The 72,089-nt window shown below is 37.6% G+C and overlaps 2 protein-coding genes across 2 annotated transcripts; one reads left to right on the top strand and one right to left on the bottom strand.

Annotated features, from left to right (window-relative positions):
- Window positions 1-44,497: 44,497 nt before the first annotated feature.
- LOC145098445 (uncharacterized) lies at window positions 44,498-44,935 on the bottom strand. The gene has a single exon (XM_079036082.1). It carries the CDS (start codon window positions 44,933-44,935, stop codon window positions 44,498-44,500), a length of 438 nt encoding a protein of 145 aa, XP_078892208.1.
- A 4,509-nt stretch (window positions 44,936-49,444) lies between these two features.
- Window positions 49,445-49,855, top strand: LOC145098444 (uncharacterized). Its single transcript, XM_079036080.1, has one exon. The coding sequence runs from the start codon at window positions 49,445-49,447 to the stop codon at window positions 49,853-49,855; it is 411 nt and encodes a 136-aa protein (XP_078892206.1).
- The last annotated feature ends 22,234 nt before the right edge of the window (window positions 49,856-72,089 follow it).

Here is a 72,089-nt window from a genome sequence, read left to right as displayed (position 1 = left end):
TGTAAAACTTTCTCCCCACCTTGGATATGGAAATCGGACCTTTGGGATGACTCCGAGGGTTGAAACGCAGAGCTTCGGCGCGAGAAAGGAAAGAAATTAGCAATTTTGGCCGGCACCCTCGCACCTCTATTTATAGGGGTCTAAGAGGTATCGTTACGCGGGGCGTACTAGAGTATGCGCTGCGTACTCATGCGTCATGCATGAGCGCATCCTCGGTCGAAACATCGGAGCGACGCGGACAGTTCGGAGCCCTTGATTTGAGTACGCGGGGCGTACGAGGATAGGCAGGGCGTACTCCGGTCCTATCCGCTGACTCCTCTTCGGATATTATCAAGAGTTTTTATTTATTTTTATTTTTATTTTAAATAAACTTCTAAAATTCATATCTCCTTCATACAAACTCCGTTTTCGACGTTCTTTATATCCACGCGAAGGTGAGACTACGATCTACAACTTTCGTTTAGATTCCGTCGGAAAATTATGAAATTATTTTTATTATTTATTTATTAAAATGACGTGATTAAGGAATTTCTTTAAAAATTCATAACTTCTTTATCTAACGTCGGTTTTTGCCAGACTTTTTACCGCTGAAATACCATTGACGAGACCTTCGATTCTCGTTTAGGTCATTCTGGCCAAAAGTCGCTCGATCTCCGATTCGAGTTTTTACGTAACTTCGTATTGCCGGTTTTTGTCGGAAAAACTTAGAATGGTCATAACTTCTTCGTTATAACTCAGATTTTAGTGTTCTTTATATGCTTGGAAACCTTAAGACGATATCTATTACATAGCGTACTCCAAACAGAGCCTTTGAATACTTCATTTTTTGATGATATTCTAATTACTTTTTCAAAGAGGTTACAAGACTCGAATTTCAAGGACCTGAAGGGACGGGTTGTTACATCATCCCCCCGTTAGAGGGAATTTCGTCCCGAAATTAGAGTTCATGCTACAGATAGAAGTTTTATTTGCTCCTCATGTTCTTAATTGAACGCGGTTCTTTGCTTGGCATTCCAGCGAACCTTTCACTATCGGGATACGACTTTGCTTCCTTCGTTTGACTTTACTGGCATGATAACTCTTCTTGGTCGAACGTATGTTGAATGTTTTTGTGGACTGTGAGAGTAGTACATCTTGTACCCTACAAGTAGTGTCTCCAGATCTTCGAAGTAATTACCGATGCTCCTGACTCAAGATCATGTGTTGTATAGTTAACTTCCTGTGTCTTAAGCTGTCTTGAGTTATAGGCAGTGACCTTTCCTTTTGCATAAGAACACAACCAATTCCTACTGATTATGATGCCAAAATCTTGGAAGTGGATTAGATGTCATGAAGATCTAAAAGAAAGTATAATTACTCCCGAATTAAGGAAAAAGGATGGGTATTTTTGTTCTATTTGTCTCTTTAGTACCAATCGACAGAAAGGGGCATGTGTTGCACTTCTAAGTTTATTTGTATGGCAGCACGATCACTCGTAGTCTTAGGCAGTCTCCGTCCTGAAGTTCATATTAGAAATTCATACATGGTTCAACGATCATAATCTCGTGTATACGAGTTGTATATAATTAAGATTGAAAAGGTAGTTGAATAATTGATTCTTCTTTAAGCTCACATCCCATCGAGGAAAAAGAAGTTAAAGTGGAATCGTCAATTCTAAACCTGTAGAACCTTGATTATATATCACCCCTACGTATACATTCATCAGTGACAGATCAACCGTATGGGTTTTTCGATTTGAACTTGACGTACTGTACGAGTGGCACTTCAGGGGTTTCTTCGGAAAGGAAAAGAATTATGAGGTACCCCATTCATGAGTAATTGGTGCTCTGATATGACGGCTTCGCTGGAAAGGCGATTTCGAAGAAAGAGGTGTACGTATGAAACGGTTTTTGTGAGAATCAAATTGAATCAAGTCGTATGATAATGTCAGAATCATAAGGAAACTTAAATACATTAGATTTGAACATAAGACGTTTACCGACAAAACACAACCGTGCAACCATCAATAGAGTTACAGTATTTTAGACTACTACAAGACTATTGCTGCGAATAAGGTATACTACAAAGGCAAGCATACGCAGCATGAGTACCCCTATACTGATGAGATCCCGCAAAAGACAAGGCTCTGGTTGCACTAGTTTTGGATGGTTTATAATTCTGTTACAACGAAACGTCTAAATTACATTAATGTGGATTCAGAGTAGGTTCTCCTACAACTGTGGTCCTGAGAATCCTACCGTCTATGCTAGAATTCTTTGTGATAGGGCAATCCTTCTTGAGGTGCCCTTATCTCCTCGCATTGGTGGCATGACTGGCCAACGCTAGCCTTAATGGCGGGAGTGAGGTGTTCAGCCAGTGTTAGGTGGACACGAGTGCCTTCCTCAACACCCCACCTTGGAATTTTCTCCCTAAGGCGTTCTGCAGGAATTGCCACTTGTTGTGGCATGGCAATCTTTGGGATCTCTTGCGCTCCTCTAGGGCTTGCTTGTGTTGCCTGAGTTGATGTGTGTAAGGAAGGTTGTCACAGTAGCTGCTACTGCAGCTTGTAATGTAGCAGTGTCGATATGGTGGATGGGGGTTTCGTTGCTTGGCTGATTGTTTCCGGAGTGAGTGCTTCTGGTCCATTTGTTCCTTTTGTTCCTATATGAATCTAGATCCTAATGTGCGTGTTTCAGCGGAACTTCATTACTCCGCCTACCACTCCGACCGATCGGGATCGTGCGGTTTTGGGTTTAATTACTTATGTTCTTCTAAATGTTAGCATATTCACTCGATGCATTAGGGCATTCTATGTATGTGTTTTCAGTGCTTTTTAGTCTATCTCTATTATTACTACTATGAAAGTTTTGTTTAATGATTAGGGTGTTTGTTCGAGTAGATTTTTAAACTTGTGACTCACGGAACTCTTCTGCGTTCCTACTACCAAATGGAAGGTATGCAATTAAGTTATCAAGGAGAAATATACCCAGAATAACCGTGGGGTTTGCAATAGCCTCCTCTTGGCCCATTGCGAATACTTGGCCTGCTCCACCAGCATTCTTGATGTTTGACTACAGGCAGTCCCTTCGGAAGTGTCTCGTTATTCCGCATTCAAAACAAGCACGGTCTATTCCTACATTTGTGGTTGGAGCAGTTAGTTGGGCTAGGTCCCTGCAGTAGTGGACGGTGTGTCCCTTTCTATCGCAACTAACGCAATGCAATTCACGGCAGGGTCCGTGATGATGAAAGTTGCATCGGTTGCACTTAGGCTGGTTGCCGTTGTACGACCTTTTGGGTGTAGGGGTATGGTTTGTTGACTGCTTTTTGGCATTTCTTTGAGTTGATTGGCCTCCCCTCTTGCTCTAGGGTTTTCGTTTCATGTTCTTGTGTTCGCACCTTGCGGTATTCTTGTAGGTATCTACTGGTAGGTGGTTTCGATTGTTTCTTTGATTAGGATTTTTGATATCATTTCCTTCCCTGCTTGAGTTGACAGAGTTATTGTATGCTATAATGGTTGCCACTGTGGCTATAACTGTAGCTCGCAAAGTGGCGGTGTCCAATCATAGGAATGGGGTTGCGTTGGTAAGTTGATTATTTCCAGTCCTTGTTGCGCCGCTAAAGTTTGCTTGAGACAGTGCAACTGTTACTGCCGCAGCGATAGCGGATTGCACTATGTTGGGGTCATATTGAGGAGGTGGTGGTGGGGTTGCGTTTCTACATGCTGATCTACGAGGAGACATTGTTCTGATAAGGAAATAACATGAAAAACTATAAGTTTTAATGATTTGAAAGTCGCGCATTAGTGATTTGTTATATCAGAAGTTTGGCTTACCCCTGAATAGGGTTTTGAGTCCGACTCATAAGGAGAGTAGATAAACTCATGAATTGGAGGGGTATGCAAAGGGTTTAATAACGGAAATACATCATATATTATAAAACATGGTGCGTTACATTTTGTAGTTAGGAAAACTTGACCTATCTAAAGGTCTCCGATTACAAGGTTAAGAAAAGTAAGGACTTTATCCGAGGTCTTATGCTATGACACAATTTGGAAGTTAGACGGGTTTTATTTGTTACGCGAGCTGGCTACAGGGGCCTTAGATTCTGCCAACTGACGCTCCGTCTCGAGAGTACGTAGTTCATGTCTTGCTTGGCGTGCCCGAAGTTCTATCACTTCGGTTTGAGTTGTCGTTAGTTCTCTCTGCAACGCTTCATTTTGATTTACGATTCTCCCGTGAGCTAATCCTAACTGTCGGATGCGAACTGTGTTGACTCCAGTGTTCGCATCATTTTCCTCAGTTCGATGGATGGTCGTCCGTCCTTGTTCACCAATGCGAGAAATCCGACGAACCAATATAAGAAGGGCTCTGTCTGCTGAGCCTCCCTCGCTTAGGTTGTAGAAGCTTCGGTCTCCGTTGAATGGAAGGGGTTGATCCTGTTCGCGGCTCCACCTATCCAGGTTAGTTGCCCAAAGGGGCGTCGAGCCATGAAATTCCGGTCGAGAATTAGGATTTTGAATTGTAGCCGTTAAGGGTAGGTTATTGTTCTCGGGATCTGAGTCTGATTCTTCTTGCATTCGTTCTTCAGGATCACTCTTTATCCCTTCTCCATTACCTTGGTTGGGGTAGTAGGGGTCACCGGGGTGATGAAATCCAGCCATTGAGTCTATACGAGAATAGGGTTAAGAATTGACTATAAGCTAAAGCACATGGAATTTACTTTTAAGTTTAAGGGTTGAAGGCACACGAATACTCCCTTAGTATTCTTTAACGATATGCTTTTGGTAAGTTTTAAATTTGTTGTCCATTGCAGACACTCCTTGGCATACGTTAGTCGGCTCTTGGACAAATATAGTTGATCAGGCTATATTCTTCCCACTTCCGATTACATGTCCCAAGGCATACCTGCACTGCACAACTTATTTATAATACTTCTATATTGTTTTAATTATGATACTGACTATGTTATTAATATAAAATGAATGCATGCCTACCTTACAACAACTAAATAAATTTAATTTTAAAAGTATGACTCTTACTCAGAGTGTTTTTGCCCAGTTGTGTTTGTAGTTGTATACCAAAATGATTTTGATATACTTAATTCACTATAAACAATGCTCTGATACCAATCTGTCACACCCCCAAACCAGAACGGCGGAAACGTTCGGGGGCGGAGGACGTCATATTCAGTATCATAACAGTTCATAGAAAGGAAAGTACACACCACCATATATATTAAAGTTTCCAAAATGTTTACATAATTGTATTCGTTACATGTTCAAAAGATAAATACATAAACATCTTTCAAAAGAAGTAATTAACGTCAGCACGTTAATCTCCAAAAGTTGATTTCCAAATCTGCTTAGCGGTTCCCTGAGAATACAAGTTATTTCAAAGAAAAAGTGTCAACAATTAAGTTGGTGAGTTCATGAGTAGTGTTTTGAGAAAATGTTCGCCATTTGAAAGTTCGTGTATGTTTTCCAGAAAACGCAGTGTTTCAAATGTAAAGAGTTATGATTTGTTGTGTTGAAAATGAGTGTATTAGATCCAGAAAATCCCATAATTTTCCCTAATGGTTGAGATATGAATTGTTGTGTTTTCCAAGAAAAACCCTTATTTTCTTATAAAAGTATGAAATGCATATGAATGTTCGTGTTATAAGTTGTAAGTAATTGCACCAGGAAAATCCCTTATTTTCCTATTAGTTGTTTGGTTTGTGTACAGGAAAAACCCTTATTTTCCTAACATAACAGGCAGTCTCCAAGACCGAAAATCGCAAGCAACCGACGTGCTCAAAAAGTTGTGTCATAGTTTTACATAGTAAAGCTATACGAAGATCGCACTTGTTAGATGAAGAATAGTTTTAATTGCTACTCATTCATAAAAGCATAATACCATAATAATTGTATATCCGGTGAGTTTTATAACCATACTAAACATAATATGTCTGTAGCGACGTTCTTCAGGCATCGTAGCGTTATGACAACTGTCACCCCAAAAGACGGACTGTAGCTAACAATCAGGGTGCGGGATCATGACTTCCCGTATAGATCTATACACATTTGACACGTTCTTCGAACGGGAGACTCTGGTTATAGACAGGACTTGAAGCGGTACCTTTTCGCAAAAAGGTATGATTTGAAGATGTACACGTCTCACGGATTCTCAACTAAGTCTGTATTAAAGTAGTAGTTTTGTATGCAAAGTTTATCCTTTTTCACAATGTTTGACAAAGCATAAATCATAAGTTCTTTGGATGTATAAAATGGTTTAGTAAAGAATGTTACCATTGATATGATGTATTTGTATGTAAACGTATAAATAAAACATATTTCTATTTATAAACATATTGTATCCCAAGAGGGTAAAGTTGTGTTGTGAGGTGTTTTGCATGATAATGACTTCATAAGACAGTTAAAACAACAGTATGAAAAGTATATAAAAAGATTGATGTTTCACACGATTTTAGTCGTGTGTTTACTTGTATTCCCCCCCTAAAAGAGTATAAAAAGCATTTAAAAACGTATTTAAAGTGTGTTTGCAGGGGTATGAACTCACTTGAAAGTTTGAAGAAAGCGAGCAGAAAACCGGGTAGAGTTTCATCTCGGGAAACGGATTTTTCTCGGGATTCTCGAGAATCTCGGGAGTGTAAAACTTTCTCCCCACCTTGGATATGAAAACCAGGCCTTTGGGATGACTCCGAGGGTTGAAACGCAAAGCTTCGGCACGAGAAAGGAAAGAAATTAGCAATTTTGGCCGGCACCCTCGCACCTCTATTTATAGGGGTCTGAGAGGTATCGTTACGCGGGGTGTACTAGAGTACGCGCTGCGTACTCATGCGTCATGCATGAGCGCATCCTCGGTCGAAACATCGGAGCGACGTGGACAGTTCGGAGCCCTTGATTTGAGTACGCGGGGCGTACGAGGGTACGCAGGGCGTACTCCGGTCCTATCCGCTGACTCCTCTTCGGATATTATCAAGAGTTTTTATTTATTTTTATTTTTATTTTAAATAAACTTCTAAAATTCATATCTCCTTCATACGAACTCCGTTTTCGACGTTCTTTATATCCACGCAAAGGTGAGACTACGATCTACAACTTTTGTTTAGATTCCGTCGGAAAATTATGAAATTATTTTTATTATTTATTTATTAAAATGACGTGATTAAGGAATTTCTTTAAAAATTCATAACTTCTTTATCTGACGTCGGTTTATGCTAGACTTTTTACCGCTGAAATACCATTGACGAGACCTTCGATTCTCGTTTAGGTCATTCCGGCCAAAAGTCGCTCGATCTCCGATTCGAGTTTTTACGTAACTTCGTATTGCCGGTTTTTGTCGGAAAAACTTAGAATGGTCATAACTTCTTCGTTATAACTCGGATTTTAGTGTTCTTTATATGCTTGGAAACCTTAAGACGATATCTATTACATAGCATACTCCAAATTGTGCCTTTGAATACTTCATTTTTCGATGATATTCTAATTACTTTTTCAAAGAGGTTACAAGACTCGAATTTCAAGGACCTGAAGGGACGGGTTGTTACAGTTTTGGATAAATATCACTCTAACGTAAATTCACTATTTACTCGCGCTGTGCCGTGCCGGTTTTTTCGCGAAACTTCGACAGGTCATAACTTCTTCGTTATAACTCGGATTTCGGCTTTCTTTATATGTACGGAATCCTTGTAACATATACAATAACTTAGTTAAGATTACTCCTTCTAAATAATATTTCCTTAAAATGTCATTTTTGACGCTCATTGTCCATAAATTGACTAGCCCAAATCTACGGGCGTTACAACTGTCGTGTTTGGCTAATCCTTACTTGATAGAGTTTGATGTAAGCATTGGGATTGGTGAGGAATTTAGAATATAATTATTATAGTCACAAGGATTACGAAACTAGACTAAGGCTTAGTACTCTATGTCTTTTCAAAGTACGAAGCGAAGCACTGTCGAAATCGTCAATCATCCATCAGGTGAGTACATAGTCACTTTTAAACTTACACATAGATACAAGTATTATGAATGCTTAATTGCAATGTGTGTTGTGTTTATTGGTGTTGTACATTATGATTGTTATTTGATTTAATGTAATGTCGTGTTTCCGTGTTTGCCCAAAGTAATATCATATTGCCGTGGCTAATCATCTAGGTTAGTCACGGGCTATTCGAAATAACAAATGAGAGGTTGTGATAGGGCTATGTGAGATAGTAGTTGTGATAGGTTAGTAAAATCCGTACGTAATAATAAGTCGTGTCTATCAAAAGTACCTTTCTACTTCTGTGTTAAACCCAAGTACTGCTGTATTGTCGTGATTGCCATGACTATCCAAAGTACTAATATAATGTCGTGTTGTTGTGTTTACCCAATGTATTATCATACTGTCATGCCTAGTCATTTAGGAAATAAAGCTGTTTGTTGATAAATATCATTTAAGAAATATCCCTCGAGATCATCATATTAGGAATAGTAAGTGAGAAGAACGGGAGAGGGGTAATTAGGTTATCTAAATGCTGAAGAATATATATAATTAAAGATTATAATACTGTGGGTTGAAAACCCAATACATCTCAACATGTTTTCCAACCTGATCTACTTAGTTTCTTTGCATCACAGGTAATTATATATGTATAATAATGTATGTTCATATTGAGAGATTCGAGGAGATGTTGACCGTTAGTGTGATAAAATGTAGTAAGTGTTTGTTTATTCTTATGTTTCTTGTATCAGTTATTACATCTTGATTTTTGAAAATATGAATGAAAAACTTTCTTTTGAAATGCTTTGATTTGATATTATATCATATCAAGCATATTTTGGGACCAATTCTGCATCAACAACTAAGAATATCACAATTGGTATCAGAGAATTAGTTTAAGCAAACTATTTTTTTTAGGATTTCTAGACATAAACTTAGAGGTTAAGCAACGATGGTGAAGTGTGTGTCTAGGATAATTTAAGTTGTATACCTGAATAGACACAAGCACTATGATATTTTAGGGTATAGGCCTTAAATAATATTAAGTGCTAAATAAGAAACTAATATATATATATATATATATATATATATATATATATATATATCATAATGTATGTTAAATACCTTATTTGCTATATTATGAACTAGAATACCTTAGTAATGCCTTATATGTGCTAAATGATATGTATACATGCGTTAGGTTTTTACTTAGATTGCTAAGCACCGGAAAAGTTAAGGTCTATTGCCGACCTAGTATTAGGAAACTTTATGTGTTTAGATTTCTAAGCATTTAATTACGGTAGTCAAACTGAGATGTAACTTTTTAGAGTAACAAGGATGAATATGCTTCTAAACCTTTCCTATCTATATTCACTTGTCTCGATACACTGAATGCCTGTTTTGGTATATAGAATGTCATGGTTAGGACACATAGCGGATTAGGAAACGAAAACGAAAACCGTCAGTCCGAGCCTCGTGTAATCGAGCATGCACCAAAAGTTATGCCAGTAGCTGAGCCAATCATGATGGAAATGATATATAGGCGATGGTTGATTGTCAAATAGAAGAGACAAGGTGTATACGTCAAAGGAATATGGATGAACCTACTATATGCGTCTTGCAATGTGATCTAGGAGAAGAGTCTTCAGAAGAAGGAAACTATAGTAGGAGTGTTAATCGTATTGAACCCCATGTAATAAGGAGAAACAACCTTGATAATAGGATTAAGAGGGAGAGATGCAAGTACAAAGACTTCATGAGTGCCAAGCCACTATGTCTTTCTGGAAGCCCAACACTAATAGAAGTTCTAGATTGGATCTCCAAGACGAAAATGGTGTTTAAGAGTTGAGACTGCAGCGACCGACAAAAGAGCATCTTAGCGGTTAGACAACTAAAAACCGGAGTATTAAGTTGGTGGAATTTAGTAGTTGACTCCATGCTGAAGGGAGAAGCAGAGGAGATGTCATGGGAGAACTTTCTGGAGTAGTTAAAGAAGCAATACTTCTCTAAACAAGATCTTTTGGAGATCAACAATGAATTCCAAAGATGAGTATCAATGAGTATGATGCATCTTTTACAAAGAAGGTGAAGCTAGTTCCTACCGAGCTTTCCAAGGTGAATAATTTTGCTAATGGACTACCACGGATTTTGGTTCAACTGGTAAAACTAGCAACTACTCTAATAGCAGCCATCTGGGAGGCTAGGAACGTAGAAACCCATATAAGTGAAAGGGTCTGGAGAAGGCTAAAAAAGGAGAGAAAAGTAAGCTTGAAGGATATTCAAGATCTAAGAAGAAAGGAAGATCCTCGAGCATGACCCTAAATACAAGAGGTTTGGGGGTGTCAATGAAGCAAAATGGTGCAATAAATGCAAGAATACACATGTTGGACAATGCAAAAGAGAAGTGACCTGCTAGTGCGAAATACGTTGTCATTATTCTGATGAGTGCCGGTAGAAAGGAAGGGTGTGTTTCGAATGTAAGGAGGAAGGGCATGTGATGAAGGATTTCCTAAATAAGAAAGAAGCTACAAGACCAAATATTCCACCAAAGCCGAAAGCAATATCATATCATATGATCCTTGATGAGACAACAATAGGTCGGGAATAGAGAGTGGCTTATTTAACTATGGGATATGAAGAAGAAGATTAGAAGCGTTAGGGTGTGTGGACTGATGTAATAAGAATGTAGTATATATAAATCTTGACATCATTTTCAAGAAGTAATATAAACCCTGCTTATGTTATATGTGTTAAGTTGGGACATGATTACATATATATATACCTACATAAGAATTATACAACCGTTCATGAATTTGTTATGATAATATTGTTGGGACATGAGATGAAAGAAGTTTGTGATAATTTTGTGATATGCTATGAGATCAAGAAAGTCCATTAAACATAAATAATTTGAGAACTGTTATTTAGTATTCACTTTACTTTACCAAATATATTACATATTTTCTTATAATATCGAATTATTTTACAACATGACATTGTATATCTTTTTAATTTCTTAGTACCAAACGCCATTTTTTTTAATAACGAAGTTATCAACTACCTGATAATATTATAATCATTACCTGGCTTTACATTATTTCGATCATGTTGTAGAGATATTAAACAAGTACTTTAATTATTTAAGCATAGCTTTATACAGATTATGTGCTAGATATTAAACATGTACTTTACCCGCAATTGTCATCAAATTGAACCGCCGATATCTGAAACCACATGCATACATTATCTAGGTTAATTTAACATCTAACAACTAACCCGCCGCCGTTCAAAAAAAAAAAAAAAAAAAAAAAAAAAAAAAAAAAAAAAAAAAACATGCATACATTAATAAGTCTGTTGCAAGTCATTAAATATTAAAATTTGAGTGAAACAAAATACCACTGTACCTTTTAGTTTAATCATTCAAGACACTCTAAATTTCTAGTGTAAATATCTTCCATAATGCCATTCAAGACATCAAAACCTTCCAGTGTAAATATCTTCCACAATGGCATGTGGACACTGGACACCACCTGCTATTTATGTAAAACTTTTGAAGATAAATTCATGATGAAAATAAGTCAAGAAAAAAAGTGCTCAAAACTAGATAAAATAGTGAAAGAACGAAATGTGTAATAATACATACTTAGCAAAAGCATGCCCATGAGCAGCTATACTTCCGCACACATGAGCATATTCAATCTTTAAGTCATGTTCAATTTTTGCAGTTTGTTTTTTCCTAAACTTTCAAATTACCTAAAATCCCTCAAAACTCTAATCAACTTAAAAAAACATTAAGGATCGAAACACGTGGCTTAAAACACTTAAAACATCTCTATCATGCCTAAGTACATAGTTAAACATGTGCATCCCTTTGAAACTTTTAAAGTTAACGATACCTTCATTATTTGAGGCAGAATCTAAAATATTTAAGATTTTTGAATTTTTAAGATCTGAATTTTAAGTGATTGAAAAGGCCAATGGGAGAAAAAGAAAGGAGACTGTCATGTCAAATAGAAATAGAAATAGAAAAAAAGTTGCTGAAAATTTAAGGTATTTTCGGAACACATTTTCTTTTTATTAAAAAAAAATCATTCTCTTAAGAACTAATAGACTGTTAAACAATTAATAGGCTATTGTTATATGAATCTAAAAAATTAAAAATCTAGTTTCCTCTTAATTAAAAATTTGTTTCTATTAAAAGACTATCAAACGACCCCTAAATTATTTTATACATCGAAGAATTAAAAGAATATCAAAACTATATAATAAAGTCCCATAAAAAGAATATACAATGATACATGTCTACTCTCATAACCATATACATGACTCTAGTGCGTACAAATGTCTATTTTCAAACCATTTTCCTCAAATAATACAACTTAAAACACTAAAATAGCATAGCTGAAAGAAACAGAAATTTACTCATGAATCATGATATTCTTAAGTTATAAACTTCTTCAATCTTCAATTATTGCCATTCACTTTTAAGATAGACACATGTAGTAGTGTCATAAAAAAGGAAATGGAACAACTTATCAAGTAACACAATAATTGAAAAGCACACTACATATATAACTAGTATTTAAAACATCACCCTTAGGAGCAAAGTGAAAATAATGTCATTTATATTATATGAAACAAGGTAAATGACAAACGGTTAAATAAAATGAACATGAATTTATATTATCAAGTCATATGCCTATGATCCCACCATGCTAAATTGCTTGCTTAAATTCATATTAATATCTTAAGGGTTGTTTCATTCACTCTAAAATGAGAAGTTTTGCAACATGCATGACGTGGATTTATTTATCTAAATGTGGCTTTTTAATACATCTCACTTTTCGATTTGTACGTTCTTTTTGTTTTCATTAGTTTGACTAAAGGCTAACAAAAGCAAAATTAAGGTAAGACTGAATTTCTCAACTAGTCCATCCAATTAATCTTAGTCATAAAGTTTCGAAAAATAAACAAAAAAAAAATGCCTAACTAATGATAAAGTTAAAAGTATTAAAAAAAAATAAAAGATATAGCTTTTGATATATATATATATATATATATATATATATATATATATATATATATATATATATATATATATATATATATATATATATATATATATATATATATATATATATATATATATATATATATATATGATGGGTAGAAATTTTCATCTTTACTTTATTATCATTATCTTGAACTAACATCCTAGTGAGCCTAAGATCTTGAACTTGTCAATATCTTGGGACTACCTTCTTGTTTTTTTGTGACTTCTTATACTTTTCTGTGACATCTTATACATGTATGAAAGACTTAAGTAAAAAAGATTGACCAGATAAAAAAGAAATGTGGTCAAAACAAAAGAGACGTTGAAGTCTTTCTTAAATATCGAGTCAAGCGAGATCAAGGAAGATCCCTAGATTTTAGGATGTGTTGTTATGTACTTCTATAAAGTGTAAGTGATCCATTTCCACATACATGTTCTGACATCTACTCTATTTTCTTCTATGAACACTCTTGAACACATTAACACAAAGATCACTATCAAGTAGCACTTGTAGCACCCTTTTATTTAATCAAAGTTCTAAGGTAGTATGTCATTATCACTTCCCGATGTTTTACGCATGAAATCCTAATGGATTAAGGGTTTTCCTAAGACATCTCTATGTTCTTGTAATTACATTATTTACGTAGTGTCGACTGTTCAAATCACAACATTCACACACTTTGTTTCAATCATTTATTTACACGAATATAAGAATTTCAAAATAAACTTAAAGATAACTTGTGATATCTTGGACCCTTTTTGATAATCGTAAGGTAAATCACTTTATTCAACAAATTCATAGTGTGAACACTATTTTGTACCGATTCTAAAAAGATACACTCTAAGGTAAATCACTTTGTTCAACAAAGTCATAGTTTGAACACTATTTGCATCATAAGCCAAATCAATATTTTCGAGCAACCTTTTTGAAATTACTGTTTTGTTCCCAAGATCTTGCGTATGACTAAGATGATGGGTTTTGAGCATAACAAACAAAAAACTTATGTGTGCATGCAACCTTTGTTGAAGATCTATGTTTTCTCTAATTGAACATACAACATTTGAACATCAATTGGAAAACCCTAAAACTACTAGTACATTTTCAAAAATTACTAATAGGGTTACAAAAACATACCTTAATTGTTATATATCAATAACAATGAAATCCTAGTCTTCTTGAACTTTGAGAGCAAGCATCACAAGTGTCACGCCTCTAATGGTTCACACCCAGTATAAGCAAGAGGATGATAGGTGGGATAGGAATTTCGGCTATCCCTTTAGGGTTTTAGGTGGCCGAAACTCATAGGGTGTAGAGATCTATTTATAGTGCAAATATGATGTCTTCGATAACCCTAATCCGAATATAATATTATTAATTCAAATTGGTAATTATCTAGCTTGTTATTTATCCATACGGGATAATCAAGAAACCCTAGATTATCCATATAGATTTCGTCCAAGCGTTCTTCCATGGGAAGGTTCTGGAACCTCTTGCTCAACTATTGTACAATTGCATTTCTGCCCCTGCATTTTCAGTTAGTTCCTTTAATCCCAAAATTAATTCTAATTAATTTCTGACTAAATATTAATTAACTATTTCTATTTCTAACTAATATATTATTCCCATAATATATTAACAAATCATTTATTTCAATTTATTAATCAAATAATAAATTCAACCGCTCTCTCCAAAAGTCATCATGTCTAGTTGCTAGTTTTGAGGTCAACCCAAAAGGACTGTACTACTATCAATTCAAGTATATACCAATTATACTTATGGGTTTAAACACATAATCTAACAATCTTCGACTTGGATAAGTCTAATAACTATAGTTGCCCGTATGAATTCTAAAATTGATTAGCAAATTGTAGCTCTCAAAATCCGTTGTGGAACTCCGACCTAGTCAGTTACCTGTCGTAAGATAATTGTTCAAATATTCCTCTGTTCTACAAGATGCCGTATAGACATGAGACATGGATTATAATCAATCTTAATGTCCAAGTTTTGTTTCCCGATTTCTGATTTATGAAGACTGAAATTAGACTACCAATTGAACACATCAATTCAATGCAGGCTTCACCAAGCGCTTTAGATGTCGATAACAAATCATCTAGGGGCCTACAGATATCGCTTTTCCTGTTAGGGCAAAAGAAACGGTTAAACTTCGACTTATATGCTTGCATTATTCACTCATCAAATCATGCACAACAATATGTTTTATAACATCAAGTTACTGATGCGTTTAAGTATTATCAATGCACAACTGACCTGTAAACAACAACTCATATATCTTTTTTTCAAGAATATAAGATATTATCGTCTCAAAATTAATCGTGATATAATCCATGAAGTATTTCTCTAAGCTTGGGTTTATCTAATACTCAAAATCCCCATTTTCCAAGTACTCATGAATATTAAAGCAAACAATTGCTATATCTAATCTCCATAAACAATCTACAATTTAATTCATGATAGTCTTAATTCGCTACTTACTTCCAAAAGTACGAGTGACTGTGGAATTTCGAATAATCAAGTTATTCAGGAAGTAAAACATGCAAAGTGAAACACAATAATAACCTAACTAACTATGGTCTCAAAACTATTGAATATAAATTAAACTCTTATTATTTAATCACCATATTAATTAGACATTATTCACTATATAATGTTTCGAGTAATCAACTAAACACTTGAATTAAACATCAGTCATGCCATGTTAGGAACATGCATACTATATCTCTCTATGGTTCTTCCTTTATGAACAAATCGATTGGACACTATTCCAATGATGCTTATTTAATAATACCATATTCTTGTCACTACTAGAATGCATTAGAGTTCAACCTTACATGCAATGATCTTTTGTAATGTCGAGGCTTCAAAGTCACAGAGACTTTGCCAATGATATTACAAAATGTTCCATTGAAACTTTGTTACTTAAAACAATTTCATGGTAACGAAGTCTCAAATTCAAGATACACTCCATAAATATCTTAATTGCATTAAAGTTCCTAACTCACATGTAGATATTATCATCAACTTCCACTATGGAAATATTTCCATGTTCCCATATGACTATCTGTTTTGAACAAGATTCACCTCCATTCGGAATTATGTCAATATGGTCCATCCAAATTAATACTATATTGCCAACTGTCCACAAGCAACAAATCTTCAGTAAACCTCAGAGTTTTCTTGGCGGTTTTTTAACAACTTTAGTTACACCAAGTTCTGGTCCTTTTCCCTCTCAATACGTAAGACATTTCGAAAAATCAAAACAAGTGAATATTATAGCATATGTAAACGATCCTATATTCGAAGCATATGAGACTCGATACATAATGTCTTACATAAAGGCCTGATATTTGATTAGTCTCTAGCTATAATATTTCTATATATCAAATTTCCTATGTTGAACCATTCCAACACGATATTCATATATGACCAAGACTAAGTTTTTATTAAAATTTCCAATCTAAACTTCTAGATTTGAAATGAAGTATGAGTGCCCCCCCCCCCCCCCCCCCGCCCTAAATTTTTTTTTTTTCTGTTGCAAAACAATTTCCAAACTTTTCAATTCACAAATTTGAAATGTTTGTTTCCTACAATTTTTATTACCAACTTGCAACACTTAGCATAACAACTATCTCCTACTAGCATAACAATTATGCTCCCACTATCTTTGACATATATCTAGAAATCAACTGGATTTTTAGAAATCAATATTTTTGACTTTATTACTAAAGTAGAATTTCTGATACGCGATGCTTTGATAGGCCTCCATTTAGACTCCTTAAGCATATATATACCTCCATTAGACAACATATGTGTGTGTTTAAACCCTTTCATAACTTATAACCATATGTCTTGAAAGTACAAACAATTCCTTGCCATTTCTCACAATTCGGACTATCAAATGGGATGCCGTAATCATATTGTGAATTTGAAAATGCAATTATCACAACTACTAATCATAATGATATTAATCAAATCTTTAAAATCTACTAGCAAAAGTGTTTCATCATAATAATTTTCATGTATTAGAGCAAAACCTTTTGCCACTTGGATTTTATGGTGTATATGTTCCCATCTATGTGAATCTATCATTACTGACCTATAATTTTTATGGAAAGGTTTATGACAAATCTAAATTCTAATTTAGCTTTCATGGACTGAACTTTACTTGTTCTTAACTGCTTTCCCTCTAGTAGCACAAGGGTCTACCAGCGCTTCCATGTTGTTTAAGCATCTCACTTCCATTTTACCAATGTACTATCACTGATTAAAGTGCTCTACCTTTCGCAGTCAAATGAGAACCATATAACTCATAAACATTGCCAACCTACCTGAAAGGTGAACAGAAACATGAATGTGTTAACTTAAAACGATAGGTTATCAACCTTTGGGCATGTGCTATTGATAACTAAAAGGTTTATTCTTCATTGACTCCTGAAACTCTTCAAGATCAATAATACTCCCACTGACTTCTTGACATATAAGTTTTTCTATCAAGGAACAATCCTTGCCGAGCAAAAACACATATTGAAAAAGTAGTATGGATTCTCGAAAAGAAAACACTTCATGGAATTGGTTTCATTTATCCTATGTTTTAACCAAAACATCACGACCTTCTAATTTAAAATTTGCTAGAGTAAGAAAACATTATTACTCCACATTTTATGAGGTGTTATAAACCTACTTAGTACGAAAAAAGCTTCAAGATATGATTTGTAGTTACTAGAGCAAGAATCTAAAACTTTAATTGGATACGAACAAAGTATGACTCATCTCATGATTGAATCATTTCAACAATTATCTGATTCCTCTTCTGTCACACCACCGGCTAGCGGCGGAAACACTGGGCTGTGTAAGTTCATTTTTGTATCACAGTTATCAAACATACATTGAACAGTACAAAAGAAGTATATATACTACATATCTTTATTAATGATAGAAAGTTACATTATTCCTGTTTCCTAAATATTATTACATAGTATCTGAATTATCGAACACGTCTTAACAAATATATGTTCCATATGAACAAAAAGGATAACAGTAAAATTCCCCTGTTCAAGTAACATTCTAGCTTATCAAGTTCCAGAAAACACATGCGTTTTTAAAATACATCAACATAAAGTTGGTGAGTCCATAATTTTTGACTCTTAGTAAAAATAGTACTTTTTCTAAGTTTCAACAGTATAAATCATAGTTTAAAAGTTTCAATCTGACTGATACTTGTCTCCAACATATAGCATATATCCTATGTATAATGGTTTACTTACTAAATAAGTGATATACCTACAATCTCCATATACTTAAATCAAGGAAGGTTACTATGTATAAATCTTATTTCAATTCTATATGAGTATATATGCTAGGTACAATTGTTTACTTAATGAATAAGTAGAATACCTACAATTTCTTGAACTTAGAGTATAACTATTTGGGAAACTTATACTTAACATTAATACTTGTATATCGATAAAGAATAATGTTTCTAAAATTGTGCTACCATGAGTCCATAACCGCTGCTATATTATATACAAGACCTCTGATTGGTGCTATAAAGGATCTAACCAATGGTTCCACGAAGGATTCTACCATTGATGCCAAAAAAGATTTTTCCCTTGGTGCCACAAATGATTGCACCAATATAAATACTCTGCACAGTTCATCGACGCCAGACTACAATAAAACAAATAAAAGGACAGTTCGTCACCTAGTGGGTTTCATAAACCGTGGATTGTAGCTGGGAACCACGAGTGGGGTACCAAACCGTATTGATCTATGCACTGTTGGATTTGGTGTCTAAGCCCATAACTATAACTGGGATGTACTTGACTCGATTGTAGCATGGTCCTTTTAGGATTCTTTCACCAGTGCAATTTGATAGGAGGGACTTTTAAGAATAAGGTTATTTATGATTTATTAATATATTATAAGTATAATATATTAATATGAAATTATAATATTTAATTAGTAGTGATCAAGAATTAATTTGGATTTAATTTTGTGGTCAAAGGAGACTAATTAAATATATGGGGATTAATTATGTAAATCAATGATTCTTATCGTGTGGGCCAATGATCCATGATTATTTAGACGGGATAAACCAATGAGATAATCCATGGAGCATAAGAATGTGAAAGGTCATGGAGCATTAGAGTTTGCATGAATGTAACCCTAGCTTAGCAACACTATAAAAGCATACCCCTAGTCCCAAAATCAGTTACACATATACACCCATTCATTCTAAGAGAGTGAAGTTGATTTTGTGCTAAGTAACCTATTCTATTAAGCCTCCTCTTGAATATTGGTGTTTGTGAACCATTAGAGGCATCACACTTGGGGTGCTCAATCTTTCATAGGTCAAGAACTACAAGTCCTTCTAAAAGGTAAGTTATCTAACTAGTTGTATTGTTCAATTGTTCAATTGTATGCTAGTTAGGGAGAATGCTTTGGAAAGTTGAAAATATGCATGTGTAATTTGAGAAAACATAGACCCAAAGCATTTAGGGTTGCATGTGAACCATAGGAGTGTTATAGTGCTCAAAACCCAATAGTGGTATCAGAGCCTAGGATTCTTTTCTATTATACTTGATGCTTGTTATTTTTCAAAGTTGAGATAATCAAAATTTTGGCCTCTGACTGATGAACTCACCGAGTCCACTGGCCGACTCGATGAGTCCACTTAGTAACAGAGTAACTCGACTAGTCAGTTCATGAACTCGACGAGTTGCAGGCTCTGGTTGCAGAAATTCGAGGTTTTTGTCCAGAATTGGATTAGGATCATTACCACAAAGTGTTTCGAATCATAAATCTATTTTTTCTGATATAGTAGTGATCATCCTCATCCAATTACAAGATAATTGTGAAAGTTTTAAGATAATTGTTGATTTATATGATAAACAAAGTTGCTTGCAAATTTTTGACTTGTATTATCTTGTTTATAAGTTTAGCTAGATAATTCTTGAATTACATGATAATTTTTGTTGTTAGAAGATTGATCTAAATGAATTTTAATGACCTCCATAACCTATCCTCAAGTTATGGAAAATGAAAGGTCTCACCTTTAAAACTGCATTAAACTCATAAGTTATGAATATGAAGAGTTTCGACAATTTTCAAAACATGCCCTCAAGTTTTGGAATTTGTAAACTCACATTAAAAAAACTTTAATTCCAAGCTAATTTGCATGGTTATTCACACCTTTTTTATGATCCTCGGCATCCCAGTCACAAACTTGAAGGGCACACTCGAGATTTAAACATGCCATTGAAAGGTTTAATGAATCTCAAAGAATCTAGGATTTTCAATCCAATTAAAACTTAATAATCTATTTCGTTTTTCATGGTGGAAATTGGTAAATTGTCATTTATCTACCTTCAAATATTTTACAATTGGATTACGGCATCCCTTTTTACAATTGTAAAATATTATGTTGGGTCCTAGCCTTAATATTTCATTTGGGTGTAATATTAAGGATTATCATCTAACCTAAACTTTGTTCTTCTTCTTTCTAGGTGTCTATCCCAAACAATGCTTCCAACTCAATTCCTTCAGGCTCTTTCTCCCTCACGAACCTATGTGGAAGGGTCATTTTCGATGGCTCGAACTTCAATGAATGGATTCGAAACATTCGAATGGCTATTCGCTATGAGGAAAAAGAATATTTCCTAGATAAAAAGCTCAAGGAGATTGATATCACTACTGCTACTCCTGAACAAATCGTTGAACATATTACTCATGAGAGGGATGCAATAAAGGTGTTGTGTCTAATGATTGCTACCATGACTACTGAGCAGCAGAATTCCTATGAGGACTACTATCCTTTTGAAATGTATCAAGATTTGATGGAAAGATACCATCAAAGTGCTCGGCAAGAGAGGTATGAGATCATTGCCTCTATGATCACAACCAAAATTAAGGATGGTGAACCCATCATGGTCCACTTGCAAAAGATGCATAGATTTGGGGACCGCTTGCTTACATTGAAAGTCAATTTTGATGAAGAGTTGGCCATAGATATTATTCTAAACTCTTTACCTTCTTGTTATGACCAGTTTCATATGACCTAGCTATCATATGAAAAAGGAGGAGGTCACTCTTAGGAAGCTTCAATGCATTCTGAGAACTGCAGAGAGCAACTTGAAAGGTAAGTCGGTTGCATCTACTCCTAATACTACTTCTTCCCCTGTTTCGGCAATCAAACATGGAAAGGGAAAGAAGAGGAAGGCTCCCTACAAGAGCCGTAACGGAGAGTCTCTTGATGGATCCTCTTCAAGTGGGACAAAAGTTGGTTCTGCTAATCCCTCCTCCAATCTGAAGGATGCAGAGTGCTTCCATTGTCATGAAAAAGGGCACTGGAAATCAAGATGGCCCAAGTACTTGCGGGACATAAAAGATGGCAAGATCAAGCCCTCCTTTGCAGGTATTTACACTATTCAATCTAATAACTCATCACATGCTAATTCTTGGGTCCATGATACAGGTTGTGGATTTCACATTTGTTTTGATTTGCAGGGCCTAAAAAGAAGTATGGATGTGGAGCACGGGAAGATAAACTTAATCATAGGAAATAAGAAAGTGTCGCCTGTAACCAAGATTGGAGTTTATTCTTTATTGCTTACTAATGGTTTAGATTTAGATTTGAATAATTTTTGTTACTCGGCCTATATGGCTAGAAATATTATATCCTTTCACAGTTTATATAATCAAGGTTGTACCGTTTCTTTTAATAATGAAATTGGTGTTATTAATGCTTATTACAATGGTGTATTTTATTTTGAAGCATTACCTTGCATTGGTATATATGAAACTATGATGGTTGTAGATAACTTAGGAAATAATATGTTACACATTGATTCTTCTAATGATTTGGACAAGGCATGCTTGTGGCATTGTCGTCTTGGACATGTCAACAAGAAGCGCATAGCCTAACTCGAAAAGGATGAAGTCTTGGAGTCATTCAACTTGAAGTCGGATGACACTTGCGAATCTTGTTTACTTAGAAAGATGACCAAGTCATCCTTCACTGGTACTTGTGAAAGGGGTGAAGGTCTGTTGGATTTCATACACACTAATGTGTGTGGACCATTTAGAACCACCACAAGGGATGCTAACCGCTTCTATGTGACTTTCACTGATGATTACATCAGATATGGCTATGTCTACTTAATCAAGGATAAGTTAGAAACCTTTGAAAAGTTCAAAGAGCTTAAGCAAGAAGTGCAGAATCAATTGGGTGGGAAGATAAAGATGTTGCAATCCAATCAAGGGGGAGAGTATCTTAGTATCGAGTTCCTTGACTATCTTAAGGAATGTGGAATTGTTTCACAATTGACGCTACCTGAGACACCACAGATTAATGGTGTGGATGAGAGGTGCAATAGAACCTTGGTAGACATGGTTCTTTCCATGATGAGTCGAGCTTCATTACCTATCTCATTCTGGGGGTATGTCTTAGAGACTGCCACCCATATCCTTAATCTAGTCCCTACCAAAAAGTTTTCCAAAACACCTCATGAGATTTGGACATGTAAGGTTCCCTCATTGGACCACATCAAAGTTGGGGTTGCGAGGCTTTCGTGAGACACGCGACTCATGACAAGCTCGAACCTCAGAGTGAGCAAATTATTTTCATCGGCTACCCACAAAAGTCCTTTGGATATCTCTTCTATAGTCTGAGTGACAATGTTGTGTTCATTGCAATGAGAGTAGTCTTTCGTGAGAGAGAGAGCTCATATGCCAAGGGGACAGTGGGAGGAAAATTGACCTGGAAGAGCTTCAAGATTCAAGCGGTGAAGGAACCTCAAACACTATCACTCAACCTGAGTATTAAACTCCAGTTGAGCCAATTGATGAGTCCGTACCTCCGAGACGTTCCAATAGAGTTAGTGTTCCACCTGTATTATATGGTTTTCATATAACAGTTGAAGGCGATACATTTATCAGTGATAGCACACTAGTAAATCTAGCTGAACCTAACAACTACAAGGAAGCCATGGCAGGCCCTGAGTCTGCAAAATGGAAAGAGGCTACGGATAGCGAGATTTAGTCTATGTATGACAATAAAGTTTGGAACTTGGTTGACAATGTATCGGGTCGTAAGACAATCCGGCGCAAATGGATCTTCAAGAAGAAGACCGACATGGATGGGAAAGTACACAAATATAAGGTGCGACTGGTTACGAAGGGCTTTACTCAAACTCATGGAGTTGACTATGATGAGACCTTCTCACCAGTACTTAAGATTAAATCTATAAGGGTTATGTTGGCCATAGTTGCATTTCATGACTATGAAATATGGCAAATGGATGTCAAAACTGCTTTCCTTAATGGAAAGTTGCCTGAATATGTTTAAATGAGCCATCCATAAGGTTTTGTTAATGCAAAGTACCCAAATAGAGTGTGTAAGATTATGAAATCCATTTATGGATTAAAACAAGCATCTCACAGATGGAATCTTTGTTTTGATGAGAAAGTAAAAGAGTTTGGATTTTCGAGAAGTGAGGATGAGTCATGTGTATATGTCAAAGCTAGTGGGAGTATAGTAAGCTTTTTGGTAATGTATGTAGATGACATACTGCTCATAGGAAATGACATCCCAACGTTGCAGGAAGTTAAGTCCTGGATTGGGAAGTGTTTTGCTATGAAGGACCACGGAGAAGCAGCTTATATTCTAGGGATAAGGATATTGAGAAACATGAGTAAAAGACTAATATGACTTAGTCAAACTACCTACTTGGAAAAGGTGTTAAAACGTTTCAGCATGGAGGAGTCCATGAAAGGTGACTTATCTGTCCAAAGCAATACCAAAGTGAGTAAGACTCAGAGTCTGAGTACAGAGGCTGAGATAGAAGAGATGAGTCGAATACCGTATGCTTCCACAGTTGGCATGATCATGTGTGTTATGACTTGTAATCGCCCTAATGTGGCCTTTGCTTTGAGCATGGTCAACAGATATCAAGGTAATCTTGGTAAAGATCATTGGACTATAGTTAAGAACATTCTTAAATACCTGCGGAGGACTAAGGACTGGGTCCTTACCCTTGGTGGGAGTGATGAATTGAGAGTGACAGGGTATAACGACGCCAACTTTCAAACCGATAGAGACAATTTCCGCTCTCAGTCGGGCTGGGTGTTTACCCTGAATGGAGGAGTAGTGACATGGAAAAGTTCCAAGCAGGAGACTGTATCTGATCCAACGTGCGAATCAGAGTACATAGCAGCAAGCGAAGCATCGAAGGAGGCAATATGGTTGAAAAACTTCATCGGAGACCTTGGATTCATACCATCCATAAAGGAGCCTATAGAGATTTTATGTGATAATGAAGGGGTGGTTGCCTTAACCAAGGAACCAAGAGATCATGGTAGATCCAAGCATATCGACAGAAAGTAACACTTCATAATACATCAAGTGGAAGAACGACACCTCGTGGTAAAGGGGATATTGTCAGAGGACAACCTAGCATATCCACTTACAAAAGGACTGAATAAGGTTAAGCACTTGCAAGATGCAAGGGGAATTGGGCTAAGGAAGTGTAACACACAAGTTTAGTTTTTGTGTTTTTATTATAAAATATTATATGAAATTTGATTATTGAGTTCTAACATATAGTTTTTACTAGAAATGAAGTAAAATTATGTTTAGAATCACTCAGAAAATATTGTAAGTCTTATAAGATTCCAATCAAATGTCAAATATTGAAAGTTCACGAAGATATAAAATTTTAAATAAGTAATTTTTTTATTGAAAGTTGTAAATAATCTCGTTAGAAACATTTATGCAAAAACCTCATCGAAATCCGAGTTATAACGAAGACGTTATGACCAATCGAAGATCCGCGACAAAACCGGCACGACGCCGAATGACGTAAAAAGTGAGTTTTTGATAAACTAATTTTCAATCTGTATGATCTAAATGAAAGTCGTAGTACTTGTTAAACCGAGAATTTACATAAAAAGAACGTCCATATCTGACTTTGTATGAGGAAGTTCTGATTTTTCTAAGTTTCGGAATAGTAGTAGACAACTAAAATCTTGAAATAAAGTTCGAGTGATTTTTAGCCGATGCAACCTAAAAGAGAATCGAAGGTCACGTCAATAGTAGTACAACGGTAAAAAGCCAGACGAAAACGGACATCAGATGACGAAGTTATGAATTTTTAACGAATTTTTCTGTCCCGGTCTGTTAAAAATAATAATATTAAAAATGAAGTCAAAATTAGTCGACGGATTCTAAACGAAAGTTGTAGAGTATATTCCCTCCTACACCTGCATATAAAGAACATCAAAAATGGAGCCAATATGGGAAAGTTATGGATTTTAGAAGTTTGGGACACAAAAATTAAGAAAAATGTGTAATCTGAGAAAAATCGCATGGCAGAGGTTCGGCCACGTCACCTCGCATGCGAGCTACCCCGTGTCCGACTCGTGTTTGGTCTGATGAGTCATACAAAGCGGAGGTCCAACCGGATTCAGACACGTGTCGCAACCCCTCGCAGCCGAAGGCGTGGTCTAGTCCAAGACCGACACGTGTCCGCCACCTACCTCGCCTCGCATCTGCCATCTGTCTCGGTCTCGCATCCGACGCGTGGCTTCTTTCTTCTTCCCTCCGGATCCGAGCTTCGCCTATAAAAGGGAGGGCGCGAACCCTCTTGGATATATTTTAGAAAATTGCCTATTTTCACCCCTAAATCAATATTTCTTTCATTTCAACTTTCCCCGAAGCCTCAAGATCATACCCAACATCCAAAATACATTCCGAAGTACCCGTAGAGCCCTAAAATTTTATCTTTTCGGTTTGAAGCTCAACCCTCGCAAGGCCCAGTTTTCAATAAAGCTCCCGGTTTTCAGCGAAGAAAGTTATCTATTATAACGAAGTGCTGCACAAATTAGTATTTTAACCCCCGATTAATTCACAATGAGTTCAATATATAGGAACAATTGTACGTTATGTGTTATATGTGCTATGTGCTTTTCCGTTGTTATTATTTCTGCTATTTATGATAGCAAAGCTATACCTTTGGCCATGTGATCAGTGAAAGGACTTAGATTCATAGTGGTACTAGTATGTAGCCTCTAGCCATGTAGAGCATGTCTCGTAAGAGAATGACTTCTATTCTATGACATTGGAAGAAGGTTAGACAGGGCTGAAATCCTAAAATCTAGCAAAATGTTTAATCAGAAAGTGTATGTCTTCTGTGCCATTTGGGCTGAAGCTTTATTGATGTATATCAAGTATGGAAATGGTTATGTCTCATTGATTGTATATCTCTGAATCAAATCATTGATTGATATGGAAAGCTTGTCAAATGATTTACATATGCCTTTGTTGTTCCTTGTTCATCTTTGCTTCTTCCATATTGAAGTATATAATGGCATAACGTTATATTGTATCTATTATTGAACTCACTAAGCGTCATCACTTACCCTCTCAATGTTTAACAATTGCAGGAGATAAGCGTCCAATATAGTTATATACTGATAGAAGATTCTGAAAAGTTTGAAACTATTGTATTTGGTACTCCCGTATGTATAAAACTATAGTATCCTGGGAAGTTATGTAATATATAACACTTTGTAATATTCGTTTTGTATCCAGTCTTATGTAACCAAATTATCAATGTAAAATATTATTTATGAATATGCAAGTAGCATGCTTTGGAATAACTTGGTGTAACAATTGTTGGTGATTCAACAGAAAGAGTACTCACACGATCACAACTGAAAGAAAAACAAATTTCACTATTCTCGAAAGTGGAATTTTGCATGTTCAATTCGTTTGTCTCAAAGGTTGAACCAAAGACAATCAACACTGCACTTGATCATTCTGATTGGGTACAGGCGATGCAGGAAGAACTCAATGAGTTTGAACGAAACAAAGTGTGGAGACTAATTCCAACACCAAAGGATGCTTCTGTGGTTGGACTAACATGGGTTTTCAGGAACAAGACGGATAAGGAAGGAGATGTGTTTCGCAACAAGGCAAGATTGTTTGTGAAAGGCTACTGTCAAGAAGAAGGCGTAGATTACGATGAGACCTTCGCTCTAGTAGCAAGGCTTGACTCGGTTTGTATTTTTCTTGCCTATGCTGCACACAAGAACTTTGAAGTATACCAAATGGATGTGAAGTATGCCTTCTTAAATGGAGAACTAGAAGAGACGATGTATGTAGAGCAACCACCGGGTTTCGTGAACGAGAAGTATCCATATCACTGCTACATTTTGGACAAGGCTATCTATAGTCTCAAACAAGCACCAAGGGCAGGGTATGAAACTCTAACTAGATTTCTCAAAATGTCAAAATTTAAACAAGGTTTGGTTGGCCTAAGCTTCTTTCCTAATAAAGAGGGTGACCATCTTATGATCGTTCAAATTTACGTTGATGATATCATCTTCGGTTCCACAAATCCTGACTTAACAGCCGAGTTTAGGAAGTTGATGGAAACTAAATTTGAAATGAGCTCAATGGGTCCTATTAACTTTTTCCTTGGCTTGAATGTTAGACAGGGACCCGAAGGCATTTTCATTAATCAAGAGGCCTACACAAAAACCTTGCTTGCTATGGTTGGAATGATGGGAGATTCAAAAGTAAAGATTCCTATGGCGTTTGGCACGAATTTGACACCTTCTTTGGACAAACTAGCGGTCGAGATGACCCTTTATCGTCAGATGATAGTGTCCCTAATGTATCTAACAACATGTCAACCAGACATAATATTTTCTGTTTGCTATTGTGCTAGGTTTCAAGCTAATCCACACGAAGCTCACCGACTGGATGTGAAAAATATCTTTCGATATTTGAAGCGAACCTCCTCTCTCGGTCTATGGTACCCAGCCAAGTCAGGGTTCTTTGTCCAAGCTTTCTCAGATGCTGATCTCGGAGGATGTGTACTGGACCGAAAGAGTACCACTAGAGGATGTTAATTTCTTGACGGGAAACTTGTTAGTTGGCAGTCCAAGAAGCAAACATGTGCGTCTCTTTCAATAGCCGAAGCTGAGTACATCGTAGCAACATCCTATACGTCACAAGTCATTTGTATACAAAGCCAGCTTAGAGATTACGACCTGAGTATGAAGAAGATTCCTCTCTACTATGACTCAGAAAGTTCAATAAGGATTTGTCACAATCCAGTGCAACACTCAAAGACTTAACATATTGCACTAAGATATCATTTCATCAAGGACCACATTGAAGATGGCAATGTGGAAGTTCACTTCGTTCGGTCCTCTGATCAATTGGCTGACATCTTTACTAAGGCCTTACCAGAAGCAAGTTTTAATACAATATTACAAGGCTTGAGAATGATGGAAGCAGAGTCGGTAACAAAACCCTCTTACATCTCTCTAAAAATTAAACAAGCAAAATAGAGCGTTGGTTTGGTCTATTTTGGCTCCGGAATTTTAGGGAACTGAAATGAACCGAACGTTCGGTCTATTTCGGCTCTGGAATTTTAGGGAACCGAAATGAACCAAACGCTTGGTCTATTTCGCTTCATCTTTTCTAAGGTCAGGTTTCGGTTCTATATCTTGTAAGTCTTGATTGATCTTTTTGCTTAGCCCTCTTTCTCTTTTATTTGTATTTCTGTTTTTATTCTGTTTCAGAAATACCAAAAATACAAAAATATTTTATTTCTGTTTTTATTTTTTTTCAAAAATTCCAAAAATACAAAAATATTTTATTTTCTTTTTCAAAAATAACAAAAATCCAAAAATATTTTCTTCTTGTATTTCGTGTGGAACAACGAAGGTACATGCAGTGGAACAAGAGCAGGTAGAATATTCTTATCCTTGAACTAGTGAGGTGTCCCTAGAAGCATGCTGCTGCATGTACATCGAAGCCTCCAAGACTCTAAGTGAAGCCTTAATGATTCGATCCATACCAATCGTTTCATCCCAATTAGGCTGCTAAATTCACTCAAGTCATGAGGTACCTTACTCTTCTCATATGAGTCAAGAGTTTTCTGCTTTGTCATACTTATATAGCAGAGGTAATTTCAGTTCTTTAACCACCTCCTCTACTTTCTCCATTACTTTTCATTCCACCAACGTAACCCTTGAGACTCTCAACATTACCACTAAGGTTTATGGTTACATAAAATACGTGTTTATGATCTTACATACATACACCACGTGCTAAGTGAGACCCAAATTGTTCAACACCAAGGCATTTCTACCCAAAAGATCCAGTTTCGTTTTGGTTTTTGAGATTTAAAATTAATGTCCTGTAACTTCATACTATTTACTACCTACTTGTTCAACAGACCACATTGGTCTCACAAGTACTTCGCCAATCTTTCGGTCTTATTTTAAGTATCGAAGTTCGGTTGAAGGTAACCTACCCTGTAAAGCCATATTTGAAAAGAAGCCTTTCAATGTTTCTTGTAAAACATTTGATCGTATTTTATCGGGGTACCACACAAGCACTTTAAGTCTCTCTTGGATTTGAAGGAAGAGATTCATGCCCAGAATCTTTTGATTCATGTCTTGATAAGACATCACTCACATCTCAAACACACTTTGCTTTATTTCTTTTCATTTGGCACACTCTTGCACGAGAATCCACGCGATTTTCCTAAGTATGGTTCGGTTTTCTAATGGCAATTTTCCAGATCTCTAATTCGGAGTGAAATGATGAGTCATCAACGGATTTGAAAAGAATTCCCAATTGGAGAGGCGGTAACTGGATAAGAATTTAATCCTAGTCAAGAGGTTAAATTTGGGCGCATGAATTTGAAACGTCAACAATCACTCAAGCCGCCTGACAGCTTTTTGCGGAACAGTTGTCAATCCCCGCTTTTTATGGCGACTTTTCAGAGATTCAGTCATCATTATCCTAAAATTTTCTCTCTCCAGGAAACAATATAAAAGGTTTTTCGTCTCAAGGGGTATCTTTACCACTTCCAAATTCTCTCAGAGTATACCGACAATTTATCTTTCTCTATTGTTCATCATCTTCTCGTAAACCAACAATGGCGGATTCTTCATCAGTTTAAAATGAAACGGCTTCCTCCACACTAATGACGATCAAGCCCAATCAGAATCTCATTATCGATCTTGATCCTCATCTCTATGATGCCTACATGCTCCAGGTGGTTGAATTCCTTAAATATTCACCACTCGTCATGGCATTGACGAAAGCTGAAACAGTGCCAATGTCCCTACTATCTCAAGTCTACACTACAACAATGTGCGACAAGAAACAGGAGAGGATTTTCTTCGAGATATTTAATCACAAGACCTCTGTGTCTAAGGTTAGGTTTTCTTCTCTGATAGGGCTTCCTTATGAAGAAACAATGATGAACCCTGATTCGATTACTCTGTCACCTCTTTTCTCGATGTTCTATGATCTTGGCTACATGGATATTTTGACCATAGTCACCAAGTTGAAAAAGTCATGCCTTCCTCCTCAATGGAATGGTCTTTTCACTCTTCTTGTCAATGTTTTGCAGAAAGAGTTTCAGGTTCTGACGGGTCTAGCAAAGGTTTTCTGGTTTTATTCTATGGGCTTTACACTCGTATGAATTTGGATTTTGGTTCTATCATGTGGTCACAACTGGTACATAGTTTGAACTCTTCTTCATATTACTCTGAGGTTTCTTGTGCGCGTTTTTGGTCGATTGTCAATCGCTGGGACATGGAAAAGTTTAATGTTCTAGTAATGGCGGATTCGTTAATGTCCTCGATTGCCATGCTTCATACGACGAAGATCATCGTGGCTAATCCTTCGAGATTTTCCTATGTGGGTTCAATTCCTGAATCCATGTATGGATCTATTCCTGTTTCAAGCTTGATTATTGCCGCCTATAAGAATATTCCTCCGTCTGGTCCAAGGGTTTATACTCCTGAGATGTAGAAATCACTTGACGATGCTGATAAACTAGTAAAAAGGGGTAAACACAGTGATCCAAAGAAAGCTACTCAGGAAGGTCCATCCTCTAAGGTTGCTGCTTCGAAGAAGAGGAAGTCTGAGAAAGCAGCAACACCTCTTCAAAAAAATCGCAAGGTTAAGAAGGCAGCAAGGAAACTGGTCACTCCATCAACCAGTGATTTTGATTACAACCCTTCAGATCAACCCCGTGATAACTCCGATGATGATGGGACTAAAGAAGTTCCTTCTGATGCTGAGGGAGGTCATTCGCCTCCCCCTTCTCGTACTTATGAGGTACCATTCAATGCTTCGGTTCCATCTCCTCCGACTTCAGTTCCAGTTACTATGGCCCCACGTCCACCGCCTGTATCTGCTGCTTCACCAGTTAGTGCTTCCATTCCACTGCCAGTGTTTTCCCAAGCAACAACTGAACCTAGTGTCAATATATCTGATACGGGGGCACCTACCTTTCAAAGTGAACCTCCATTTTCATCATCACCAACAACCCAGTTAGACACTGTATTGGGCGGAGAGCGATGACGATGACGATGATGATGACGACGCTCCTGTGACGAAACGACATCAGAAAGATTTGAATGATAAGCTTGATACCATTATTGCCTCATCCTCTACTTCTTCATAAGATTATTCTGAGGCTGCTGTTAAATCCATTCTAGAAACGATGCTCCAACGACATGAATCTTCGATTCAGAATGCGAAAGACGTTGTTGATGCTTCGACTTTATCGAGCAAGAAGGCTGTTGACGAAGTTAAATCTTTGGTTAATGATGCAAGGATTTTTCTAGAATCTCTTCAAGCGGCATCTGAAACTAACTCCAATAAGGTAAATGCTACAATTAAGTCTATTTCCAAGACTTTTAAGGATGAACAAGCGAAGTTCGACCAAGTTCGTTCTGGCTTACAAGCCGATCAAGCATCCTTTCAGTCATCAGTTGCTTTTCGTCTTGACAAACTCCAAGAAGAGTTGGCATTTAAAAATAAGTGATGGATGAGCTAAGCCGTCAGACTACGCTAATCAAGACTCAGAATGTTGTTTCAATCAAGTACGAAGGGATATTGATGAGCTTAATTCTGAGCGAACTGTTATGAAAAGTTGTGTTTCTGATGTCCACGATCTTCTTTCCAATATTTTGAAAGCTCATGATTCGGTCCTTACAATCACTATTCGGCGGCATCTTGCTGAAAAACTGCGTCCCGGTCTTGCTTTGTTGAGCCGACTGGTGGGTGTTCCGGAGTCGGTTGCTACTCCGCAACAAGGGGGAGATAAAAATGAAGAGCAACAGAAACAATCTCATCAGCAATCACCGAAATCAAAAGAACCGAAAGGTAGTGAAGCTTCGGGTTCTGGTAAAAATGAGAAATGTAAAGGGATCATGGAAGAAGAAGAGAATGATGACACTGCTCTCAAAAGAAGAAATGAAGAGAGAGAGAGAGAGAGAGAGAGAGAGAGAGAGAGCTGGATGAAAACTCTCGTATTGCTAAAGAAGCTGAAGAGAGGGAGCGAAAGAAAAAGGAGGCTGACGACCTATTGGAAAGTCGCAAAGTACTTTTTCCTTTATGGATGTTGGAGCGGATGATAAAAGAAGCTATAGATTCTCCAAGAACGCATTGGCTTGAACCAGTCATTTCATTTGACTGTGAGAATTCTAAAGACTCCCAATTTGATATACCCATCACAAGGAAAGCTTTAGTTTTTTTGTAACAGCCCGGATTTCCAGGTATCTCTTATGTTATATTTTTTTGAGTTTTGTGAGGGGACTCGGCGAGTTGGAGCTCAAACTCGCCGAGTAGGATCACGGTTCAGGACGCGGGTTCGCGCCCGGACTCGACGAGTCCAAGGAATGGACTCGGCGAGTCATCGCTGTTTAATGAAACCCTAATTTCCCGGTCCTAAGCCCTATTTAAAGGACCTTATGGCCCTTCATTGCGGCTACCTGGATCTTGAGAGCACCAAAGCAGCTGATGGATTCGTATGAGTGAGAAAAGACGCCATTGTTCACCAAATTTGTGTGTTTTTGCAAGAAAGAAAGAGGAAAGTCAAGCTAGAAGAGTTGGGGATCTTGGATCTTCTTTCATTTCATCAGAGGAGGCTTCTTGAGGTATCATTCAGAGCTTATTTCCGTATTTTTGTTGATATGGTCAAATCTAGGGTTTCTTCATGCCTTATTTGCTTTGTATTGGAAGTGTGAGAGGTCCCATGGGGATATGGTACTTAGATCTGGACCTTAGTAGGTCCATAGAGTCCCTAATGTCATGCTTTATGTCCTCCCTTTTGGGTTGGAGGCTAGGGTTGCCATTTTAGAGGTCATTTCTCCAAAAAGAGCCTTGTAGGTGTTGTATGGTAACTAAGATATGAACTTTACGTAATGAATAAGCTTAGGAGGGCCAGATCTATGAGTGGATGGTGCGGATCTGACCTCAGAAGCTAGTTTGAGTTGATTCATGGCATGGACTCGCCGATTCTGAAGAACAGACTCGACGAGTAGCATGAAGATTGTCCTTAACCACTCAGCGAGTGGTCTTGCCAAGTTAAGGGTCGACTCAGTGAGTCAGGGAGAGTTAGAGAGGGTTGACAGTTGGACTGAGTCGAGCTGGGACTCACCGAGTTGTTCATGAGACTTGGCGAGTTGAGTCGTGGTGGCCCCGCGATTCATGCCAGGTGGAACCCGTCGAGTCAGGGGAGTACTCGACGTGTAAAAAGAGAATCCTAGAGAGTTGGTGAATACGTATAGACTCGCCGAGTCGCCCTAGTGCACTCGCCGAGTCCGGTGAAAGTTGACCGTTGACCGTTGACCAGAGTTGACCAGATTTGACTTGATAGGGGTAGTCAACCTTAGTGGTAAAAGTGTTAATTAGAGATGTATGATGTTAATGGAGGATTATAGCTCGGAGGATCGAGCACGAGTGATTTCCAGGATTCGCGGGTTATCGAGATATACGAGGTGAGTCTTCTCACTATACTTTACCTTGAGTAGGTAATCAGAGTTATGTGTCAGAGTATGTGTATGTTATGTGTATGCTATGTGTTGTACTGCATGATGTCTATGTGATTTATGTTGTGCATGTTTATAGAGTTGGAACCAGAAGGTTCCCAGAGTTAGAACCTGAGGGTTCACAGAGCTTGGGTGCACGGACCCATAGAGTTATAGCGTCGAGTGGCTAATATATGTTTATATGGTATTTTGGGGAACTCATTAAGCTTTGTGCTTACAGTGTTAGTGTTGTTGTTTCAGGTACTAGCGATGACCGTGGGAAGGCGCCGGCTTGATCTGTACACACGCATGGGAGTTTTGATATATATATATATATATATATATATATATATATATATATATATATATGATCTTGGGATTATGTATGATGTGAATTGGGATTTAAACTTAATGTTTTTATGAAAATTAAATGAGAAATGCTTTTATAATTTGTGAAAAATTATTTTGAAATTCACGGTGTTACATTTTCACTGTTTTGTTCCAACAATCGCTATTCCCTCACCAGATCTGAAAACAGACAGGTATTTGGTTGATTACTACATGGAATTTGCTCATCCTCAGCATCTAACCTGGAGTGCTCAAAAGATTACAACTGTGAAGGTTATGAAGCCGACTTCTGCTGGGAAATTCATCAACGTGAGGTTCAAAGTGACAACATCCTGCTTACCAGTAAGGAACAGTATGAGCGGATTATTGATCATATCAAGCGAATGATTGCTTGTTATATTCATGAATTCACCTTGACGGATCAAGAATTTTCATCTGTTTTGTGAAAAAGACCAACTATCAAATTGATTGGGTAAGCTCAAGATCCAAACAGAATGAAGCTGGGAGTGATTGTTTCGAAGTACCAAACGGTGACGTTCACAAGGAAAGAAAGAGAAAAGTTCATGTTTGCCCTCGATGATAAACATTTGTTTTCCACATCCTATTTGGAACATATCATTGATCTGGTGAACCGGTGTAAGCAGAATAGCTAGGGGTGCAAACGAGTCAAGCTACTCGCGAGCTACTTGGGATCGGCTCGTTAAAAGCTCGACTCAAAACCGGTTTTAAACGAGCCCGAGCCGAGCCGAGCTCGAGCTTAATATTAAGCTCGTTTATTAAATGAGCTCGAGCTCGAGCCTATGTAACTAAGCTCGATTAGGCTCGCAAGCCTAAACGAGCCTTTATGAAATATAATTTATTATTATTTTCATATATTAAAATAAAAACATATTTGGGAAATAATGGGTTTTGGGTATTAGTAAACGAGCTTGAGCCGAGCTTAACCTTATTTAGGCACATCAAAAGAAAAACGAGTCGAGCCCGAGCCGAGCTTGTATAATTCTTTGCGAGCTCGAGTCGAGCTCAGTAAAAGAATGCTCGAATCGAGCCGAGCTCGAGCTCGAGCCTCATATAACTTAAACGAACCCAAGTCGAGCCTGACCAGGCTCAGGCTCGGCTCGGCTCGTTTGCACCCCTAAGAATAGCGATACTGACAAGAAGTACTTCACAGACATGATTCGGTGGTATATCACTTTCCAACAAACTCTTTTAGATATTATACCGAAGGTGTTCAATATGGTGAAGAAGTCTCTTGTTGCAAAACTGAACTAACCTCTCGCCTCAATTAGCACAAAGGGGGAGATTGTTTGGTTCGTGTGTGTTGCGTTATTGGGCTTATTCTTTTGTGTTTATTTTGAGTTCCGAATTGGGCCTGTCTATCTGTGTTTATTTCTTTTAGGGTTTTAGTACTTAAAGGTGCATGCATGCATCCTTAGGATTTAGCGCTTTCATTTATTATTCTCAGAATTGTACTACAAACCCTGATACGCATCTACAGTGGAAGTTCTTTGTCGAGCTCTGCTGAGGCGTGGCTATTCTTGAATCATTAAGCTAGATTTTGATTATGTCCTGTGTTTTCAGTATTTATTTGTTTCTTTTATTGTTTAACCTGTTGAAGATCTAATCGATCTAAGAATTTTCAACTCATCACCATTTGATGTACTTTAATGTTTTTGTGGCTTGCGTAAGCTAGAAAGATGCAGATGGTTTCCATTCATGCTATAGGGGCATATGTTTCATCATAGTCAATACCTTCAAGTTGACTATACCCCTTGGCAACCAATCTTGCTTTATTTCTGATGACCGTACCTGATTCATCCAGTTTGTTCTTGTAGACCCATCGCATACCAACAATAGTGTGACCCTTTGGCTTCGGAACAAGTTTCCACACTTTGTTTCTTTTGAATTATTCTAGTTCTTCTTTCAGTGCAGATATCATTGCTGAATTTGAGTATTAGGAGACCTTAAACGAGTTCTCTAGTGACCAGATTGTTGATATATATGAAATTGAGATGAGCTAGCTTGTGGTGCCATAGCCAGCTGACTTTGGTTACTGCTTTTGAAGGAAATCACAACTGCGGTTTTCCTATGATCAGAGAGACATCCAAAGGATACATGGTTCCTTCAAATTTGGATTTGATCAAACAGGTGCTTCTATTGCTTGTCATAATGTAACAGTAAGCATTGTCAAATTTAACTCTGTGGCCTTCTTTACATAGTTGGCCTACACTGATGAGATTGATTTTAAGGCCTTCCACATAAGCAACCTTCTGAATGAAGAAGTTTCCTATAGTAAGAACTCCATAACCTCGGATGATCCCATTATCATTGTTACCGAAAATGACATTTACACCATTTCTATTTGCCCTGAAGTCCTGAAGGTATTCTAACCTTCCGATCATGTGCAAGGAGCAGGCACTATCAATTAACCACTCCTCGACTCCTTGCACAAAGCCTGAGAATTACACGGTTAGTTTGGGCACCCAAACAAGTTTGGAGCTCGGGGCTATGGGTGAATGTTTAATGGATGCATGAGCAGAGGTAGCATAGACAGATTTACAGTCAAATTTTAGTCCTAGACTTTGGTACTTGAGAGTTTTTAGGGTCATGTGTGACTTTGAAAAGTTACAAGGTCTATGATGGGTACGAGTTTTCTGAAAAGCATTTACATTCTGACAAGTACAGGTTCTTTGGATTTTGGAGGTCTTTTGAAAAATACAAGGTTGGGCTCGAGGAAACCCCTTTTGATGAAAACCAGATGAGCGTTTCTTAGTACTAGTCCTAACATTGGTTTTGGTCAGTGGTCCAAGAGAAGTGGGATTATGCTTAGGACCGGTCTGAGGATGAGATCTGACATTTTTGCCTTTTCTTTGTGAGTCAGAATGCCTATTTACAATGTGTGCACGTAACTGTTTCCTAGGATGTGTCATTACAGGAGACTGACGTGATTTGAGATAGGTTGGTGTAGGCAAGATTCCTTTCCATTTTAGGTTGTCTAAGGAATAGATGATAAATCCATTGCTTCAAAATGACTTAACTTGCTTTTGTCTTATGTCAGATTTCTTTGAAAAGGTTTGAGGAACTATACATTCCTTTTTGCTTGGTTTTCTGACAATAAAGATTTTAGAAAGATAATTTGAAAAGACTGGTTTTTCTGGTTTCATGGAATTTGAGACATCGACTTGTTTTTTCGAAAAACTTTTGTTCCTTTTGTTACAAAACTGTAGTTCTCTTTTGAAAGCCATTTTGCTAAAGTTTTTGGTGTAGCACAGTCATTGAGATTCAACTGCGGTCTTTTCAAATCCTTAGATTGTTTTTAAAAGCGAGGACTAGATTCATCTGAGCAAGATGATTCAGGATTCTAGGAACATTGACCATATTCAAAGTTCTCTATGGGAAGTTCGTGATAAATTGGCTATGGTTCCATTATTCACAAGGTTTTCAATAGCTTCACTTTCATTAAATAGTTTTTCAATTATAAGATTTAAACGTGCAATTTCATTCTGAGCTAAATCTCTCTGGTTCAAAGCTATCTCTAATTGTGTTTCACTTAACATCCTAGCATTTTTCTCTAACTCTAAGTCCTTCTCTAACATAGCCATTTTGAGTCTTTTGTTATCTAGTCATCCTCTCACGTGGAACATCTCTTGGGACACAATATTCTTCTCATCTAGAGCTTTGTTATAGTCTGTAAGGACGGTAGCACATGTGTCATTTATGTTGTCTATGAATGGTTGATAATCATGCAAGCTATAATCTAGAGTTTGAATCATAAGTTTTACCTGCTCTACGATGCTTAGAGTTCCATCCTTGGCCATGTAGCAGTAATTCTTCTCAAGTTTGGTTGAGCCATCCTCATCCGAAGTCGTCATCATGCAGATTTTCCTTTTTCCCTTGATGTTGTCATTCTCATCTTCATCTTCGGATGACCACACTTGATGGCCTCTCCTAACTTGGGCTACATATGCTCTAGCCTTTTCTTTTTCTTCCATTTCTTGAGGTTTTCTAAGGTAGAATGCTCGATCTTTTACAACATTGGCCTTGCAATCCTTGGCAAAATGGTTCTCCTTATTACACTTGTGACAGATAATGATATCACGTTTGTCTTCAATTGGAGTATCGGAGTCATTTTTGATAGGCTGCGGTGCCTCTTTTGGTTGAGTGTTTTGAGGTTACGGTGATGGGTGATATTTGTTTGGGAATCAAGAGTGGTTGTTTTGAGAATTGAATTTGCGGTTAAAAGGAGTTTTAGAAAGCTGTGGATTCTTGCGGAACGATTGAGTTGGTAGCCTGTTAAACTGTTGACTGACTAAAGCAATTGCATTTTGGAATTCTTCTTCATCGTAATACTCAGAATCAGCTTCGTATGACTGCATAGGGTTTTCATACGAGGAAGAGTAAGATTGAGTATGTGGTGCTTGTGCTATGAGGGCAAGAGGTCCTCCGAAGTCAGCACAGTCTGTAAGCACGGTTGATTCTTGAGCTTGCAGTTCACCATCGAGCTTATACAAGGATAGGGAGTGAATTTTCCTGTCTCCTTGGACTATCATCTTAGCAGTAGTCCAATGTCTGCCCAAACCATTAAGAAACAGAAGATTTGTTTTGTGGCTGCTTCGGATGGTGCTTGCATTTGATAGTTTCGTGACAATCAGATTGAACCTTTTAAAAGAGTCTTCCAAGCTTTCACTAGCATGAGCTTTGAAGTTGTTGAATTCATTGAGTGTGGTGGTAAGCTTCTTATCTTGAGCTTGTTCAGATCCCTCATTCAAGTTTTTGAGAACATCCCAGATCTCTTTTGCTAATTTGCAATTTATGATAATATCGAAGTTATCAAGAGCAACTCCGCACGATATCTCATAAAGGGTAATTGCATCATTTTTCACTTTATTGAGATTATCCTTTGTGGGACGATTCAAGGCTGGTTGACCGCCTCGAAGTGCAGTAAGCCGCACAGTGGAGCTTGTCGAGCTGCAGGCTTGGCGGATTCGTTAATATCCTCGATTGCTACGCTTCATACGACGAAGATCATCATGGCTGATCCATCGAGATTTTCCTATGTGGGTTCAATTCCTGAATCCATGTATGGATCTATTCCTGTTTCAAGCTTGATTATTGCTGCCTATAAAAAAATTCCTCCGTCTGGTCCAAGGGTTTATACTCCTGAGATGCATAAATCATTTGACGATGCTGATAAACTAGTAAAAAGGGGTAAACGCAGTGATCCAAAGAAAGCTACTCAGGAAGGTCCATCCTCTAAGGCTGCTGCTTCGAAGAAGAGGAAGTTTGAGAAAGCTGCAACACTTATTCAAAAAAAGCGCAAGGTTTAGAAGGCAGCAAGGAAACTGGTCACTCCATCAACCAGTGGTTTTGATTACAACCCTTCAGATCAACCCCGTGATAACACCGATGGTGATGGGACTGAAGAAGTTCCTTCTAATGCTGAGGGAGGTCATTCGCCTCCCCCTTCTCATACTTATGAGGTACCATTCAATGCTTCGGTTCCATCTCCTCCGACTTCAGTTCCAATTACTATGGCCCCACATCCACCGCCTGTATCTACTGCTTCACCAGTTAGTGCTTCCATTGCACTTCCAGTGTTTTCCCAAGCAACAACTGAACCTAGTGTCAACGTATCTGATACGGGGGCACCTACCTTTCAAAGTGAACCTCCATTTTCATCATCACCATCAACCCAGTAAGACACTGTATTAGGCGGAGAAGATCTCAACTTTGAATCCCCATATTACAGACCCTATCGCGTCCAGAGCGACGACGATGACGACGCTGTTGTGACGAAACGACATCTGAAAGATTTAAATGATAAGCTTGATACCATTATTGCCTCATCCTCTACTTCTTCATAATATTATTATGAGGCTGCTGTTAAATCCATTCTGGAAACGATGCTCCAACGACATGAATCTTCGATTCAGAATGCGAAAGACGTTGTTGATGCTTCGACTCTATCGAGCAAGAAGGCTGTTGACAAAGTTAAATCTTTGGATAATGATGCGAGGATTTTTCTAGAATATCTTCAAGGGGAAGCCGAAACTACCTCCAATAAGGTAAATGCTACAATTAAGTCTATTTCCAAGACTTTTAAGGATGAACAAGCGAAGTTTGACCAAGTTCGTTCTGGCTTACAAGCCGATCAAACATCCTTTCAGTCATCAGTTGCTTTTCGTCTTGACAAACTCCAAGAAGAGTTGGCGTTTAAAAATGAGTGATGGATGAGCTCACCCGTCAGACCACGCTAATCAAGACTCAGAATGTTGTTTAAATCAAGCACGAAGGGATATTCATGAGCTTAATTCTGAGCTAACTGTTATGAAAAGTTGTGTTTCTGATGTACACGATCTTCTTTCCAATATTTTGGATGCTTATGATTCGGTCCTTACAATCACTATTCAGCGGCATCTTGCTAAAAAACTGCGTCCCGATCTTGCTTTGTTGAGCTGACTGGTGGGTGTTCAGGAGTCGGTTGCTACTCCGCAACAAGGGGGAGATAAAAATGAAGAGCAACAAAAACAATCTCATCAGCAATCACCGAAATCAAAAGAACCGAAGGGTAATGAAGCTTCGGGTTCTGGTAAAAATGACAAATGTAAAGGGATCATGGAAGAAGAAGAGAATGATGACACTGCTCTCAAAAGAAGAAATCAAGACAGAGAGCTGGATGAAAACTCTCGTATTGCTAAAGAAGCTGAAGAGAGGGAGCGAAAGCAAAAGGAGGATCACGACCTATTGGAAAGTCGCAAAGTACTTTTTCCTTTATGGATGTTGGAGCGGATGATAAAAGAAGCTATAGATTCTCCAAGCACGCATTGGCTTGAACCAGTCATTTCATTTGACTTTGAGAATTATAAAGACTCCTAATTTGATATACCCATCACAAGGAAAGCTTTTGTTTTTCACTGTTTTGTTCCAACAATCGCTATCCCTTCACCAGATCCGAAAACAGATAGGTATTTGGTTGATTACTACATGGAATTTGCTCATCCTCAGCATCTAACCTGGAGTGCTCAAAAGATTACAACTGTGAAGGTTATGAAGCCGACTTTTGCTGGGAAATTCATCAACGTGAGGTTCAAAGTGACAACATCCTGCTTACCCGTAAGGAACAGTATGAGCGGATTATTGATCATATCAAGCGAATGATTGCTTGTTAAATTCATGAATTCTCCTTGACGGATCAAGAATTTTCATATGTTTTGTGAAAAAGACCAACTATCAAACCGATTGGGAAAGCTCGAGATCCAAACAGAATGAAGCTGTGAGTGATTTTTTCGAAGTACCGAACGGTGATGCTCACAAGGAAAGAAAGAGAAAAGTTCATGTTTGCCCTCGATGATAAACATTTGTTTTCCACATCCTGTTTGGAACATATCATTGATTTGGTGAACCGGTGTAAGCAGAATAGCTAGGGTGCAAACGAGTCAAGCTACTCGCAAGCTACTTGGGATCGGCTCGTTAAAAGCTCGACTCAAAACCAGTTTTAAACGAGCCCGAGCCGAGATCGAGCTTAATATTAGGCTCGTTTATTAAATGAGCTCGAGCTCGACCCTATGTAACTAAGCTCGATTAGGCTCGCAAGCCTAAATGAGCCTTTATAAAATATAATTTATTATTTTCATATATTAAAATAAAAACATATTTGGGAAATTATGGGTTTCGGGTATTAGTAAACGAGCTTCTTAACGAGCTTAAGTCGAGCTTAAGCTTATTTAGGCACATCAAACGAAAAACGAGTCGAGCCCGAGCCCAAGTCGAGCTTGTATAATTCTTTGCGAGCTCGAGCTGAGCTCAGTAAAAGAAAGCTCGAATCGAGTCGAGCTTGAGCTCGAGCCTCATATAACTTAAATGAGCCCAAGTCGAGCCTGGCCAGGCTCGGGCTCGACTCGGCTCGTTTGCACCCCTAAGAATAGCGATACTGATAAGAAGTACTTCATAGACATGATTCGGTGGTATATCACTTTCCAACAAACTCTATTGGCTATTGTACCGAAGGTGTTCAAGATGGTGAAGAAGTCTCTTGTTGCAAAACTGAACTAACCTCTCGCCTCAATTAACGCAAAGGGGGAGATTTTTTGGTTCGTGTGTGTTGCGTTGTTGGGCTTATTCTTTTGTGTTTATTTTGAGTTCCGAATTGGGCCTGTCTATCTGTGTTTATTTCTTTTAGGGTTTTAGTACTTAAAGGTGTATTCATGCATCCTTAGGATTTAGCGCTTTCATTTATTATTCTCAGAATTGTACTACAAACTCTAATACGCATCTATAGTGGAAGTTCTTTGTCGAGCTCTGCTGAGGCGTGGCTATTCTTGAATCATTAAGCTAGATTTTGATTTTGTCCTGTGTTTTCAGTATTTATTTGTTTGTTTTATTGTTTAACCTGTTGAAGATCTAATCGATTTAAGAATTTTCAACTCATCACCATTTGATGTACTTTAATGTTCTTGTGGGTTGCGTATGCCAGAAAGATGCAGATGGTTTCCATTCATGCTATAGGGGCATATGTTTCATCATAGTCAATACCTTCAAGTTGACTATACCCCTTGGCAACCAATCTTGCTTTGTTTCTGATGACCGTACCTAATTCATCCAGTTTGTTCTTGTAGACCCATCGCGTACCAACAATAGTGTGACCCTTTGGCTTCAGAACAAGTTTCCACACTTTGTTTCTTTTGAATTATTCTAGTTCTTCTTTCATTGCGGATATCTAGTATGGTTTTAGTAAAACTTCTTTGATTGTTCAAGGCTCAATAGATGACAAGAACGCTACATAATGACAGTGACAAGACAAATCCTTTGAAGATCGAGTCTGGATACCTGCGGATGGGTTGCCGATGCTTTGATCAGGTGGGTGATCCTTTTTCCAGACATGAAGACGTGGTTGCAGGTGGTCGGCGGCTTCAGGTGGGTGATCCTTTGTCCAGACATGAAGACGCGGTTGCAGGTGGGTGATCCTTCATCTTCAATGTCAGAGGATACTTCGGTTGGGGACCCCTGGACTTGAGAAGAGCTTGTAGAATTGTCTTGAGCTAAGGAAATAGAATCCTCATTCTCTTAAGCAGATGAGAGAGGTTCCCCCTGGATTGCAGATGGGAGTTTCTCCTGAACTTGAGAATGTTCCCTATTTGAAGGTAGTGATCCTCTACGGGGTGAAACCGGAATGACTTCTTCAAGTATTGGGACTTCAATGGTTGTGTCTTGATCCGGAGTCAAGCATTCACCTTCGGTTGGCAGTGAGGAAGTATTGACTGAAGCTTCAGCAAATTGATTAGGACTAGATACTTCGGCATGTTGTTGTTGGGCTTCAGGAGACAGAAGAACTTCGGATAATTGAGCGGTCTCAATGGAGTCAAAGAGATCATTGTAATTAAATTCAACAATATTGAGAGGACCCAAAGAGGATGGGATATCTCATTCCATGATGGATTTAGTCTCATTGGATGGAGCGGTGTTGCGGACGTAATTGTCATCAAATTTCACATCGAAGCTTTCGACTATTAGTCTTGTACGTCTTATGAGTACCCTATAGGCTACCTTGTTTGTTGAGTAGCCAAGGAAAATTCCTTCATCAGACTTCGGTGCAAACTTGTTTAAGTGATCCTTGTTGTTGATCACAAAACATCTACATCCAAAGATATGAAAGAATCGGACATTTAGTTTGTGATTGTTGAGGCCTTCATATGGAGTTTTGTTGAGACGCTTGCATATTATGCTTCTGTTTTGAACAAACCATGTTGTGGCCACTGCTTTGGCCCAGAAGTAGAGAGGAAGATTGGAAAAATTAAGCATAGATCTGGCTGCTTCCACCAAAGTTTGATTTCTTCTCTCTACACCATCATTCTGTTGCGATGTGTAAGGGGCTGAGAAATTATGGCAAATATCCTTTGAAATCAAGAAATTGTTCAAGAGATGATTGGTGAATTCGGTTCCATTGTCACTTCGGATGCGGCGAACTGGTAACTTGATCTAAAGTTCAATCTCCTTGATGAAATTGATTAGAACCTGAGGTGTTTCTAACTTGAGTCTCAAGAAGAAGACCCATATGAAGAGAGTGAAGTAATCTATTATAACAAATATGTACTTCTTGTGATGGAGATTGGCTATAGTAGATGGACCGCAAAGATCAATCTGTATGAGCTCTAGAGGTTCAAAGATTGAAGAATCAATTACCATTGGATGAGATGCTTTGGATTGCTTGCCACATTCGCAGGCAAGACAGAGTGTATCATTGCTGAATTTGAGTATTAAGAGACCTTAGATGAGTTCTCTAGTGACCAGATTGTTGATATATCTGAAATTGAGATGAGCTAGCTTGCGGTGCCATAGCCAGCTGACTTCGATTACTGCTTTTGATGGAAAGCACAACTGCGGTTTTCCTATGATCAGAGAGACATCCAAAGGATACATGGTTCCTTCGGATTTGGATTTGATCAAACAGGTGCTTCTGTCACTTGTCATAATGTAGCAGTAAGCATTGTCAAATTTAACTCTGTGGCCTGCTTTACATAGTTCGCCTACACTGATGAGATTGTTTTTAAGGCCTTCCACATAAGCAACCTTCTGAATGAAGAAGTTTCCTATAGTAAGAACTGCATAACCTCGGATGATCCCATTATCATTGTTACCGAAAGTGACATTTCCACCATTGGTAATTGGCCTGAAGTCCGGAAGGTATTCTAACCTTCCGATCATGTGCAAGGAGCAGGCACTATCAATTAACCACTCCTCGACTCCTTGCACAAAGCCTGAGAATTACACGGTTAGTTTGGGCACCCAAACAAGTTTGGAGCTCGGGGCTACGGTTGAATGTTTAATGGATGCATGAGCAGAGGTTGCATAGATAGAATTATAGTCAAATTTTAGTCCTAGACTTGGGTACTTGAGAGTTTTTAGGGTCTTGTGTGACTTTGAAAAGTTACAAGGTCTATGATGGGTACGAGGTTTCTGAAAAGCATTTACATTCTGACAAGTACATGTTCTTTGGATTTTGGAGGTCTTTTGAAAAATACAAGGTTGGGCTCGAGGAAACCCCTTTTGATGAAAACCAGATGAGTGTTTCTTAGTACTAGTCCTAACATTGGTTTTGGTCAGTGGTCCAAGAGAAGTGGGATTATGCTTAGGACCGGTCTGAGGATGAGATCTGACATTTTTGCCTTTTCTTTGTGAGTCAGAATGCCTATTTACAATGTGTGCACGTAACTGTTTCCTAGGATGTGTCATTACAGGAGACTGCCGTGATTTGAGATAGGTTGGTGTAGGCAAGATTCCTTTCCATTTTGGGTTGTCTAAGGAATAGATGATCAATCCATTGCTTCAAAATGACTTAACTTGATTTTGTCTTATGTCAGATTTCTTTGAAAAGGTTTGAGGAACTATACATTCCTTTTTTCTTGGTTTTCTGACAGTAAAGATTTTAGAAAGATAATTTGAAAAGACTGGTTTTTCTGGTTTCGTGGAATTTGAGACATCAACTTGTTTTTTCGAAAAACTTTTGTTCCTTTTGTTACAAAACTGTAGTTCTCTTTTGAAAGCCATTTTGCTAAAGTTTTTGGTGTAGCACAGTCATTGAGATTCAACTGCGGTCTTTTCAAATCCTTAGATTGTTTTTAAAAGCGAGGACTAGATTCATCCGAGCTGGATGTTTCAGGATTCTAGGAACATTGACTGTATTCAAAGTTCTCTATGGGAAGCTTGTGATAAATTGCCTATGGTTCCATTATTCACAAGGTTTTCAATAGGTTCACTTTCATTAAATAGTTTTTCAATTAGAAGATTTAAATATGCAATTTCATTCTGAGCTAAATCTCTCTGGTTCAAAGCTATCTCTAACTGTGTTTAACTTAATAAGTCCTTCTCTAACATAGCCATTTTGAGTCTTTTTTTATCTAGTCATCCTCTCACGTGGAACATCTCTTGGGATGCAATATTCTTCTCATCTAGAGCTTTGTTATAGTCTCTGTAAGGACGGAGACACATGTTTCATTTATGTTGTCTATGAATGGTTGATAATCATGCAAGCTATAATTTAGAGTTTGAATCATAAGTTTTACCTGCTCTACGATGCTTAGAGTTCCATCCTTGGCCATGTAGCAGTAATTCTTCTCAAGTTTGGTTGAGCCATCCTCATCCGAAGTCGTCATCGTGCAGATTTTCCCTTTTCCCTTGATGTTTTCATTCTCATCTTCATCTCCGGATGACCACACTTGATGGTCTCTCCTGACTTGGGCTACATATGCTCTAGCCTTTTCTTTTTCTTCCATTTCTTGAGGTTTTCTAAGGTAGAATGCTCGATCTTTTACAACATTGGCCTTGCAATCCTTGGCAAAATGGTTCTCCTTATTACACTTGTGACAGATAATGATATCACGTTTGTCTTCATTTGGAGTATCAGAGTCATTTTTGATAGGCTGCGGTGCCTCTTTTGGTTGAGTGTTTTGAGGTTACGATGATGGGTGAGATTTGTTTGGGAATCGAGAGTGGTTGTTTTGAGAATTGAATTTGCGGTTAAAAGGAGTTTTAGAAAATTGTGGATTCTTGCGGAACGATTGAGTTGGTAGCCTGTTAAACTGTTGACTGACTAAAGCAATTGCATTTTGGAATTCTTCTTCATCGTAATACTCAGAATCAGCTTCGTATGACTGCATAGGGTTTTCATACGAGGAAGAGTAAGATTGAGTATGTGGTGCTTGTGCTATGAGGGCAAGAGGTCCTCCGAAGTCAGCACAGTCTGTAAGCACGGTTGATTCTTGAGCTTGCAGTTCACCATCGAGCTTATACAAGGATAGGGAGTGAATTTTCCTGTCTCCTTGGACTATCATCTTAGCAGTAGTCCAATGTCTGCCCAAACCATTAAGAAACAGAAGATTTGTTTTGTGGCTGCTTCGGATGGTGCTTGCATTTGATAGTTTCGTGACAATCAGATTGAACCTTTTAAAAGAGTCTTCCAAGCTTTCACTAGCATGAGCTTTGAAGTTGTTGAATTCATTGAGTGTGGTGGTAAGCTTCTTATCTTGAGCTTGTTCAGATCCCTCATTCAAGTTTTTGAGAACATCCCAGATCTCTTTTGCTAATTTGCAATTTATGATAATATCGAAGTTATCAAGAGCAACTCCGCACGATATCTCATAAAGGGTAATCGCATCATTTTTCACTTTATTGAGATTATCCTTTGTGGGACGATTCAAGGCTGGTTGACCGCCTCGAAGTCTGACTATAGCACCGTCGCTTTGAACTGGTGTGAGAACAGGGACATGAGGTCCTTCCTCAATAGATCTCCAAACATCTCTTCCAAGTCTTCGCAAATACCTTTCCATTCTTTGTGACCAGTGATGATATTTGTTTGCCACAATTATTGGGGCTCTATTCGAACCACCAATACTGTTGGAAACATTGAGAGATAATGCATGTGCCGTATTTCCTTGTTTTGAAAACATTTTGTTTTTTTTTTGTTTTTTTTTTTGTTTTAAAGAAATGAGATTCAGTGGTATAGAAGGTTTTTTTTAAGAAATTATAGTTATTTCTTCAATAGGCAACCACTTTGGCTCTGATACCAATTGTTGAGAGAAAAACTTGAGTCACACTAGAACAAACGTTAGAACAAGTTATAATGCAGAATAAAGTTTAACTCAAAGGATCATTAAAGCTCAACAATAATAATAAGTTAGAATTAGAAGGTTAGTAGGTTAGATGCGGAAATATTAGGAAATATAAATGACAGCAAATATTATATCAAGTGTACACATAAGTTGATGTGTAACGAGAATTGCATTCAATTCAAGTTAGTAGATGAGATCAAACTTAGTGATGAAGTCCAGAAGGACTTGATCCGAAGAGAGATTGGAAGTAGTTAAACTGGTATGAAGTAGTAAGTAAGTAAGAAGAGTAATATCAGAGATAAGAAATAACTTGAGTGAAGAGATGTCATTCATTCAGAAATTGAGAACTCCTTTTATACAGTCTCAATAGTTAGAAGAGTCCTATCTGGTACACGATGCTATGTAAGACACATTGGATAAAGGAAGTTACATTTATAAACAGATAAAAGACTTAGACAGAATGTTGATAAGAAAGAACTGTGGTTGGGTGATCTTGGCTACGGATGAGTGTTGACTACTGCTTGCTTGTGGATCAAAAGTTGGTTGCGGTTGGTGAAGTTAAAGAGGGTCACTTTTATGTTCTAACAATTTGTGTTTGTATCTAGATTCTTTAGCTTTGATCTTAATGAATGTTTGGTTTTAAATGCTTGTTAGTCTGATCACCTAGCTAGCGTTTTATCATTCCAGTCAACCAATTAAATGAATCTGTAATTGTTCTAATAAATAGGTAATAAGTAACAAGTAATAACTGGGTTTCGTGTTTGGGATTTGACTTTCTTATAAACTGAAAAGTCATATCTTTACGCTTCCGAGCATGTGAGAAGTATTGGGTATTGTTGGGAATTTTACAAATATATTAATGTAAATTTTCTGATTTAATTAAGAGCTTGTATAATTGAACAGTAAAACATTTGGGTTAATTCAAAAAGCTTGTTTTGATTAACTAGTTTAGATAAAAGAGATTATAGTAGAGCTTGTTAGTTTTTATCAGTACCAACTTAGATAGAATGCATATCAAATAATCAGAGTTGCGCTAGTGGCATGATTAGGAAAGTCGTAGCGGAATTGAAACCACTTTTATTGTTTATTTTTGTTTAATTTAATATCATTGAATTTTTAGTTTTTAGTTTAATCAAAATCCCCTTCTTAATAATTTTTTTCTTGACTAGATTGTGCCTGATACGAAAAGGCATTGACAATTAGGCTGTGTCCCTAAGGATTTGACCCTGCTTCCTTGTGCAATATTTTTAGTGCAACGAGCAATGATAAAGTTATTTGCTTAATACATGCACGACAGCATGTTAATAAATTGGCACCGTTGTCGGGAACACAGTGCTTTCTAATAGTTTTATGCCAAGAATTTTTCATTCAGGTACACCATAACTTTGGTCCTAAAATCGAAAGAACTGCGAGATTGAAGAAAGAAGTAGCAAGAAAGAAATGATTAGTTTGTCTCTTTGGTTTATCTTCATCCCTACCTCCAGAAACCTCCACGCCACAAGGCACTCCCATTGGAACGAACCAGATCCATTTTTTCCAAAAGTATCCTCATCTTCTCCTTAAAACAAACCTTATAAAACATATTCCCCACCCTATTCCATTAAATATGAAAAAAGCGGATTCTTTAGAATCTAAATCTAAAGAATCAGACATGAGTGGAGACAAATCAGAAAACACTCTTAGAGAGTGGGCCAATCAAGAGGTTAATCAGTATCCCTTTTGCATTACTTTTCCAGAAGCCACAAACTTCAAATTCAAATTTGGGTTGATTCATCTTCTATCCACATTCTACGGATTAGAAAATGAAGACCCACATAAATTCCTCTCGGAATTTCATGTGGTATGTCCAGGAATGAAGCTTCATGCTTTCACTGAAGACCATATAAAGTTAAGGGTATTTCCTTTTTCGCATCAAGATTCAGCAAGGGAATGGTTATATGAACTCCCATCTGGTTCCATCACCACTTGGACCGAGCTGGCAAAGCTATTTTTAGAGAAATACTTTCCAGGAACATGAGTTTCTAGTCTCAGAAAGGAAATCATTGGGATCAAACAAGGAAAAAGATAAGCTTTACACACTTATTGGGAAAGGTTCAAGAAGCTACTAGTTTGGTGCCCACAACATGGGATCAACGATTATCAACTATATAATTGCTTTTGTGAAGGACTGATACCCATGGAGAGGCGCATAATAGATGCTTCCAGTGTTGGTTCCTTGCGTGACTTGACACCAACTGACATCAGAGAGCTGATCGAAAAGCTAGTTATCGAGTCTAAACATTCCGAAAATAAAGACGAGTGATATCCAGATCAGCCATGGGGAGTTAAGGAAGTCAGAAATGTTCATCTGGAAGCTCAGATATCTGAATTGACAAAAGTTGTTCTACTCTTGACAAAAGAAAAAGTAGTTGCAAAGAAACCATGTGGTACATGCTTGAAGACGGAACATCCAACTAATAAGTGTTTGATTTTGCAAGAGGACGTTGCTCCAGTCAAAGCTATTGAAGGATTCCAGCAACAGAAGAAAGATAATCAACCTCCAAATTTTAATTAGAACAATTATCAGTAAATACGACAATTTCAGTCACCACCAGGCTTTCACCAGGACTTTCAACAACAAAATTTCCAGAGTCCGAATTACCAGAAACAAAACACACAACAGCAAACTAGTAGTTCCAACATGGCCTTAGAAGATATAGTGAAGAGCATTGCAACGAGCACCCAAGCTTTTTCTTGCTTCTCTTCTGAGTCAAAGGCCACGCCTTTTGGGTCAATGTTGTAAGAGGTTTCGCAATTCGTGAGTAGTTCTGTATGAATCTACGATAGTAGCGAGCGAGGCCTAGAAATTGACGAATTTCTGTAGGTGTCTTTGTTACTGACCAGTTCTCCAATGGATTTAATTTTTGAAGGGTCCACGTGGATTCCTTCTTCGCTAACCACGTGTCCTAAGAATTCGAGTCTTCGGATCCAAAATTCGCATTTAGAGAACTCTGCGTAGAGTTTCTCTGCTCGTAGGGTTGATCTGTCACAGATGGTCGCTATGCTCCTCCTTACTTCGAGAGTGGATTATTAGATGAGATAGTGTAAATACCTGCATGGTTGGGTTTAACTTTCCCATCCTTCAAATCTTGCTGGTACTTTGGGCAGTTAAGCTTCCAGTGCACCTTTTTGTGGTAGTAGAAGCATTCAGCCTCTTTGGGATCAGAAGAAGGTGTAACGAAACCTTTCTTGGTTCCGTTAGAAGATGAGCCATCAAGGGTCTTACCATTGGTACCCTTCGAAGGGTTCTTTCTCTTCTTCCCTCTACCTTTCCCGATTGCCAGGACAGGAGCTGAGTTTGGAGTAGTAGCAGGAGTGGTCACAACCGACTTACCTTTATGACTTGATTCTACGATCTTTAGGAATCCCTGAAGTTTGCTAAGTGTAACTTCCTCCTTATTCATGTGGTATGTCATGCGGAATTTATCATAACACAAAGGTAAGGAGTGCAAAATAATATCTAATGCTAACTCCTCAGGGAAGTTCACATTCAACTTCCACAATCGATCCACATACCTTTGCATTTTCTGCATGTGGCTTGTCATGGGTTCACCATCTTTCATTCGGGTTGTGATCATAGAGGAGATGATTTCATATCGCTCTTGACGAGCACTTTGATGGTAGCGATCCATCAAATCCTGGTGCATCTCAAAGGATAGTAGTCCTCATAGGACTTTTGGAGCTCGGCTGTCATGGTGGCCATCATGATACATGCCACTTTGGTAGCATCTCTTTCATGTGCCTCATATTCAGCAAACTCCTCAGGAGTAGCGGTTGGCTCAGGCACCTTGAGCTCCTTGTCAAGAACATATTCCTTGTTCTCATAACGAGTGACCATCCTGATGTTTCTGATCCAATCAGTAAAGTTAGATCCATCAAAGATGACTCTCCCACAAAGGTTCATGAGAGAGAAGGAGCCTGTAGGGTTTGATCCAGGAGTAGCATTATTGGAAGACATCTGAAAAGAAGGAAAAGGTTTAGTTTAGATATTGGGATAGTCCTTAATAAAACACCCAAATGTAGAATTAAGGCTAGGATCCAATCACAATATATTATAACCTAGAAGAGGGATGTTGTAATCCAAGTTATAACATATTTGAAAGGTAGGTGAATGACGATTCACCAATTTCCACCATGAAAACGAAATATAAATTATTAGGTTTTATTTGGCTTTTTAGAAATTCCTAGATTCCTTGAGATTCATTGAACTTTTCAATGGCATGTTTCAATCTCGAGTGTGCCCTTCATGTTTTGTGACTGGGATACCGAGGATCACAAAACAAGGTGTGAAGTAACCATGCAAATTGCTTGGTACCCTTAATGTTTTTCACTTAATCGTAGTGCCGGTAAACCACACGCGCTCCTTCCGACCTCATGAAAAACTTAAGTCACCCTTTGCCTTCGTTGTTAAGTCCAAGTTAGTGTGTCGGTAAACCACACACGCTCCACCAACGACTTAGACAAGGTGCAAAGTGTAATTTCATGGATTAGCACCTTATTCACATTTTCCTAAAGTAACTAAGATTGGGAATTTATAAAACATTTAGTTACTTAATAATAATCATTAATGAGAATTTATAAGTCCTTGTCTTACCCGTTCGGCTAACGACCCTCCACCGGTCAAGCAAGCGATGGGTGAGAGTGGACACCCATTAAGTTGCCATTTTATAGGCAACAACCTTTTACCCACCTTATAGACCGGCTTCGTGAATGAGGCGTACTAGCGGTAAGACGAATTTGATCTTATACATACATACATATATATATTATTAATAACTTTATAATATTATAAGTATAAGGGTAGAATTTTAACTTTTAAAAATCTAAGGGTTGGAACTAAAGTTTTAATCAAGACTTTACTTGTTCCAAAACTTGAGGGCAAGTTTTGTAAACTTTCAAAACTTTTCATTTCTTGTAACTTATGAGTTAAATAGAGTAATAAAAATGAAGACTCTTCATTTTTCTAACTCTTTTGTTCTTTTAATGGTTTTAATTCAAGTGTGACTCTTGGTTTTCCATAACTTGAGGACAAGTTATGGACTCCATTAAAACACATTATGATCAAGTATTAAACTACCAAGTAGGTTACAAGTAATTCCTATGATCATCTAAATTTATAAGATCAAGAACATGAATATTCATATCAAAGTTTCAAGACCATATGAACACATATAATCATTAAAAATTGATATTTGCCATTGTAAATGGATTAGAACAAACATTACACCATCTAAAACAAGTTTAATAACACCAAAACAGTTTAGGGTAATGTTTCTAGTCCATTTCCAGCAGCAAAGGTCAAAAATCTGCACTCATTCGCTCCTACTCGCCGAGTGCATGAACCTACTTGGCGAGTAGGTTGAAGATACACATGAACTCGGCGAGTTCATCAGGCAGACAGCAAGTTTTTCGACTCTTTTCAACTTTTTAGCACAAATAACAAACAAAGAAGCCTAGGCTCTGATACCACTGATGGGTTTTGAGCATTCTAACACTTCCTAAGTGTACATGCAACCCTAATAACCTTGGATCTATGTTTGTCTAATTATCATGCAAAGTTGATTTCCAAGGCTATGATCCTATCTAGCATACATGGGGAACAATTTTAACTTAAATAATAGATAGAACTACATACCTTGTTGTTGTAAATGTTCCTTGAAACCTTGTGAGCCTAGCACCCCAAGTGTGATGCCTCAAATGCTTCACACAACACCAAATGCTATGGAGTAAACTTCGAGAGAAAGTATAACACACTAAAATCGGCCAAGCCCTCTTGTTTCACTAGTAGTCCCGATTTTGGGAGAACACATGAGCTTTATATAGTGTTAACACATCTTGGGTTACACCATATAAACCCTAATATGTAATGACTCTTCATTTCCGTGACCCATGGATTTGTAACTCCCATGGAGCCTCCATGGAGCATCCAATGGGTTTAACCCAACTTGATTATCCATGGAGCCTCTTAGCCCACTATATAAGTTATGGATGATATACATAATCAACGCATATATTTAATTAGTTATCTTTTGATCACTTAATTAATTCTAAAATTAATTCTTGATCAAACTAATTAAATTATATATTAGAACTTATAAGAACTTATAATATATTAATAACCACAAGTGTTATTTCTCTCATTTAGTCTATCCAATTGCATGGTGCCATGCAACCCAAATGGACCATGCCGGGTCGGGTCAAGTACATACCAAAAATAGTTATGGACTTAGACACCTTATCCAACAGTCTCCCACTTGAATAAGTCTAATAACTATAATTGCAAGTATGACTTCAGGAACCGATCGACAATCGTAGCTCTTTTCAAGGTTTCTCGGAACTGAGAAGATGATGGTACGCCATTTCAGATAAGGGATGATATAATCCTCTATTCTAGATATCAACCGGACAAATACATGGAACATAGTCTTGCTTATTGCCCAGCAGTTTGTTTCCCGATTTCTGATTTGTTTGACAAAGAACTTAATTGAACACATCAACTTAGTTCTGTCCGGGCCCGGTACGAGGGTCATAACAAAATCATCGAGGGGCCCAGATATCAACTTCTAATCCAAGAAGGAACAGATAAACTTTGACTCATATGTTTGTTCTACTACTTGTTAAATTACACACAAACGCACGTTTTATAACATCGAGTTACCAATGCGGTTTCGCACGTTCAATGTATAACTAACTCATAGTTAATAAGTCATATCTCTAGGTTTGAAGACTTATATGATATTACCGTCTCACGATTACTCGAGATAAATTCCATGAAGTGATACCAATGAGTGTGGGTTGAATCCAATACTCAGAACTTATGAGCACTCATGAGTGTTGAGGCCATGTCCAACATCTTAGACCTCTACAACCAACTCATGACAGTCTTACTTCATATCTACTTCCAACATATGACTGATTGTGGATAATTTGAATAATATGTAAAACAACATAAATATTCTGGAAGTCAAAACATGCAAAAGAAATAATAGTAAACGATTGAGAAAAGATAGTAACACTTTACTCATAAATAAACACAACCTTTATTCATCATCAAATGTTAATTACATTTTACAAATTTCAAATTTATCTAACCACTAAGACTAATATCATCCTTCAGCCCTATGCTCCTAGCATGCTGGAGACGCTTAACCCTACCCATTCTCTTCGTGAGGGGATCTGTCGGGTTCTCATCCGATGATACCCTCTTTGCCACGAGAAGTCATTCTTCCATACGATGTATGATGAAATGATATTTTATGTCAATGTGTCTGGATCTCCCATGATCCCTTGGTTCGTTTGCTAAGGCAACTGCACTTTCACTATCAAAGAAAATCTCTATAGGCTTCGATATAGCTAGTACAACTCCAAGGTCTCCAATGAAGTTCTTTAGCCACATAGCCTCTTTTGCCGCCTCGCTTGCCGCTATATACTATGATTCGCAAGTTGAATCAGCCACTGTCTCCTGCTTGGAACTTTTCCAAGAGATTGCTCCTCCATTTAAGGTAAAGACCCAGCCTGACTGAGAGCGGAAATTATCCCTATCAGTCTGGAAGCTAGCATCACTATACCCTACAACTCTCAAGTCATTACTCCCACCAAAGGTAAGGACCTAGTTCTTAGTCCTCCGCGTGTACTTGAGAATGTTCTTTACCGCTGTCCAGTGAGCCTTACCAGGATTCCCCTGATACCTGCTGACCATGCTTAAAGCAAAGGCTACATCAGGACGAGTACAGGTCATAGCATACATGATCGAGCCTACTGCCGAAGCATAAGGTATCCGACTCATTTCTGCTATCTCATCCTCAGTACTCGGGCTCTGAGTCTTACTCAGTCTAGTGTTACTCTGGATGGGTAACTCTCCTTTCTTGGAATCTTGCATGCTGAATCTCTCCAACACCTTGTCCAAGTAGGTACTTTGACTAAGTCCAATTTGTCTTTTACTCCGGTTTCTCAAAATCCTTATCCCTAGAATATAGGCAGCTTCTCCTAGGTCCTCCATAGCAAAACATTTCCCAAGCCAGGACTTAACTTCCTGCAGAGATGGGATTTCATTTCCTATAAGTAGTATGTCATCCACATACAGTACCAAAAAGCTAACTATACTCCCACTACCCTTAACATATACACAAGATTCATCTTCACTCCTAGAAAAGCCAAATTCCTTGACTTTCTCATCAAAGCAAAGATTCCATCTGCGAGGTGCTTGCTTTAATCCATAGATGGATTTCTCAAGCTTACACACTCTATTAGGGTACTCAGTGCTGATAAAACCCTCTGGCTGATTCATGTAAACATCCTCAGCCAACTTTCTATTAAGGAAAGCGGTTATGACATCCATTTGCCATATTTCATAGTCATGAAATGCAGCTATGGCTAGTAATACCCTAATAGACTTAATCTTGGCTACTGGTGAAAAGGTCTCATCATAATCAACTCCTAGAGTTTGAGAAAAGCCATTTGCAACCAGTCGTGCCTTATAAGTGTGTACATTACCATCCATGTCCGTCTTCTTCTTGAAGATCCATTTGCACCCTAAAGTCTTACGACCTGGTATATTCTCAACCAAGTCCCAGACCTGATTGTCATACATGGAATGTATCTCGCTATCCATTGCCTCTTTCCATTTAGCAGACTCAGGGCCTGCCATGGCTTCCGCATAGCTGTTAGGTTCATCCAGACCTACTAGTGTCTCATCACTAATAAGTGTCTCACCTTCCGTAGTAATATGGAAACCATAGTAATGCTCAGGTACATTCCTAACCCTTGTGGAACGCCTCAGAGGTATAATTGGATCAACAGGAGGTTCCTCCTCAAGTTGACTGCTAGGGTTTGAGGTTCCTTCACCACTTGACTCTTGAAGTTCTTCAAGGTCAATTAGCCTCCCACTGTCTCCTTGGCTTATGAACTCTCTCTCTCTCTCGAAAGACAGCCCTCCTAGCTACAAAGACCACATTCTCATTAGGTCTGTAGAAGAGGTAACCAAAGGATTTTTGTGGGTAGCCGATGAAAATACACTTCTCGCTTCGAGGTTCAAGCTTGTCATGAGTCTCACATCTCACGAAAGCCTCGCAACCCCAAACTTTGATGTGGGCTAGACTAGGAACTTTTCCGGTCCACATCTCGTGAGGTGTTTTGGAAACTTTCTTTGTAGGGAGAAGATTAAGGATATGGGTGGAAGTCTCTAAGGCATACCCCCAAAATGAGATTGGTAGCGTAGCTCGACTCATCATCGAACGAACCATACCCAACAAGGTTTGATTACGCCTCTTAGCTAGACCATTCAACTGTGGTGTCCTGGGAGGTGTCAATTGTGAGACAATCCCACATTCCCTAAGATACTCGAGGAACTCTGAACTAAGATACTCACCACCTCGATCTGATCGGAGCATCTTAATGTTCATGCCCAATTGATTCTTGACTTCCTGTTTAAATTCCTTAAACTTTTCGAAAGTCTCTGACTTATGCTTAATTAAGTAGACATATCCATATCTACTATAATCATCCGTAGAAGTCACGTAATAACGAATAGCTTCCCTTGTGGCATATTTGAAGGGTCCACATGCATCCGTGTGTACAAGATCCAACAAACCTTCACCCCTCTCACACGAACTAGTGAAGGGTGACTTTGTCATTTTTTCAAGCAAGCATGATTCGCAACTATCATCTGACTTTAGGCCAAATGACTCCAAGACTCCATCCTTTTGGAGTTGGCCTATGCGTTTCTTGCTTATATGCCCAAGACGACAATGCCATAATGATGCTTTTGTTGGATTAGTGTCTAAGTCCATAACTATTTTGGTATGTACTTGACTCGATGGTGCATGGTCCTTTTGGGTTGCCTTCACCAAAGCAACTTGATAGGATGAATTATGGAGAGAAAGGATTAAATATGATTTATTAATATATTATGGGAATAATATATTAAAGGAGAATTCATATTGTTTAATTAATATTAGTCAATAATTAATTGGTAATTAGTTTTGTGACTAAAAGAGATTAATTAAACTTAAGGGACTAGAATTGTAATTATAAGATAATTGCAATTTGGGCCGTGGATTGCCTTTTATTATAAGGTGGACGAATTCTATGGGAAGCCCATATGAAATCGTCCAAGGCCTTAAGGAAAGGCTCCATGGGTTGCTTAGGGCTTAAGCATCCAAATTAGGGTTTCCTTGTTAGATAACCCTAATTGCCTCCTATATAAAGAGATCCCTTATGACCAAAAACGTGGCTAAGACTTCCTCTAGGATTTGTAGACATTTTTGGGCAGCCTCCATCCTCTCTCCTCTTCATCCTCTTGCTTATGGTGTTTGTGAACCATTAGAGGAGTGACACTTGTGACTCTAAGCCTTCCAAAGTCAATACAAGGAGATTTGGGATTGTTATTGCTACATAACAATCAAGGTAACATCTTAAACCTATTCTCATGTTAATATGATTACTTTAATGCTAGAATTAGGGTTTATAGTCTTGGATAACTTGCATGTACAATAGAGAAACCTAGATCCAAGCATTAGGGTTTGTATGAGCACATAGGATGTTCTTAGGACCAAAACCCATCAGTGGTATCAGAGCCTAGACTCGTTTCTATTGCATTGATTCTTGATATGTATGAAAAATTCGATTTTTTGGTTTCTGGAGGCTGGACTCGCCGAGTCCATAGTTGAACTCGCCGAGTCCATGCAGACTCGACGAGTCCAAGCCTGACTCGACGAGTCAACTCGTCAGATGGAGCATATCTCGGGATTTCTTGCTGTTTTTGCTTTGGGATAGTTACCTTATCATATTATATCAATATAAATCCGATTTTATGATATATTTGACTATATTCTTGATCTAATTGAAGATATTTATCAATTAATAAGATAATTGTTTCCTTATGTGATAATTGATTAATTATTTTGATTAAATTGGTAAATTCTTTTGCAAGAAATCATTAAATAAATCAAATATGGATAATTATGTGATTAAATGTTAATTTAGATTATTTGTTATTTGATCCTTGTTGTTATGAAAAGTTTCATATTTTCCCCTTTAAGTTTTATAGTTTAAATTTGAACCCAAAAGTCTTGTTGTTTTGAAAGTTAAATAGTTAAAACCCTGATGTTTTGAAAAAGGTTTCAAAAGTTGCCCTCAAGTTTTGGAATTTAAATTTTGATTAATTGTTTAATTTTGATGTATATTTAAATTCTAAACCCTAATGTTTTGAAATGTTTCAAAACTTGCCCTCAAGTTTTGGAATTTAAAAGTTGATTAAAAGTTTAATTAGGAATGTTAAATTCTAAAACCCTAGTATTGTTTTGAAAAAGTTCCAATCACACCCTTATGGTTTTATTAATTAATTAAGGTGTATAATTAACAGAGGTTTAATAAATCCATAAAAGTTTTGTTTTACAATTTAATTGAATTAAAAGTATAATTGTTAAATTTGACCACCTAATATTTTAAAAGTGTAAAATACACCCTATACTATATATATAACATTAAAAGTCTAACATTATATATATGTATGAGTAAAAGTCAGTCTTACCGTTAGTAGGCCTCATTCACAAAGCTGGTCTATAAGGGGTGTTTAAGGAAATTGCCTATAAAATGGCGATTGAATGGGTATCCACTCTTACCCACCGCACTCTTGACTAGTGGAGGGTCGTTAGCCGAACGGGTAGGATAGGACGAAACCTTCCATTATAAGTATAATGAAGTATAAAAGTAACTAAATGTTTTCATAAAATTCCCAATCTTAGTTACTTAGGCAAAAGTGAATTGATGCAATTCCATGAAATTACACTTTGTGCCCTTGCGAAGACGTTAATGGAGCGTGTGTGGTTTACCGGCACACTAAATGGTTCTAAGCAAAGGTAGCAAAGGGTGACTCAATGTTTGTCATAGTTCGGTGGAGTGTGTGTGGTTTATCGGCACATCGAATAGGTGACTGTAACATGTGAGGGAACCATGTAAGTTTGCATGGTTATTCACACCCGCTTTGTGATCCTCGGCATCCCAGTCACAAACAAGAAGGGCATATCGAGATTTAAACATGCCATTGAAAGTTCAATGAATCTCAAAGGATCTAGGAGTTTTCATAGATTTAAAACTTAAAATTTCTTTTTCGTTTTTCATGGTGGAAATTAGTGAATCGTCATTCACTTACCTTCAAATGTTCTGCAATTTGGGTTACGGCATCCCTCTCCCAAGTTGTAGAATATTGTGTTGGGTCCTAGCCTTAGTATCTCATTTGGGTGATTTACTAAGGACTCAATCAATCAACTAACTTGAATTCGTTTTCTCTTGTTTTGTAGATGTCAAAGTTCGACAACTATGGTCTTCCCAAACCCCGTGGAACAAGCATTCCACATGAAGATGATATTCCACGATTCGATCGAGGAACAAGAAATCATCCTTCACTTCCTCCACCTCCTCCAATTATTCTCCCTAACCCACAAGTTTGAAGGCTTGAAAAGTTCAAGCTCACTCAAGCCCTTTTGGCAAGTAAACATAAAGAAGGAAAGTCGGTGTGTGCACACGTCCTAGGGATGAAGTCACACATTGATAGGTTAAGAATGTTGGGATCCGTCGTCTGTGAGGAAATAGCTGTTGATTGGGTTCTTCAGTCACTTCCTAACTCATATAGTGAGTTCGTAAGAGAGTACTATATGATGAACCGCGACGTGACCCTTATAGATCTCACCTATATGCTTATTTTTTGCTGAATCAGCAATGGTTTGGCGCAATAGAAAAGCAAAGTTGATTGGTGAATCTGCCTTCAAGACCTCTATGGATATAGACGATGGCAAAAAAATACATGCTATGATCGAAAGGTTTGATCATAAGAGAAAGGCAATGTCTGAATTAGTTCCATGTCCTGTTCCAAAAGAGTCAATTTGCTTTTATTGCCAAAAGAAGGGACATTGGAGACGAAGCTTCCCCATTTACCTAAGAGATCTAAGAGATGGGAGAGTCGAAACGTATGGCTCTAATATAGGTAAAATCCATTAACTAACTCTTTTAAGCTTCTATTCTAGATTCTTAATACATAATGTGATAAGATTACAATTGAAGTTTTGTAAGATCGAAGAAAAGAAAGGAAGCTTAAGGGAAGAAGTGAGCAGAATCTAACCGTGAAGGAATGGATTTCGATCGCATTTCTCAAAGATTAGAATTTTGAGCTACTACTTATAGTTACAATTAGATTGCTAAGAAAGATGTATTAGCATAGTCTTTCAATGAATTGCATTGTAAAGACAAAATTTTTCCACAATAAAATAAAATTTGATTTTATATTATTTATTTATCTTTGCAATGGCGTATATGAAAAATTGATGTTTGAATGTTTCTATTATTAGCAATAATGGATTTGGTTCTTATTATGTTATGGAAAGTCGAGAGTTCACCAAATAGGGAGAGTTTCTCATCGCCCAAGTTTCAATTGGACAGAAACTTGGAATCATGCAACTTGGTTGCACGATGAATGAGAAATTTCATATTTGGAAATTAGACTAATTCATTGACAAAGTGTCAAGTGAAAGACTAGGAGATCGAGCACACAAATTTGCGTGTTGATCAAGTTCACCATAAGAGTAACAAGATATTCGTCATGGTTTACTGAAAGTTTAGTAAATATGATTACACTTATAAGATTAAGTGTAATTCAGAATTGATTAAAAAGGTTTAAATCAATAGTAGAACGAAAAAGAAGAATCAAGTAGGCCGAAAGATAAAAGTTTTTCCATTCTAAGAAGAAGGGAGAGTACCTTTTATGCTTTATGATGGGTCTTAATGATTAAGAACCATATCTCAATTGATCCTCTAAGTGAGTCTTAATACAATTGTATGTCTAAGAAGAGGAATTAGGAATTGAAGAAATTGTTAAATCAAGAAGTCAATCATACTTCGTTCCAAAACAAGTCTTAGAGTTAAGATTGTGACATTGAGTGACAAGAATTAGAAAGGTTTATAACATTAATCAAATGTGGAAAGTTGTGATGTCTTGGATAAGACAAAGACCAACTAGGTCCAATTTATGAAGTGTTTGATAAAAGCTACACTAACTCTTGAATATTTGTTTGTCAAGAAATGGTTGTTGACAAGAGAATCTTATATGTCAAGGAGTCAGTGGGAGTCTTAATGGTCTTGAGAGGTTTCAAGAACAAATCAAATAAACCTTATCGATCATCACTAGCACACGAGTTGAGGTTTACAACCTATTGTGTTGACATTATTTTGTTTATGTGTCAGTCCAATCGAGTTAATTATGCATGTGAGTCCTATAAGTTCTCATTTGAATGCATAAAAGGCAAGGACCTTGATCAATGGAAAGTACATTGATAAGAAAAGGTGAGCTGCTTAACTACTTGGAAGACATAGTGGGCAGTTGTGCTACCATAAGGCAAGAAATCGAGATTAAGGAAGTTCGATCCATATGAATTTAAATTTGTCGTAAACTTTGGTTTTGACAAATTCACATGGATAGGAACAAATACACAGTTTAAATCTAAGTGTCATAAGATTTCCTCCTTCATTAAAATGATTGTGAGGAAATGCTTTCACTAAGAAAGATTTTAAGAAGATAGTGATTGTAAAATTGCATTCTCGAATTCGATTATGGTTGCGGTATCCCTTTCCATAATTTGAATTGTGAGGTTTGGCAATTGTTTACACACACATATGAACTATCTAAGGCAAAGGTGTATAAGTTCAATAAGCCTTGATAAAATATTATCAAAGCATTAAGTATTAGAAACATGAACTTAAGAAATTCAATAGGTATTGTTTTTCTGAAAGTTACGATGTTTATGAATACATGTCGAAGCTAGTGGGAGTATAAGTGTTATATTTTTTAATAATCATCATGATAGTGGGAGCATAAAAGTTATGATTGTATGATTATTAAGGCACGTATTGCAAGTTGGCAATATTAATTATAGAAAACAAGAGTTATACCTTGCAAAGTCGTAAGGGTTGTGAAGTTGTTTTGCTATAATTAAGGGAGAGAATATTATGCTTCATTAAAAATCTAAAGGATTAGGTTGAGAAATGTTAATAAATTTAGTCAAAGGTACATAGTGTGTTATTAAAATTTCGATTATGATTACGGCATTCCTCTTCACAATTCGAATTTTGAGAACATAGCAAATAAAACATTATGCGTTGTGTCCCATACGCTTCGGGCATAGGATCGATTGCAAATGCCTTAATGTTTGACCATTCTAAAATTTTCCAAAAGTCGAGCGCATTTAGAGGGAAAAGGGACTAGAATTGGTTTTGACTAAAATAATTAAACAACTATCAAAGGACAATCCAAAGTTTGACGAGGATTGGTCACTTGTGAATAGTTGGAAGCATGGTATTGGATGGACCATATCGACATTATTATGAATAGAAAAGATTCTATTAAGAATGAGTTGTCATATGGAAATTATGGAAATGTTTCCATATTGGATGGACCATATCGACATCATTACGAATAGATAAGATTCTATTAAGAATGAGTTGTCATATGGAAAATATGGAAATGTGTCCATATTGGGAATTGAATATTGAAAATCTATGTCTAGATTAGAAACTTTTATGCAAAAGGATGTTCAAAGGAATGTACTTTGAGTGATAGACATCATATCTAAGGAATTGTCTTGTAACAATCTCCGATAGAGGACTTTGTCATATCATTGGCAATAGTCTTTGTGACTTTGGTGCAGTGAATTTACGAAAGGACAATTGCATAAAATGTTAGAATCTAGCATATTCTATAAGTAGCAAGAATTTGATATTCTTTCACTTATGAAAAAGGATTTGGAGTTGTGAAATGAGAATGATTGGAAATGTGCTTAATTTGGTCTATTTCACAAAGTAAGAATCATAGGTAAACATTGTGTGCATGCTAGGAGCATGGGACAAGTGTAATAATTCAAGTAAGAAGTTGATTACCCGAAATGACAAATAATGAGTAATCGATATGGTGATAAATAAAAGGAGTTTTATTTATACTCAAAGGTTTGAGGCCATATGGGATTAGTATTATTCTTGGGTTTCACATTTGCATGTTTTGACTTCCTAAATAATTGAATTTATTAAGAATAATCGAATTGTTCGAACGGGCCACAGTCGTTCATATGTTGGAAGTAGATATGAATAAAGACTGTTGTGAATTGGTGTGTGGAATGTCTAAAAGAGTATTAGACATAAGCAAATGTTTGCTGCAACGTTCATGAGTGCTTATGAATATGATTTGAGCATTGGATTAAACCCACGCTCACTTGGATAACTCCATGAATTGTATCACGAGTGATTGGTGAGACGATAACATCTTATATTCTTGAAACCGAGATGTGTGAGTTGTATCTTGCGAATCGGTTGCACATTGATAATATGTAAACGCACTAGTAACTTGGTGTCATAAAACATATTGTTGTGTGTGATTCGGTGAGTGAGTGCAAGCAAGCATTGTATCAAAGTTTATCCGTTCCTTTTATCCAAAGTATGATAAAAGCGATATCTTTGGGCCCCTCGATGGTTTAGTGATGAAAAACGTAAATGCTCGGCCGGTCTAGGGCTAATTTGATTTGTTCAATTACTCAGTCGTCATAAATCGGGAATCGAGATATAGTACAAAGAGAATGATTAGAAATCATATCTCATATGATATCTAGAATGGAGGAATATATGATCCTTTATCTAAGGACACGCGTATCTGATAGGATCAGAGTTGACAACGGCTTTGGAAAGCCACGATTGCAGATCAGGATCTGAAGTCATACGCATAATAGTTATTAGACTTATACAAGTGGGAGACTGTTGGATTAGTGTCTAAGTCCATAACTATTTTGGTATGTACTTGACCCGATGGTGCATGGTCCTTTTGGGTTGCCTTCACCAAAGCAACTTGATAGGATGAATTATGGAGAGAAAGGATTAAATATGATTTATTAATATATTATGGGAATAATATATTAAAGGAGAATTCATATTGTTTAATTAATATTAGTCAATAATTAATTGGTAATTAGTTTTATGACTAAAAGAGATTAATTAAACTTAAGGGACTGGAATTGTAATTATAAGATAATTGCAATTTGGGCCGTGGATTGCCTTTTATTATAAGGTGGACGAATTCTATGGGAAGCCCATATGAAATCATCCAAGGCCTTAAGGAAAGGGCTCCATGGGTTGCTTAGGGCTTAAGCATCCAAATTAGGGTTTCCTTGTTAGATAACCCTAATTGCCTCCTATATAAAGAGATCCCTTATGACCAAAAACGTGGCTAAGACTTCCTCTAGGGTTTGTAGACGTTTTTGGGCAGCCTCCATCCTCTCTCCTCTTCATCCTCTTGCTTATGGTGTTTGTGAACCATTAGAGGAGTGACACTTGTGACTCTAAGCCTTCCAAAGTCAATACAAGGAGATTTGGGATTGTTATTGCTACATAACAATCAAGGTAACATCTTAAACCTATTCTCATGTTAATATGATTACTTGAATGCGATAATTAGGGTTTATAGTCTTGGATAACTTGCATGTACAATAGAGAAACCTAGATCCAAGCATTAGGGTTTGTATGAGCACATAGGATGTTCTTAGGACCAAAACCCATCAGCTTTATCCAAGTTATTAGAAGAATCAATACACAATACATTATTTCCTAAGTTATCTACAATAGACACAGCTTCATACACACCATCACAAGGTAGTGCTTTAAAATAAAACACAATATTAAAGAGAGCATTTATTCCACCAGTTTCATTATCAAAAGAAAAGGTAAAACCTTATTTATAAAAAGCATGAAGGGAAATAACATTTCTTGCCATTTCTGGCGAGTAACAACATTTATTCAAATCTAAAGTAAATCCACTACTAAGCAACAAAGTATAAACTCCAATCTTGGTGACAGGTGAAATTTTCCTATTCCCCATGATTAAGTTTATCTTTCCAAGCTCCACATTCTCACTTCTTCTTAGTCACTGCATTTTAGAACAAATATGAATACCGCAACCGGTATCAATGACCCAAGAGTTAGAATAGAGTGAATTATTAGACGAGATTGTGTAAATACCTGCATGGTTGGGTTTAACTTTCCCATCCTTCAAATCTTGCTGGTACTTTGGGCAGTTACACTTCCACTGCGCCTTTTCGTGGCAGTAGAAGCATTCAGCCTCTTTGGGATCAGAAGAAGGTGTAACGAAACCTTTCTTGGTTCTGCTAGAAGAGCAGCCATCAAGGGTCTTACCCTTGGTACCCTTTGAAGGGTTCTTTCTCTTCTTTCCTCTACCTTTCCCGATTGCCAGGACAGGTGCTGAGTTTGGAGTAGTAGCAGGAGTGTTCACAACCGACTTACCTTTAAGACCTGATTCTGCGGTCTTTAGGAGTCCCTGAAGTTTGCTAAGTGTAACTTCCTCCTTATTCATGTGGTATGTCATGCGGAATTGATCATAACACGAAGGTAAGGAGTGCAAAATAATATCCGTTGCTAACTCCTCAGGGAAGTTCACATTCAACTTCATCAATCGATCCACATACCTTTGCATTTTTTGCATGTGGCTTGTGATGGGTTCGCCATCTTTCATTCGGGTTGTGATCATAGAGGTGATGATTTCATATCGCTCTTGATGAGCACTTTGATGGTAGCGATCCATCAAATCCTGGTGCATCTCAAAGGATAGTAGTCCTCATAGGACTTTTGGAGCTCGACTGTCATGGTGGCCATCATGATACATGCCACTTTGGTAGCATCTCTTTCATGTGCCTTATATTCAGCAAACTCCTCAGGAGTAGCAGTTGGCTCAGGCACCTTGAGCTCCTTGTCAAGAACATATTCCTTGTTCTCGTAACGAGTGACCATCCTGATGTTTCTGATCCAATCAGTAAAGTTAGATCCATCAAAGATGACTCTCCCACAAAGGTTCATGAGAGAGAAGGAGCATGTAGGGTTTGAGCTAGGAGTAGCATTGTTGGAAGACATCTGAAAAAAAGGAAAAGGTTTAGTTTAGATATAGGGATAGTCCTTAATAAAACACCCAAATGTAGAATTAAGGCAAGGATCCAATCACAATATATTATAACCTAGAAGAGGGATGTCGTAATCCAAGTTATAACATATTTGAAAGGTAGGTGAATGACGATTCACCAATTTCCACCATGAAAACGAAATATAAATTATTAGGTTTTATTTGGATTTTTAGAAATTCCTAGATTCATTGAACTTTTCAATGGCATGTTTCAATCTCGAGTGTGTCCTTCATGTTTTGTGACTGGGATACCGAGGATCACAAAACAAGGTGTGAAGTAACCATGCAAATTGCTTGGTACCCTTAATGTTTTTCACTTAATCGTAGTGCCGGTAAACCACACGCGCTCCTTCCGACCTCATGAAAAACTTAAGTCACCCTTTGCCTTCGTTGTTAAGTCCAAGTTAGTGTGTCGGTAAACCACACACGCTCCACCAACGACTTAGACAAGGTGCAAAGTGTAATTTCATGGATTAGCACCTTATTCACATTTTCCTAAAGTAACTAAGATTGGGAATTTATAAAACATTTAGTTACTTAATAATAATCATTAATGAGAATTTATAAGTCCTTGTCTTACCCGTTCGGCTAACGACCCTCCACCAGTCAAGCAAGCGATGAGTTGAGAGTGGACACCCATTAAGTTGCCATTTTATAGGCAACAACCTTTTACCCACCTTATAGACCGGCTTCGTGAATGAGGCGTACTAGCGGTAAGACGAATTTGATCTTATACATATATATATATATATATATATATATATATATATATATATATATATGTATATATATTAATAACTTTATAATATTATAAGTATAAGGGTAGAATTTTAACTTTTAAAAATCTAAGGGTTGGAACTAAAGTTTTAATCAAGACTTTACTTGTTCCAAAACTTGAGGGCAAGTTTTGTAAACTTTCAAAACTTTTCATTTCTTGTAACTTATGAGTTAAATAGAGTAATAAAAATGAAGACTCTTCATTTTTCTAACTCTTGTGTTCTTTTAATGGTTTTAATTCAAGTGTGACTCTTGGTTTTCCATAACTTGAGGACAAGTTATGGACTCCATTAAAACACATTATGATCAAGTATTAAACTACCAAGTAGGTTACAAGTAATTCCTATGATCATCTAAATTCATAAGATCAAGAACATGAATATTCATATCAAAGTTTCAAGACCATATGAACACATATAATCATTAAAAATTGATATTTGCCATTGTAAATGGATTAGAACAAACATTACACCATCTAAAACAAGTTTAATAACACCAAAACAGTTTAGGGTAATGTTTCTAGTCCATTTCCAGCAGCAAAGGTCAAAAATCTGCACTCATTCGCTCCTACTCGCCGAGTGCATGAACCTACTTGGCGAGTAGGTTGAAGATACACATGAACTCGGCGAGTTCATCAGGCAGACATCAAGTTTTTCGACTTTTTTCAACTTTTTAGCACAAATAACAAACAAACAAGCCTAGGCTCTGATACCACTGATGGGTTTTGAGCATTCTAACACTTCCTAAGTGTACATGCAACCCTAATAACCTTGGATCTATGTTTGTCTAATTATCATGCAAAGTTGATTTCCAAGGCTATGATCCTATCTAGCATACATGGGGAACAATTTTAACTTAAATAATAGGTAGAACTACATACCTTGTTGTTGTAAATGTTCCTTGAAACCTTGTGAGCCTAGCACCCCAAGTGTGATGCCTCAAATGCTTCACACAACACCAAATGCTATGGAGTAAACTTGGAGAGAAAGTGTAACACACTAAAATCGGCCAAGCCCTCTTGTTTCACTAGTAGTCCTGATTTTGGGAGAACACATGAGCTTTATATAGTGTTGACACATCTAGGGTTACACCATGTAAACCCTAATGTGTCATGACTCTTCATTTCCATGACCCATGGGTTTGTAACTCCCATGGAGCCTCCATGGAGCATCCAATGGGTTTAACCCAACTTGATTATCCATGGAGCCTCTTAGCCCACTATATAAGTTATGGATGATTTACATAATCAACCCATATATTTAATTAGTTATCTTTTGATCACTTAATTAATTCTAGAATTAATTCTTGATCAAACTAATTAAATAATATATTAGAACTTATAATATATTAATAACCACAAGTGTTATTTCTCTCATTTAGTCTATCCAATTGTATGGTGCCATGCAACCCAAATGAACCATGTCGGGTCGGGTCAAGTACATACCAAAAATAGTTATGGACTTAGAGACCTTATCCAACATATATTTCCCAACAGGTTCCACTGTGGTGGGAGTTTCATTTGTTGCACTTCGGCAAGTTTCCAGCGTACTGCTTTACCGGAGCAGCAGCGGTAGGTGCTATTGCAGCATGAACTGCCACGACCTACTACTTTTTGGAAGCTTGTTGCTTCGTCTTGTCATCCCAGAACTTCCGCTTGCTATCAACGGCTTTGTAGGGTTCTAAAATGGCTAGGGTTGTCGTTTTTGATGGGGTACAGACCCCATGGTCAATGATTCGTTGTGCCAATCGCTTGGCACTATCGAAGGTAGCAGGGTTTGAAGCTAGCACATTCCACTGAAATGGAGGCACCAGCCCCCAGATATACCTTTCCACCTTCTTTGCTTCAGAAGGGACCATTCCTAGACATAGCGCTGCCAGATCGCTGAACCTGGCAGTGTAGGATACTATGTCGGAGCCCTTCATGGTTAGGCTCCAGAGCTCCTGCTCTAGCTTTTGAACTTCGCAACTTGGGCAGTATTCTTCGATCATGAGCTCTTTAAGAGCTTCCCAACTTATATCATTTTCCACTATAAGAGATAGTGACTTGACATGGCTATTCCACCATGTCAGAGATCGGTCCGCAAAGGTGCAGGAAGCAAATTTTACTTTGCTCCCTTCTAGACAGGAACAGATCTCAAAGATCGATTCCGTCTTCTCGAACCGTTGCGAGAGGGCAATGATTCCGCCAATCCCATTGAAGGACCTGGGCTTGCAGCTAGTGAAATCCTTGTATAAGCACTCTCTAGAGCGCACTAGAGCTTCGACAATAGTGGGAGGCACATAAGTTTCACTCCCACTCGTACCAGTCAAGGTTAATTGTGCTAGAGCTACAGTAGAGCCGCATTCACAGCAACTTGAATAGTTGTTGGATTATATTGCGGAGGAGGTGGTGGTGGTGGTGTTGAAGTTGCCGGAGGATCACGTCTTATTGATCGGCTTGGAGGATTCTTTTAACTAAACGTTTACAAAGATGAACATGATAGTAAGAATCAACTGTAAGTATAGTGCGAGTGATCCATGGGCTAAATCACCATAGTCCAATAGTTGAATGAATGTATGTTTGAAATAGAGACACAATGGTAGAGTAGGGAAACACATGAGCAAAGATTTTCCAACAGATTAGATAACTGTCAATATTACTGGTATTATTGATGTAACGAGTTCGGGAAAATGACCTAACAGTAGGTCTTACATCAAACCATGTAGGGAAAATGTTGATAGCTTAGAAGTCTAGTTAAAGTATTTGGAAGATAGGAATATTTACAGAACAGTGCTACTTAGAGCATAGATAAGAAAGGCTATTCCTTTAACCCAAAAGAAAAGATGAGTCAAACATCTTCTACTGGCGATGGTTACTCCTTAGGCGAACCCTCAGATATGCCAGTTGACGAACTATGTCCTAAAGATGTCGCTCATGAGCTCTCTAACGCACAAGAAATTCTAAGACATTAGCTCGAGATGCAACTAGTTCTTGCTGCAGAGTATCATTGACTCTCCTAGTCCTTTCCATAGCTTCTTCGAGATGGATTATATAGACCGTGTTAACACCTGAATTGGCATCAATTTCCATGACTCGGTTGATAGCTTCCCGACCTTGCTCAATGTTCCGAGAGATCCTGCGAACCATGATGGGCAGGACTCGGTCAGCTGAGCCTCCCTTGCTAACATTGTAGAAGCTTCGATCTCCATTGATGGGTAAAGGTTGACCCTGTTCATGGATCCATTGATTCAAGTTTGTCGCCCACAAGGGTGTGGGACCTTGAAATGCTGGTCGGGGGTTGAGATTTGGGATTTGAGCCTTTTGAGGTAGGTTGTTGACTTCTGGTTCGGAGTCAGAGCCATCAGGCGTGCTGATCATCCAAAGGGATTGAATGATCCTCTTCTGGCTCTGCTTCAAGCCATCCAGCATTGCCTTCGTTTGGGAAGTACGGGTCGCCAGGAGGATGGAATCCAGACATGATAGTAGTGGAAGTAGTGGGTATGACAGGTGTGATTTGTGGAGGAAAAGATAAAAAGGTTTCTGAGGTAATAGTCGAAGGTTTACCTTGGTTTTCGTTCTTCGAATCATCCTCACCCATGATGACATTTGCATCCGTATTAGATATGTTTACAAGAATGTCAGAAGTTCGGGCCTCCTCAGATAATGACTTGGCAACCGAATCTCCGGGTAGTATAAAAGTTGTCTGTGCAGGAGTAGAAGTATCTTTGTTAAGATTGGCTTCAGGAGTTTCTAGAATTGTTTCATCTTCATTAGCTGTAGACTCAGAAGAGATGATCATCTTGCTTTTCTTTTTCTTCTTCTTGGAAATGTGTTTAGCCATATCATCAGCCCTTCATTTCTTTGATGATGGTGAAGCAGGCACTGGAATTTCACGAAATAGAAGTCCTTGATGAGTAACTTGTGGCTTTCGGACAACATTCGTGAGTGGAGATCGGCTCTTGTGCTTTGATTTCATTTTGATTCTTCTAAAAACACTAGTCTTCGAAGGAATAATTTCTTTTTGAGTGAAGGGTGTATCAGCAACTGAAACTTCGTGTAAAGTTGGTTCTGCTTCAGTAACTGGTAACTTCTTTGGAACCTTCGTACATTTAGACTCCTTGATTTGTTTCTCATAAGAACCAACATCAGTCTTCTTCGTACGTTTTGACTTCGTCTCTTCTCTTGCCAATAGAATTCCAGTCTCAACAGTTGTATCAATTGTTTGCGAGTAAGCAACTAAGACTGTGTTCGTAGGATCGACTCGTTTGAGCATTGCATATAGAATACGAGCTACAACAGAAAACTCATCAGCATCATCAGTTGCAACCTTCGGACAACTGTACACATGAAAAGCAACTTTTTCTTCATCATTAGGGACCATAATCCCCTCATTCTCATAGAAATACTACAAGATCATGCTCCAGTATCTTTCACATAAAATGCCATGAAGAGCATTCA

This window comes from Lactuca serriola, chromosome 4 (genome assembly GCF_051521515.1).
Source record: "Lactuca serriola cultivar US96UC23 chromosome 4, Lser_US96UC23_V15, whole genome shotgun sequence".
In the NCBI taxonomy this organism is placed as follows: Eukaryota; Viridiplantae; Streptophyta; class Magnoliopsida; order Asterales; family Asteraceae; genus Lactuca; species Lactuca serriola.
Note: the sequence above shows the minus strand (reverse complement) of the source record. Positions and strands in the feature narration are given on the sequence as shown.

What these genes read in the sequence shown, in the direction of transcription:
- LOC145098445 (XM_079036082.1), bottom strand. Translation starts at nt 44,935, where the DNA reads ATGATCGGAAGGTTAGAATACCTTCCGGACTTCAGGCCAATTACCAAT.
- LOC145098444 (XM_079036080.1), top strand. Translation starts at nt 49,445, where the DNA reads ATGAAAAAAGCGGATTCTTTAGAATCTAAATCTAAAGAATCAGACATG.